The following is a 72089-nucleotide window of genomic DNA, read 5'->3' on the forward strand; positions in this document are numbered from 1 at the left end:
TTGGATATCCATATGCAAAGAATCGATGCTTCTCTTATTCCAATCACAAAAGTTAATTCAAAGTGGATTGTAGACTTAACATAGGACCTGGCCCCATAAACTCCTAGGAGGAAGCATGGGGAAAAGTTCCTGGACATTGGTCTCATCTTTATTTGTTTGATGAAAGGGAAATCTACAGAATGGGAGAAAATATTTGTATACCATACATCCAATAAGGAGTTAATACCCAAAATATATAAAGAACTTATACAACCAAATAGCAAACAAGCTTCTAAATGGGCAAAAGATATTTTAAAAATGATTTCACAAAATGGGCAAAGGATCTGAATAGACATTTTTCCCAAGAAGACACACAAATGGCCAACAGGTATACGGAAAAAATGCTCAAAATCAGAAATAATCAAGGCAAATCAAAACCTCACTGAGATATCACCTACCACCTGTTAGATTGCCTTTTATCAAAAAATCCAGTGATAACATGTGTTGGCAAGGACGTAAAGGAAACCTGATATGGTTTGGCTGTGTCCCCACCCAAATCCCACCTTGAATTGTAGTTCCCGTAGTCCTCACATGTCATGGGAGAGACCCAGTGAAAGGTAATTGAATCATGGGGGCAGTTTTCTCATGCTATTCTTGTGATGGCGAGTAAGTTCTCACAAGATCTGATGACTTTATATGGAGCTTTATCCTTTACTCAGTTCTCAATCTTCTTTCTCTTGCCACCACGTGAAGAAAGACATGTTTGCTTCCTCTTCCACCATGACTGTGACTGTAAGTTTCCTGAGGCCTTCCCAGCCATGCTGAAATGTAGGTCAATTAAACCTCTTTCCTTTATAAATTACCCAGTCTCAGATATGTCTTTATTAGCAGTGTGAGAACGGACTAATACAAAGCCCTTGTAAACTTTTGGTGGAGATATAAATTAGTACAACCGTTATTGAAGGCAGTACGTAGGCTCCTCAAAAAAATGATAATAAACCTCCCATATGATACAGCAATCCTACTTCTGGGTATGCATGCAAAAGAAATAAAACCACTATCTTAAATACATATCTGCACTCTCGAATTCTCTGCAGTATTATAACACAAGCCAAGATATAGAAACAACTTAAGTGTTCATCTACAGATGCATAGTTTTTTTAATGTGGTACAAATACACACAATGGATTATTCAGCCTTAAAAAGAAGGAAATCCTGCCATTTGCCACAACATGGATAAACCTAGAGGACATTATGCTAAGTGCAATAAGCCAGACACATAACGACAAACACTACATGATATTGCGTATAGGTGGAATCTTTAACATGGCACAAGTATACACCTGCACGTTATGCACATGTACCCTAGAACTTAAAGTATAATAAAAAAAAAAAATCAAACTCATAGCAATGAAGAGTAGAGTGGTGGTTAGCAGGGGCTAGGAAATGCCAGGAAAAAGAAGATGTTGGTCAAAGGGTACAAACCTTCAGCTGCAAGATGAGTAAGTACTGGAGACCCAATGTACAGTAGCTTCAAATTTGCTAAGAAAGTAGATCTCTGCCGAGCACGGTGGTTCACGCCTGTAATCCCAGCACTTTGGGAGGCCGAGGTGGGTGGATCACGAGGTCAGGAGATCGAGACCATCCTGGCTAACATGGTGAAAACTCGTCTCTACTAAAAATACAAAAAAAAAAATTAGCCGGGCATGGTGGTGGGCGCCTGTAGTCCCAGTACTTGGGAGGCTGAGGTAGGAGAATGGTGTGAACCCGGGAGGTGGAGCTTGCAGTGAGCCGAGATTGTGCCACTGCCCTCCAGCCTGGGCAACAGAGCGAGACTCCGTCTCAAAAAAAAAAAAAAGTAGATTTCAAGTGTTAACACACATACATACACACATTATACACAAATGGTAATCATGTAACATGATGAATATGTTAATTAATTTGGTTGTGGTAATCATTTCATAAGTATGCATATGCCCTAAATACATGCACATTTTATTTGTAAATTATACCTCAATAAAGCCTGAAAAAATTGTAGTATATATATGCAATGGAATATTATTCAGCCTTTAAAAAGCAAGATACAGAAGGACAAATACTGCATGATCTCACTTATATGTGGAATCTAAAATACTCAAACTGGAGGTGGAATGGTGGTTGCCATGGGGTGAAAAGGAAAGGCAGAAATGAGGAAATATCGATTAAAGATTACAAAGTCTCAGTTACGGAAAATGAATTTCATTGTTTCTTTTAATGGAGAGTTAATGCACAACATGGTGTCTGTATTACAATGCAATACTGTATTGGATAACTGAAATGTACTAAGGGAGTAGATCTTAAGGGTTCACACCACACACACAAAAAGGTAACCTGTAAGGTAAGAGATGTGTTAATTATTTTAAATGTGATCATCACTTCACAGTGTATACATATTTCAAAACATCAAGTTGCACACTTAAATATGTACAATTCTTATTTGTCAATTATACTTCAGTAAAACTGGGAAAGGGGTATGAAGGAGAATAAGCTAGACCATGTGGCCACATGCTGGTTGACCTCCCACTAAAGGTCATTTGTCCTTTCAAATGGCTATCATAAATCTCTCTTTTTGGGGTTTCTGTATTTCCTCCCTCTCTCAGTCCCTTCAGGCACAATGGTGTAAACAGCTCCACCGCATCTTACCTCTGATTATAGCACTGGCCTGTGTGGTACTCTATGCCTATAAACTCATAGACAGCATCTCTTTAAATAAATCTTTATTATCCTATATTAAGTGTGTCATTAACTTCCTGTTGGAACTCTAAATGATATAATTTTCTATAAATGTATCCTTCCTTGAGTGTATAAACTTGTTTCAAACTACTGACTGTACCTTTACAACTAAGATGCTTCAATATATTAGATAATATAAATTTTCACCCTCTCCTTTCTGTTTTAAGAACCTGGGGGGCTTCCATCTTCTGCTTTCATCCATTTATGTTGCCTCCTATGCCTACTGTACAGCTGTCATCTTAAGAGTGCCTTTTGATCCCTTTGTGGTTCATAAGCATGATGACTGAGTTTTTGCACTCCTGCATGAGATGTATCTCCCTCAAACCTTATGACGTGCACATTACCTGACTCACATGAAGAAAGATAAAGGAAAAAGAAAAGAGATTGGGATCTTTTTAAAAATAGCTTTAGCCACCCTGCATTGCATATATTAATTTATTGATCTCATTTCTTCCTCTTGTTTTGCTGGGACACATTATCCCATACTTTCAGAAACAAAGAATACTTGTGAAGTAAACTTTATAAATTTTTGCATGACTAAAGCTTTATTCTATCTTCCTGATAGATTTATTCTATATAGAATTCTAGGATGAAAATCAGTTTGACGAACTTTTCCACTGTATTCCAAGGATGGGTTTGCTACAGAGCATACTCATGCCATTTTAATTTCTGCTCATTTGTGAGCTATGTGGTTTTTTCTTAATAATTTTACAGTATTTTAAATCATTAAGATGATAAAATTTCATAGTAATGTGCCTTGGGATTTTTTTAAATCTTGTGCTGGGCATTCAGTAAATCTTTCGTATTGAGAAAATTAAGCTTTTCTGTTCTCAGAAATTCATTTTCATTGTTTCTTTTAAATCCATCCTTCTGTTTGTCCTCCTGGAATATGTGTGAGTTGAATGGTTTGCCCCTAACCTGACTCCTTATGTTTCTTGTGTTTATCTTTCCTATTTTCTATTTCTTTGACATTTTTATTCTACTTTCATAGAGACTGCACTTTTATGACTTCTTTGACTACTTGTTTTCTTATAATGCCATACTAATTTATTTTAATTTTGTTTATTGTTCTTTTTATTTGATTTTATTTACTTTCCAAAAATAATTTTTTCTATATTTTTTCAATGTATCATATTCTTATTTAAAGATTACAAATATTTTCTTTCACTGATGAGAAGATACAGCTTTTTAAAGTTTTTTTTCACTGAATTACCTCTAATTCTACCAGTTTCCTTTTGGTTTTTTTTAAGACTGACTTTTTTCTTTTTTCAAAACCCTTATGTAAATGTTTAATTTATTGGTAGGCTTCTGGTTAGGGTTCCAGTAGAAAGGTAGCCTTTCATGTGTAATCTCCAAAGGCAGATGTGACATTAACATTCATTTTCTTAAGCAAAGGTGCCAATATTCTGTCTGTGACTCATATGCCACCAATGGCATCTGGGAGCAGAAAGAGAGGATGGAAGATTGAACTGTTCCCTTCTCTTAACCTTCATTAGCAGCCCTGAACCTCACCTCCCCCTGACCTGGCATCCTGGCATCCCAATCATAGGGATTCCAGGAAGAGAATCTCTGCCCTTTTCCTCACTATTCCTCTGTTGGTAATTTAGACTTAGCCTTCCTGACGCTGTCAAATCAGTTACTACTTTTTTGTCTTATATTTTCCAAACTTTTGTTGAAATGTCTTGGCATCTAACTCCTGTCCTGTTTTGTTCCTGTGGGTCTAAGCCATTTTTTTCTCACTGCAAGTGTTGTTGTTGTCATTGTTATTGTTATTATAATACTTCGCTCTTAGGAGGAAAAAGGAAACCTAATGTATTCTATCATTTTAAATATAATTTGTGTGTTTGTTGTTTATCTTAAAAAATCAGGAGTTAAAAAAAGGATAGAATTACCCTTTTGCAAAGGGAAAGTAATATGAAAATAACTATAAGGCAATGCAGTAACTATAAGGAAATTTTAATCATCAAAATGTTCATGGTGATCATGTATGAGACGGCTGGAGTAGACAAACCATTTTAAAGACTTTTCAAAAGTGCCACCAACCAACTACTATTAATATCAGATTGTCCACGCTGGGCTTCAAAAGGAATATCTTTTTCTTATAAGGTCATTCTAAATTATTGAATTGAAGTTTAAAAGAATCTGAGGCAAGCCAATGCAATATTTTAATTGGACCACCATAAATAATGTCAGGTCCCCATTACTAAGGAAAAAAATTAGAAATTAGAGTTATAATCAACAGATTCTGACAAGTACCCACTGTGCAAGCCCCTCTGTTCCATACATGGAGAGTAGAAAAGAATATACATCACTTATATTCTTCATAAGTGGTGGATACCAGCTAAAAATCCATTAAAAAAGAGAAAAAAGTAAGTGATATTTTATAAATTATATACAGGATTGCTTAAGGCATATAGAAAATAAATGTTGAATAAAAATAATCAGGGCAGAATTCTTGAACAATATGAGTCATGAGATAAGAACTAAGAAAATTTCTCAGGAGAAAAATGCCTTTCCCGGAATACTGAGAATACTTATCTGTTTTTCAACTTTACTAAGAATACCACAAAAAAGAAAATGTGTTTATTCCATTTTGTTCTTTTAAAGAACTGAAGACAAGTTCAACTAAAAATTTATAACAGAATTACATCTCCTTAGTCATTTCAATAGTACAAATATCAACTCACTTTAGTTGCTTTAATCTAGTCTGTATATTTATTGCCAAAAAAGAGTAAGATTTCTTTCAGTAAAAATATGTAGTAGAAGAGTATTCAAATTTTCCAAGAGGGTCTTTAAAGAAATTGCTGTCCACCTCAAAATATGTAAAGTTATATTTTCTTTCCTGTACAGAAACCATCCTTCAGGCAATTTATTGATTGTAGGAAGTATATATTTCTATGTCTGCATTTGTTGTATTGCATTATAATTATCTCCTTGCAAATCTGTTTCCCCAACTAGATTTTGCAATATTTATAGGAAAATACTAGAAAAGGAAGAAAAAGAAAACGAAGTAAGGAAGGAAAGAAGGAGGGAACAACAGTGCAGCTTCTGGTAAATTAGACCTCTTTTTCGAAGAGACATGATCTGGTGTGAAGATATGACCAGGAATATCTTTCTCTTATAACCCCATTCTAAATTATTGATTTGTAGCTTAAGAGAGTTTGATGTGGATAGAAGGGATCTAACGAGGTTAAATGAGCTATTGAGTAGCAGCGTTAACTCTTTTACTCTAGAAGTAAGAGAGGATAAACCTTGCCAAGCATGGAAAGGTTTAAGTTTAGCCTGTCTAAAATAGCCTCAAATTATTTCCTGTTAGACAAAACATAAAAGCTGCATTTAGGAACAATTTTTTTAATTATTAATAAATTAGGGATCATTGAAGGTATCCACTAATTCTCTGATTTTGCAATTCTGACAAACTATCCTCTCTGCTTTTCCTTCAAGGAGATCTTGCTACTCCATAGCCGCCTCATGGCATTCTTTACATCCTCATTCCGCAGCGTATAGATGAGTGGGTTCAGCATTGGGGTGATGGTAGTATAGAACACAGACACAGCTTTATCCAATGGGAAAGTAGTGGATGGACGGAGATAAATAAAGATACATGGAACAAAGAAGAAAGTTACTACAGTCAGATGAGATCCACAGGTAGAGAGAGCTTTACGTCGGCTCTCTGCAGACTGTTTTCGAAGACTAAACAGAATGACTGTGTAGGAGGCCAAAAGAATGAGGAAACACCCCAGGGAGATGAGACCACTGTTGGCAACTACCAACATATTTACCAGAGTTGTATCAGCACAGGCAAGTTTTAGGACTGGGTGGACATCACAAAAGTAATGGTCTATAACCTGAGCATTACAGAAGGGCAGCTGGAAGGTCAGGAGGGTCTGAACAAAGGAATGACCCAAGGCCCCCAACCAGGACAGTGATGCCAGCACAGTACAAGCATTAGCACTCATGATGACAGTGTAACGGAGGGGTTGGCAGATAGCAGCATAACGATCAAAAGCCATGACGGTCAAAACAAAAATCTCAGCACAACCAAAAAAGTGGAAGGTAAACATCTGAGTTATACAGCCCCAGTAAGAAATAGTCTTTTTCTCAGAAACAAAGTCTGCAATCATCTTGGGTGCTGTGGCTGAGGAATAGGCAATACCCACAAAAGACAGGTTACTGAGGAAGAAATACATGGGTGTGTGCAGTCGGGAGTCAGAAAAGACCATAAGCAAAATGAGCAAATTTCCCACCATGATCACAACGTAGAAGAGGAGAAATAAAACAAAGAACATCAATTGCATTCCAGAATCTTGGGAAAGTCCCAGGAATATAAACTCAGTGACATTGTTGGCCACTTTCATGGGGCCCCAGGCAGGACTGGTGGAGTGACTCTTGTTCTCTGCAAAAATAAATACATGTTCTAAACCATCGTAAGCATGGTAAAGCCTAACAGTAAGAGTCTTGTGAAAATACCTACACGATGTTAAATATGGTAGAGAAAGTTCTTCATATTTCTTGAGCATAGTTCATGAATATTTTTCTTGTTATTAGCTTTAGTTCCACATTATTGACTCACATTTGAATTTCTTCCATAATTAGTCTTATAGTTCCTTTTCTCCATACAAGAACCTAGAGAATCTGAGACTTTTTTATTGAATTTAATGTTTTTCCCTAATCAGTGCTCTCTCTCCCCACCTCCAACTTCTCTTGTCAGAAATTTGCTTTGGAGTGAAAACTTTGTTTATTTAATTAAGTAATTAATTTTTTGAGGTGAAATAAAAGCATGAAGTCAGAGTATAAGATCTGATGTATAAAATTTCAGAATCCTTCAAAGATAATATATACTACCCACCTATAGAAGAGTAACATTTTATTTAATCAAGAGAGGAAGATTCAGATTCCAATTTCTCAATTAGATTGAAAGTCTCAATTCAATTAAAAATTAAGTCATTTTTGGTGCTTATAAATCAACATTGAGGAAGTCTGAATCATAAACCTTGATCTGCAGGTTGAAAATTCCATTTTGCTTGCCAATAAGGAATACATGAGAAGTGATCAACTTATACAGAGAAATACTTTTTTCTATGTTGCTCTGAAGAGTTGAAACATTTAAAAGTTATTGAGTTCCCTATCATCCTCAATCCCTTTGCAGGTCCCTGTCATGCTCAATCCCTTTGCCTTGAAAAAGACCCAGATAACTCTCTGTCCTTGTGATCATAGATAAAAATTAGGAATGAAATTTATCATACAGATAATGTTATAAATGATAGTTTAAAAATAAGTGTCTGAAGCCATTTTATAAACTATAATAGGAATGCTTACATCATACAGAGAAAATAATGGTTAAAAAAAATCAGGAAAAAATTCTTAAAGGAGATTAATATTAGACAAGATCTAAAGTTTCTTGAAATAAAAATGGCTTTTATGAAATATGAAAATTACAAGCTATTTTCCGTCTTTACTCAGAATACCTCTTTTCCGCATGGACAGCAGAAAGAGCACTGCCCAGAAGCTGAATGGTGTAAGTCTGAGTGCCCTCATCAGCTTTATAACCTTGGATAAATCTATTTATCTTCCCTGAATCTCAGCTTTCTCATCTATAGAAGATGAATGATAAAATTTTTTACCTCACAAAACTGTTTCAGAATTCAAATGAGATCTATAGAACACGTTTTGAATTTATGAGGTGTTTCCTTTTAATTTGAATCTATCAAGTGGAATCTCTCCAGTAAGCACAATTTATAATTTGGTCTATTTTGTTATTATTTAAAAGCTATATAATGTAACTAATAGAAAATATTAAAAACATATATAATTTTATTTCTGAGATAATAGCTATAATATCTACCCATATCCATTAAAGAAATATCATTAATAGCTGCTAACATTTACTGGGCATTTTACCATGTGCAGAATCGTGTGCTAAACTCTTTGCATATGTTACTTCATTCCATCCTCAAAATAATATCATAATTTTTATTATCTCCATTTTACAGAGCAGAGCACTAAAGATTAAAGAGGCAAATTGCCCAATATAATTTTTAGTGAAAGGGCTGGTATAATTGTGGTATTCTTATTCCAGAACACACCTAGCTTACAAATCCTTAAATAAATGATAGGTAGATAGAAAGATTAGATAGATAGATAGATAGATAGATAGATAGATAGATAGATAGATAGATAGATAGACAGATGGACAGACAGATAGATACATACATACATACATACGTAGATAGATACATAGAAACATAGATACATAGATAAATTTCTCATAAAAGAACTGAATTTATTATTTATTTTATTTTATTGTTATTATTATTTTTTGGAGAGGAAGTCTCACTCTGTCGCCCAGGCTGGAGTGCAGTGGTGCAATCTTGGCCCACTACAAGCTCCACCTCCCAGATTCAAGTGATTCTTCTGCCTCGGCCTCCCGAGTAGCTGGGATTACAGGCACTTGCCACCACAAAAAGAACTGAATTTAAACAATTGCTTTCTTATCGTGCAAAGTCCTTCAATTGGAGAATATGTTTCACATTCCTAAAATCTTTGAATAGTTTGTGCCCCTTACCAACAAAGCCAAAATGTGCTCACTCATCACCAGTTGGCAAAATCATTAGGGTTGAAAAAATGCTTAGGTAAATAGAAAACACTTATAATGTACTTACTATATACCAACTTTGATTCTAGATGTTTTACATATTATCGCTCATTTAACGCCCATAATGATCTTATAAAGTAGTATCTCACTCCTATTCCCACTTCAGAAATGAGGAAACTGAAGTACAGAAAGAGTAACTAACTTGCCCAAGGTCATAGAGCTAGTGACTGGCAGAGTTGGTATTTGAACCTAGGCAATGGGAGTTCAGGATTTATTTTCCTAACTACTACGCATATCCTAGGTCTGATGGCATCAAAGCCACCAAATATCTTTCTCACTTGAGAGCCTTCAACCTTCTACAATAATCAAAAGACTCTTTTTCTTCTAATCATGAAAAGTTTTTTTTTAATTATATATGCTATTTAGAGACAAAGACTATAGCTACAACTGGCAAGATCATCACAGCATAGAGTCTGTGCCCAACTCTTCTCACATTACATTTACAGTGGGGATGTAATAACAAGTGATGGGATACTGATCATTAATTCAGTCATTATTTGATTTGGCAAGTATTATCAATCAAGTGGAGGAGGTCCACATGTACACTGTGACAGTTCTCTGGGAAAGGGCTCAAGAAGGAAGCCCAGGAGAGATAGGATTGCCTTTTCAAATGCTGTCACTGAGTGGAATTCTGATAGATGAGTTAAGAGTTAACCTGATGAGGAGGAGGACTGCAGGATGTGGGCACAAAAGAGTAGACAGGGCAGGAAGAACTTTGCAGGCCTAGCAAATAGAATATGTGAAGGTAAAAATCATCACACCATCCTCTTTGGGGAGTGCCAGCAAGTTGAGTATGATTCAGCACAGAATCCACATAGAAAAGTGACAGAAGATGAGGCTGAAAAGAAGGCAAGCCTAGATTACAGAGTCTTGTGTGTTAAGCTTAAAAGTTAGCAATTGATCTTGAATTAATTGGGGTGCCATAAAGAAAGATCATGGCCACAGGAGGAAAGTAGCTGCGATGGAAGGTGGGGAAGAGAAGTTGTAAAAAAGAAGATGCCTGGAACCCCAACTTGTCTAGGTTCAAATTTCGGCTTCACCATTTACTAACTTTATGACTTTAGGCAAGTTACTTCACTTCCCTTTGCCTCAGTATTCTCAAGTGTAAAATGTGGATAAGAATAGTACATTTATATAGAGTGTTGTACATATTAAATAGATATTACATATAAAGCACTTATGTGCATAACATACTTTAAGTGAATATATAATTATCATTATCCATCTTAGCTATCAGAGAAAATGCTGATTGGAAGGAGAGACAGACACCTAGATAGGAGTCATCTTAGAACACTAACCTCCTTACTATGTTAGCCTCTTGATTCTCATCTATATGCATGCTCATGCTTGTCCAAATCTTAGACTATGTATCTACTGCTCACACTCACCCTCTCAAATATATTCCTTTCACTGGAGCAGCAACGGAGTACATTCTATATCCTTGCACAGATGTATTCAAGAGTTCAAGCATGGATGCCCAAAGATGTTTGGACCGCTGCTGTATTCACCCTGAGTGGTGACAACTCAACTTTATCTAGACTCCTCCTGAGGAGTTTATCAAATTAATCAAAGTCTAGGACTTAAGATCTTTTTGCTATCTTTGCTGGGAGAAACAGCACAGGATTTAAAGATAGAACAACTCACAGCTCTGCTTCTTCAGGCTATGTAACATTAACATAATTTTTCTAATATCTATTAACCTTCCCTGTGAGATAATGCTACCCATGGTAAGACTCAAATTAGACAATGGACAAAAAAATCAATAAACAATCTGCCAGACTAACTCTTGATCATTTTTGTGGTAGAATTTCAGGAACACCGGTATCAGATATCTGAACTCTATGAACCAGAGCCTCTATGGGATGGATTGTTTCTACTGGTCTACCCAGGTTCTTAGGTTAAACTTGATCTCTCTAAGACAATGCTAAAGAATATATATTAGTTAGAATGGGATTTGTGTAATTAAAGAAAAAAGTTTCCTCGTTTATTTAACTCCATGAGCCTACACAAATTATTTCCAATAGAACAACTTCAAAGAATGCAACTCTTGGAATCTTCTGGGAAAGAGATTGTCTTAGTCCCTCTCCTGAGGGATTTACAAAGGGCAGCCATATACTATTCTGGATCTCTTTCCTAACAGCAAGTTCTATCTCATGGAAAACTTTTCATACAATAGTGTTCTTGACTTCAGTATCCCTCATAGAGACATTATGACACATGTACATGCTTTTATGTCTCTTGTTACCTGACATTATTTTATTACTTATTAATCCTATCCTGTTCCTCTAATCGGCCCCAATTGAGGAAACAATTTACTAATCTTTGTGGAGCTGAAAGATAAGGAAAAATATTGAAAAAATCTGCAAATGAGTTAGCATAGCACAATGTATAGATTGTTTAAGGTATCATCTATTTGATTTATATTTCATAAGTACCAATATTAATGCATCCTTTCACTTAATAAATATTTACTAAACTTAATGCGACCCAATTCCTGACATAAAACCATTTATATTAGAGCAGCAGTTTTAAATCACCTCCCTAAATCATCTTAGACTGAAGCATAATTTATGTTAAGTCCTATACTTATCTATGTATAAAGGATTTTAGAGATTGTTTGATTTTATCACACTCATCTAACCATTGGGAAAAAATTAAGGAACAGAGAGGGGAATTAAATTATCTAAGTTTACTGATGATGGTAAACCTAGTAAACCTAGGACTAAATTCCAATTGAAATTATATTGACACACACTTTAAATTGTAATATACTATTTCTTAAATTAATTACTAGAACAGATGTTATAAAGCAGGTGAAGAATTTATAGAAGTAAAGAATTTATCTTCGAATGTAATTTGAATCAATGACAATTGACCTTGCCTCTTTCACTGGTGGTTAAGGTATCATTCTAGATGGAAAGCTTACCCTGGACTTTTTCTTGAGTGTGGTCCCACGGCATGGATTTGAACAATCCAAGATCTTGGATCAGAAAAGCCTTTGAAATAAAAATGTGATCGATACCAAGATACGCACACTAAAAGACTGAGATTTATATAATGATGCTTCTCTTATATATGTGCCACATTTCCTCTTGTACAGCCTAAAAAGCGGTCTTGAGTTTGTTTTCTCTTTCTCTCTCTTCTTTCTCTCGCTGTCTCTCCCTCAGAAAGATAGTATTTTGTGAGTTTACAGCCATGCCATAGCTTCTGATCTTGGTATGCAAAAGATTTCTACGTTCCTGGCTGCCAAAGGGAAGAAACTCTCAGCAATCTTTATGCATCATCAAAACCCTGAGGGAAATGATGGACAAGTGATTGGGTAAGCAGCTGGAGAATATGATTAGGCAGAGAAAGTGCAAGTGTAGTCTCTACTAAATAACTCCTTGTAAAACCATGCTGAAAGCTGGCTGAAAATAAGGCTTTCAATTAGAGTATTGAAGATGAAGAGTTGGTCAATATTTCCAGCAGAAGCAGCAGCATGTTCAGAGGCATAGAAATATGAGGAAGCTGCACACAGTTCAGAGGTTCAAACAGTGGAAAAGGACTGGGCAAAAATTGGAATTAGGATTGATAATTGATCTTGGAACAAGTTTTTCTACTAGAACAAGACCTAAGGTGTAGAGTGGTGGTGTAGTATGAGAAATATTAGTTATTATCCTAGATTTTCTTATCACCATGCAGAACCTATACCGCTACAGAATCTCATAATATGTGTACCAGAATCTGAGGTAGGATAGAACATGGAAACAAGAAAGTATAGGTTTGATGAAATAAGAGGGAGAGACTGGTAGGGCTAGGATGTATACGTTAATTGACTCAACTGAGCCATTTTACTATGTAGACATATTTCAAAACATCATGTTGTACATGACAAATATATACATGTTTTACATGTCAAGTAAATAAATAAGAAACCATGCACAGATGTGGGCAGAGTGGAGGGGGAGTCAAATGTTCACTCAAAGAGATAAAAACTATAACTGCACTGTATTTATGTTATAGACTTCACCCTTTCCTCTAAGTAATGGAAGCTCACCAGGTATTTTCAAGTATTTATTTACAGAATAATTTCAAAAAGCTTTTTGGGAACATAACATAAGGACAATAAATTAAATAACTGCCATCATAAATAAAAAATGGACAATATGAGTAAGCCATTTCCTTAAGGAATAACTAATGAAATCTGAATAAAAGGTACAATGTAATTAATGATAATGCATCAATATTGGTTTACTTGTTTGACAAATGTACCATAGTAATATAACAGTAAGAAAAATAGCATGAGGTATAATTATATTCTGATATCCAACATTTATGTAAATCTATAACTATTCCAAATTTTAAAAATTACTAAATTTAAAAATGATTTTATAAAATCTTCAAAAGCATGTGGTAAGCCAGAAATTTGGGAGGGCCTATAAACATCTGCTTTATTCATTCCCTTTCATTCCTTTTTTAATTTCAACTTTTATTTTAGATACAGAGGGTACACGTGCAGGTTTGTTATGTGGGTTTGTTGCACCAAGGTAGTAAGTATAGTACCCAACAGGTAGTTTCCCAACCCATCCCCCACCCTTCCTCACACCTCTTGTAGTCCACAGTGTCTATTGTTCCCATGTATATGTCCATGTGTGCTTAATGTTTAGCTCCCACTGGTAAGTGAGAACATGTAGTATTTGACTTTCTGTTCCTGAATTAATTTGCTTAGGATTATTGCCTGTAGCTCCATTCATGTTGCTGCAAAAGACATGATTCCATTCTTTTTTGTGGTTGCATAGTATCTGATAATGTATATACCGTATTTTCTTTATCTATTCTACCATTTATGGGCACCTAGGTTGATTCTGTCTTTACTGAATAGTGCTGAGAAGAAAATACAAGTGTATGTGTCTTTTTGGTCTTTTTGGCATAATCTATTTGTCATAATCTATTTATATATTTATTTATTTATATATATATATATATATATATATGCAATAGAGAGAGAGAGAGAGAGAAATAGGATTGCTGGATCAAATAGTAGCTTTGTTCTAAGTGATTTGAGAAGTCTCCAAAATTCTGCCCACAGGGGCGAACTAATTTACATTCCCAACAACACTGTATAAGCACTCCTTTTTTTTCTATAGGCTCACAAGCATCTGTTGTTTTTGACTTTTTAATAATGGCCATTCTGATTGGCATGAGATGGTATCTCATTGCGTTTTTGATAAGAATTTCTCTGACAATTAGTGATGATAAGCATTTTTTCATATGTGTGTTGGCTGCTTGTATGTCTTTTTATTGAGAATGATCTATTCATGTCTTTTTCCCATTATTAATAGGGCTATTTGTTTTTTGTCCATTGTATTGTTTAAGTTCTATTTACATTTGGGATATTAGGCCTTTGTCAGATGCATAGTTTGCAAATATTTTCTCCCATTCTGTAAGTTGTCTGTTCCCCTTCTTGATAGTTTCTCTTTCTGTATAGAAGCACTTTAGTTCACCTAAGTCCCACTTGTCAATTTTTGGTTTTGTTGCAATTTCTTTGGGGGACTTAGCTAATTTTTTTCCCAAGGTCAATGTCAAGAAGAATATCTCCTAGGTTTTGGTCTAGGATTTTTATAGTTTGTGGTCTTACATTTAAATCCTTAATCCATCCTGTTAGTTTTCTTATATGGTGAAAAGCAAGGGTCTAGCTTCATCCTCTTGCACTTTTCACCTCAAGGAATTAGAAAATAAAGGACAAACCAACTCCCTAGCTAGCAGAAGAAAAGAAATAACTAAAATTAGAGAACAGCTTAATGAAATTGAGGTGCAAAAATCTATACAAAAGGTCAATGAAACCGAGAGTTAGTCTTTTGAAAAAATAAGACTGATAGACTGTTAGTTAGATTAAAAATAATAAAAAAAGAAGATCCAAATGAGTATAGTCAAAAAGGACAAAAATGACATTATAACTGATCCCACAGAAATAAAAAAGATCCTCAGAGAATACTATGAACAACTCCATGCACATAAATTAGAAAATCTGGAAGAAACTGATTAATTCCTGAAACATCACAATCTCCTAAGATTGAATTAGGAAGAGATTGTAATCCTTAATAGACAAATATCAAGCTCTGAAATTGAATCAGTAATTAAAAAAAGAAACTCTACTAACCAAAAAAAGCCCAGGACCAGAGGGATTCACAGTTGAATTCTACCAGACATATAAAGAAGAAATGGTACCAATCCTACTGAAACTATTCCCAAAAAAAATCAAAAAGGAAGGGTTCCTCCCTAACTCGTTGTATGAAGCTAACATCAGCCTATTACCAAAATCTGGCAGAGAGAAAGCATAGAAAGAAAACATCAGGCCAATATCCTGATGGACATGGATGCAAAAATCCTCAACAAATACTAGCAAACCGAATTCAGCAGCACATCAATAAGTTAATTCACTATGATCAAGTAGGCTTTGTTCCTGGGATGCAAGGTTGACTTGACATATACAAATCAATTTGATTCACCACATAAACTGAATAAAAAATAAAAACAATATGATCATCTTAATGGATGCAGAAAAAGCTTTTGATAAAACTCAACATCCTTTCATGATAAAAATCCTGAACAGACTTGGTATCAAAAGACCATATCTCAAAATAATAAGAGCCATCTATGACAAACCCACAGCTAACATGATATTGAATGGGCAAAAGCTGAGACCATTCCTCTTGGGACCTGGAACAAGACAAGGATGTCCACTCTCACAACTCCTATTCAATATAGTACTGGAAGTCCTATTTACAGCAATCGGGAAAAAAAAAAGAAAAGTCATATAAATAGGAAAGGAAGAAGTCAAACTATGTATTTTCACTGACAATGATTCTATAGTTTAAAAACTCCAAAGACTTTACCAAAAGGCCACTAGAACTGATAAACAATTTTAGCAAGGTTTCAGGATACAAAATCAATGTACAAAAATCAGTAAACATTTCTATATGCGAATAATGCCCAGGCTGAGAGTCCAATCAAGAGCATAATTCCATATACGATAGCCACAAAGAAAATGAAATACCTAGGAAAACATTTCAGCAAGATGAAAGATCTCAACAAGCATAACTACAAAACACTGATCAGAGAAATCAGAGACAACACAAATTAACGGAAAAACATTTTGTGCTCATGAATTGAAAGACTTAATGGCATTACAATCCCATATTGCCCAAAGCAATATACAAATTCAATGCTATTCCTATCAAACTATCAACGTCATTCTTCACAGAATTAGAAAAACCTCTTCTAAAATTCATATGGAACCAAAAAAAGAGCTCAAATAGCCAAAGCAATCCTAAGCAAAAACAACAAAGCCAGAGGTATTACATTACCTGACTTCAAACTATAAGTCTACAGTAACCAAAACAGCATGGTACTGGCACAATAAAAAGACACATAGGCCAATGAAACAGAATAGAGAATAGGTGTGTGGGATAAAGCCACACACTTACAGCCCTATAATCCTCAACAAAGTAGACAAAAACAGGCAATCTTCATTGAATAGGATAACTCCCTATTCAATGAAGAGTGCTTAGATAACCAGCTAGCCATAAATAGAAAAAAAAAAAAGACCTAAAATATAAATATTTTACATAATTTTGAGGGCATATACATCACCTAACATAAAAGTTATTATGCCAAGGCCGGTTTCAATATGAATAAGGCAGTTATTAGGAATTTTGCTGTCACCTGATAATGGTCTGGAGTCAGGTTCATATTTCTGTTCTTTGATTCTCTAGGATTAAACAATTGTACAATATTCTTTCAGTCTTGTTCCCCTTTCAATTTACGAGAACAACTAGTAATAATAATAACATAATCAATCAATATATAATGAGTTCTGACCATATATAGACAGTCTTACTAGAGCTTTATAAGTATTATTTTGTTTAGTTTTTCCAAAAACCCTGCGAGTTGGGTTCTATTATTGTCCTTATTGTACAGACAAAGAGGTATTGAGAGGTTGGCATTTGCCGTCTGGTATATGGTGGAGCCGAGCCATGATAAGACTATTTGACTACAGAGTCCACAGTTTGGACCTCTCCATTCTACTCTCCTCAATCATCTGGGCTCACACATTGCCTTAAAATGCTATTCACCTCCCACTAGTAGACATTGAGAGACTCTACAATTAGATATTTGGGTGCTCTATTGATGCTTAGTGGAAGGCCCAAATGGCAAGACGCCTACATTTCCAGGCACATAATAGCACACAGCAAATAATTGTTGAATTAATAAATGGATAATAACAATAAATGAAGAAATACTAAAAGATCCAAAAATCACTAGCAGTTTTTTATTAGAGGAACATCCTCCAGGAGATCTTTTCAATAAATCTGGAGTAAATATATGAATAAACATAAATGTTTAAGTTAACCTTTTTAGGGATCTTCCAGCTCTGAAGCTCCTACACAGGTATTATAGAAATTAAGTAATCTGGCCGGGTGTGGTGGCTCATGCCTGTAATCCCAGCATTTTGGGAGGCCGAGGCAGGCAGATCACCTGAGGTCAGGAGTTCAAGACCAGCCTGACCAACATGGAGAAACCCCGTCTCTACTAAAAACACAAAAATCAGCCAGGCATGGTGGCCGGTGCCTGTAATCTCAGCTACTTGGGAGGCTGAAGCAGGAGGATCAGTTGAACCTGGGAGGCGGAGGTTGTAGTGAGCCAAGATCGTGCCACTGCACTCCAACCTGGGAGACAAGAGTGAGATTCCGTCTTAAAAAAAGAAAAAAAAAAAAAAGACATGAGAGAAAGAAAGAAAGAAAGAAAAGAAGAGAAAGAAAAAAGAAAGAAAGAAAGAAAGACAGAAATAAAGAAAGAAAGAAAGAAAAAGAGAAATCTGTATAATTGGGATAAATACTCTTTCTGAGGAGAAATAAAATATTAACTTCATTATATAATTATTACCTTTCTTTTTCTTTTTCTTTGAGACAGAGTTTTGCTCTTGTTGCCCAGGCTGGAGTGCAGTGGTGTGATCTCAGCTCACTGCAACTTCTGCCTCCCAGGTTCAAGTGATTCTCCTGCCTCAGCCTTCCTGAGTAGCTGGGATTACAGGCATGTGCCACCACACCCAGTTAATTTTGTATTTTTAGTAGAGATGGAGTTTCTCCATGTTGGTCAAGCTGGTCTCGAACTCCCGACTTTAGACGATCTGCCCACCTCGGCCTCCCTAAGTGCTGGGATTACAAGCAGCTTTATTGATTGATTACATTTTTTCTAGGTGGTCGTTGGCAAGTCACTTAACTCTGAGTTCATTCTTAAAAATGAAGTTAGGTAACATTTATTCCTCAAAGCATGTTTGAGACTCAGAGGTAATAACTGTGAGCATTTCAAGAATAAGTGCTTTCAACCACAGTTCATTTCTTCCTCCTTTCCTTTAGAGGTTAAAATTCTTAAACATTATGGTCAGTTGAAGAGCCAGCTTACCTATTCACCCCCACTGTAATTCCACTCAAAGAGAAACTCAATGTAAAATTGGGTACCTCTTCTTGAGAAGCCTCTACAACAGAATACTGACAGCTTCCATCACCCCAGCACTCCTGGACTTCCTTTCTCTCACACATAAACTTTGTTAAGAGCCTATGTTCATTAGAGTGATGCCTGACTGCATTTCTAAAATTTGGGACACTATGGAACATAGTTCCAAGGTAAATACTACTACATAGGGTGGTTGTTACTGTTCTCAAGCTTTGTTAGTAACAGAACAAAGAAATTCACACTACTTCAGAAGAGGATCTGATGAGACCTCAGAAGGAACTTCCTAACACTAGGAATCATTAAACGCTGGAGGAACGGAACACAAAAAGAGATATATCTTCTTTCATTTGAATAGATTTAAAAAATGGAACAAATTGAATAAATGAAGAGTATTTAGAGACATAAAGATAGAAAAGTTGATCTTTCAAGGTGTCCTCTAATCCTAGGACTCAATTAATGCTTGTTATCATTTGTGGCCAGTAAATTCTCCTGAGTTCCCGAGTTCTCTTGATTATGGTCAAAAGGCATAGGTGGCTTTCTAGAGTGCCCCCTGTGCTTTTGAATCATAATCAAGAGTGATCCATTATAATCTGTATACTGTCTTCTCTTTTATACCAAAGTCATCAAAATGGTTTTTACACATTTACAAGATGAGTTAAGAGTCTTCCAAGAAAGAGTATGTTTTTGAAATCACCTCTTCTGCTCATTCTTTAACAAGGCAACGGAATGCCACATGGTTTTATTCGCAGCTTCTTCATAGCTGTCTTCATATCAGCATTTCTGAGTGTGTAGATGAGGGGGTTCAACATAGGTGTAATCACTGTGTAAAACACGGAGAATATCTTATCCACAGAGAAGCTGCAGAAAGGCCTCAAATAGATGAATATACATGGCATGAAGATGAGGCTGACCACTGTCAGGTGAGAGGTACAGGTAGAGAGAGCCTTGTTCTGGCCCTGGCGGAAGTGTGTTCTCAGGGTGATCAGGATGATAGCATAAGAGAATAGTAAGATCAAGAAGCAGACAAGAGACAGCAGACCACTGTTGGCTATCATCAGCATCTCTACCACATAGGTGTCCATGCAGGCCAGCTTGATGACCTGTGGGACATCACAGTAGAAGTTGTCCAGTTCATTGGGGCCACAGAAAGGCAGCTGGATGACTAGTATGATCTGCATGATAGAGTGGATAAAACCCCCACACCAGCAGGCAAGAACCAACCAAAGGCATAGCTGGGGATTCATGACTGTAAGGTAGCGCAAAGGGTTACAGATGGCAACATACCTGTCATAGGCCATGACTGTCAGCAGAAACATCTCACTGGCTCCTAGAAAGTGGAGGAAGTAGATCTGGGTCAGACATCCTGAAAAAGAGATGCTCTTGCTCTGCTGTAGGAAATCCCCTAACATCTTTGGCACAGTAACACAGCTCAGGCATAGGTCAATGAAAGAGAGATGACCTAAAAAATAATACATAGGAGATTGCAGCAGGTGAGCATGGACTTGCACTGTTACCACTATCAAGAGGTTTCCCAGGACAATAGCAATGTAAAAAAACAAAAATAGTAAGAAGAGAAATAGCTGCAGCTCCCAAGAAGATGATAGGCCCAGAAGAACAAATTCTGTCACGTTGGAATCTTGTTCTTTTTTCATCAAGCCAAGAATATCAAGTGACCTAGAGAAAGAAGAATTAAATCAGAACAAGGGAGATTTAAGGTAGATATAGATAGATAGATAGATAGATAGATAGATAGATAGATAGTATATAAATTATATAAAAATTATTTACGCAAGATCTATGAGGTAGTATAGGCAGTACACTCTTACATTGATAGAACAAGGAATTTTGTTCTTTTCTTCCAACTCTTTATTTCTGTAATACTTTTAAATTGCATTAACAGTAAACTAGAAAGAAACACAATGACCTGGACATGAGGTGATAAGTGCATGTTAATCTTTCCATTTCTTTTAATAGACAGGATAATGTCCTCTAAGGACAAAAGTTCTGGAATGGAATATCTAGATCCAATGCCCAGCTCCACCATTACCAATGGAGTACTCTCAGGCAAGGAAATAAACCTCTCTGAGTTTTATTATTTGGTCATTCAGTTTAATGCAGAGTTAATAATATCTCCCAAGATTGTTTTGAGAACCAAATGTAATGCCTTTGAGCACCATAAAAAAATAACTAGATCTCTCAAGATGAGGAAATATCTCTTACTCATCTTTGTAACCACAGCACAATACTTACTGCATAGCAGAAGCTCAATAATTTATCAAATCAAAGGAAGAATGTTTTGTAAACAACAAATTGCTATGTTGTTCAAAGGTTAGTAGTTACTACAAATAAACGTATTAGGAAACAAATCATTTAGGAAGGATTGAAAAAGAGCTCATATTTTTTTGTCTTTACTATCCCAGGTCACAGAAATTGGGAAGTTTGTAAAAATGAGGTAAGAAGAAATAGTCTCAGTCTTTAAAATATAGGAAAGCATCAGACTCAGAATGAGTAGGACAATGATTAAAAGACACTAATCACCAAGAGAAGAGACCAAGGGCCATGACCCACATCATGGGGGCATGCACAAAAGCCCACCATGACCCTTTTATAAAACAGAGTAACAAGAGAAATCAGAGTTGTATTGCTTCTGGACTTTTCAACAACCATAGATCCATAAGAAAATAAAGGATTTGCTAAGATATTGTTAGATCCATTTTCCCCTGCTCTACACTCATACTCATCCCCAACGTTTGGTGACAGTAACTTGGCTTACAAACAGAAAATCAGAGAACGTTGATACATTTCTTCCATTGAAGTAGTAGATGCTTCTCTGTCTAGAATATTTTTTATCTAGAACCAGCTATAAGCAAAATATGAAGACAAGATTTTATTTTGTGTCCCAAGCTTCGTAATCCATGTTGCACTTGGTTCTATCGAGTCATTCAGAGAATGTTACCCAATAAAATCCTTCATACTAGATATCAGGTATTTACAAAGACAATGCAGAAAAGTACTTAAATTCTAAAAATAAAAGCCCCTAATGACAAGAAAACTTTCTCTAGGATATTGTTCCAAGATAAGCCAGTAAGAGAGAGATTCAGGGGTCAAGCCACCTTTGGATGCCTCTGTCACACTATGTTTGTGACCATCCTCCAACTGCCTATATAACCAGGTGCACAGGTGCATCTAAATCTATAATCTCATAACTAATAGATCGAATCACCTCACTTTCTAGAATCAATTGGAAAATAAAACAAAACAAGAAATACAAGTTAGGGAACGATTTGCTGTTATACGTACAGCCCTACTTGAGCTCTGCTATATTGAAAATTCTCCAGTCTTTTTTGGATGCACCAAGGATTGCAAATTTCCATAAGAAAACATCATTTTGATGTTCTTTTCAGTTATCTAAAATGCATAATTAACAGGGGTCAAGTCTCATTAAAATTATGGATCTAATTTTAAAAAATAATCTTGGGAAAACTGGAAAAGTCTGAGAAAGAGAAACCAAAGTTATTTTTTTAATTAAAAAAGGTTTCTAGAAGCCAGAAAACAATGGGAACACATAATCTAAAGTGCTGTCATAATTTAGTCTCAGAATACGGCTGAGAAACAATGTGATTATTTCCTAATGTAAAGGCATAGCATACCCAGGGTGTATGGTACACTTGTTATTTCCACCAAACATTTGTTGAGAAAGAAACGATTATATTAAAACAGACAATATTAAAACTAAATAAATCAGAAGGATAGATTAAATAAGAGAAGAATATGTAAAATATGTTTTAACCCAAATTATTACAGTCCATTTATAAACCTGAGTTTACGGCCTACTTGTTTAAAGTAAGATTTAATATCAGGAAATTTTAGTACTATAAATATTCTGGACAGTCCCTAGGTGACTATTCTGATAAGATTTTATTAATAATATCAAAATCTTTACAATTACTTAAGATAAAAATAGGCAACCCTGTATGTTAGTTATTTGAGTTTTAATCAAGGTAAGCGCTGGATTCTGGTTATTCTTGGATTTTTTTTACTGACAATGAATTTGCAATCTTCAGCCAATATGAAACATAACACTAAACAATATAGAAAGCTCCCTTTTAGGTTGAATAACATTTCCACATTTGGTAGTCACCTCCCAGCTTCTGTGTTTCTGAAGTCTGATCACAGTAAGAAACTAAGCCTGTGACTGTTCTGTGAAGAATGAAAAGAACACGACACCCATCAACATGAAGGAATGTCTACACCCCAAAACTACCCCCAATCACAACATAATTTCCCTTGCCAAAGCCCTGCAGAGCATGGAAAGCCACATTCAAAAATACCAGCTCCATTACCCCATTAGCAGTAAGATCAGGCCCTATCAAGCATTTCATGTTTCAGAGCCTAAAAATAACCTAAGAATGTGAAAAAGTCAATAAAAATTTTAAGTACACAAAATGAGCCAAAATAATTGAGAATGCTTAATGCAAAATGAAAGTCTTTATGGAAGGACCCTGCTTTGAGAGAAGAGGACAAACTAAAGCTCCTTAAATAATCAAAGGCTACTTGTGTGCAGCTGAGCAGCTGGTCGCTCGTCTTTCTAAACAGGGAACCAGAGATGTTTATGAGGAAAGTATGAAGAAAAGGAGTAAAATTTTTCTCCTGGTACTTGTGCATGTGTGTGCTTTAAGCATAATAGTATACTATATTTTGCTATTATGTTTGTCTTATATTTATTTTGGTCTGTGTGGAACTAAATGCATTATTAGAGGAGGAAATGTGACTAGCTCAACAATAGAAAATGATTTGCTAGCTGGAGTTTCAATTCCATATGAATTCCTTCTGGAGGCATTTGATGCATTTTTAAATTTCTCCTGAAAACCAAGAAGTGGACACCATTGTTGAAGATGGTACCTACAGTGGTATTGTCTATTGAGAAAGAAACAATCTTTCTGCTGTAAACTTCTTTGGCCTTGTTTGAAACATTGCATTCTATATTGCACCTGTGGAAAGTAAAGAAGATCTTAGTAAAAAGAAACTTTAATAATTAAAGAAATGGAAAACGGAATCTAGAAGGGACTATAGCAGAATTAGGTAGTCTTAAGACAATATTGCCATGAAACCCGTGCCTTCAGTTATGTGAATTTGGTCCTATCTTATCCAAATCTTGCAACTATCTTCTAAGATGCCACTAGCCCTAGAATTCCTTGATGCTATAGGAATTTCACTGTTCTGTGAATGTTTCTAAGAGTAAATTTAAAACAACAAAACTCAAATGATCTCTTAAATGTAAAAATGATCAATGCCAGAGTATATAGAGAAAAAGAGTGAGGACAACAGTAAACATAAAAATAGCATCAGAGTCAGACAGAGGAGCAGGAAGGGGAGGGGAGCTTTGAATAAATATATCTGAGAAACCTACATCTTTGCTTGTCAGAAGCTATGTGGTTTCAAGGAAGGAAGATGTTTTCCTGCCATTCATCCTACCAACCCTGTCTTCAGCTTCAGGCCAGCAAAATGGGCAATCTTCAGACGACCATCGCAGCTGCCCAGTGCATGTCTTAACTGCTTCCTTATAAGCCAAGCCCTAGTTGAGGGCTGGCTGCATGAACTGGAAATATCTCCTATCCCTAGGACTCTAGCTGTATCTGAGGTTTTTATGGTTCTTACAACACTGCTTAGCTTAATGAGCCCTGGGATTCCCTAGGCTGCTGCTGTTTGAGTTGTATTAAATTTAGTTCTTCCTAGGAAGTTGACCTTGGGACCTGCAGGCTCTGAAGCAATTAGAACTGCTTCATAACAGAACCCACTTATTTTACTTACTTTGGATTGATTAATTTGTAATTTGTCATTGATTTATTTGTATATGCCATCCATTTTCCATGCCTCAGTCTGTATCTGAAGAAGATTCTCACTGGTTTTTCTCTCAACCATGCTCCTTGAAGTGGCAGAAGCTGAAGGATAAATACCATGCTAAGGTATTTATCTCTGGGATAATTCCAGGGATAGCTTAGTATTTATCCTTTAAGGTAATATAGAGTCTTGATACAACACCTGATCTCTTGAAACCTCGAGCAGCTTACCTACTGGCATTTATTCATGGAGTGTATCCAGAAAACACAGCTGTTGCCATTAGTAATTTTTTATAGACTGACTGTCAAATCTAATTTTTTAAATATCATAAAACATAATTCTCAAACAAATACATAATGAACACATCAAAACCTGTATTTAACTAATTAATGAAGGATAGCAGGATAACAAAACCTGTTCAAAAAAGAATATGAAAAGTGTGATTTTACATAATCAGAGCAAAAAATGAACACTAAAATAAAATTGTTAAATTAGACGTAATCCAGTTAATGTCTCATGACACAGATTTACCTATATAACAAACCTGCACGTGTACCTCTGAACTTAAAAGTTAAAAAATATCAACATGACAAAAATATTCATTTTATTTCATACAGCTCTAAAAAGGGGTAATAAGACCTTAATCTTTGGGATTATCTTTTCTACCACACTAAAAAGATACAATTTAGCAGTTTTCTATAACATCTAGCTATATGTAATTATACAATGTCTGAGATGCCATAATTCATATATAATAAGTTAAACAAAATCACATTTGCTAGAGAGTCAGATGACTCTTAGCTGGGCTTGCTAAACAATGATTTTTGTTTTGTTATTTTTTATTTCTGTTGGTACATAGTAGGTGTATATATTTATGGAGTATGAGATATTTGGGTACAGGCAAATAATACATAATAATCACATCGTGGTAAATGGGGTATTTATCCACTCAAGCATTTATCCTTCGTGTTACAAACAATCCAATTATATTATTTTCGTTATTTTAAAATGTACAATTAAATCATTATTTACTATATTCACCCTGTTGTGCTATCAAATACTAGATACTATTTGTTCTTTATATTTTTTATCCCTAACTATTCCCATTTTTCCCCATCCCACACTTCCACCATCTGTCTCAGTTTTTGGTAATCATCATTCTACTCTTTATCTGCATGATTCAGTCGTTTTAATTTTTAGTTCCCACAGATAAGTGAGAATATGGGAAGTTTGTCTGTCTGTGCCTGGCTTATTTCACTTAACACAATAATCCCCATTTCCATCTGTGTTGTTGCAAATGATCTCATTCTTTTTATGGCTGAATAGTACTCTATTGTATATATATGTACCACATTTTCTTCATTCATCTATTGATGGTGCTCAATTGATGGAAATTTAGGTTGTTTCCACATCTTGGCTATTGTGAACAAAGCTAAAACAAACATGAGAATGCAGATAACTCTTTGATATACTGTTATTTTTTCTTTTGGGTCTACATCTAGCAATGAGGTTGCAAGATCATAAAGTAGCTCTATATTTTGGGGAGAATCTCCAAACTGTTTTCCATAGTGGTTGTACTAATTCACATTCCTACCGACAGAGTATGACAGTTCCCTTTTCTCCTCATCCTCATCAGCATTTGTTATTGCCTGTCTTTGGATAAAAGCCATTTTAAATGGGGTGAGATGGTATCTCATTGTAGCTTTGAGGTTCATTTCTCTGATTATCAATGGTGTTGAGCACCTTTTTATATATCTGTTTGCTATTTGTATTGTCTTTTGAGAAATCTCTATTCAGATCCTTTGCCTAGTTTTAAATTAGATTATTAGGGTTTTTTCCTATAAAGTTGTTTCCTGGTTATTAATCCCTTGTCAGATGGGTAGTTTGCAAATATTTTCTCCCATTCTGTGGGTTGACTCTCCACATTGTTGATTGTTTTTCCTTGGATGTGCAGAAGCTTTTTAACTGGATGTGATCCCACTTGTCCATTTTTGCTTTGGTGGCCCGTGTTCATGGACCATTTCTCAAGAAATCTTTGTCCAGACCAATATCTAAGAGAGTTTCCCCCAATGTTTTCTTTTAGTAGTTTAATTTTTTAAGGTCTTAGATTTAAGCCTTTAATCCATTTTAATTTGATTTTTGTATATGCCAAGAGATAGGGGTCTTGTTTCATTCTTCTGCATATGGATATCCAGTTTTCCCAGCACCATTTATTGAAAAGACTGTTCTTTCCCCAATGTATGTTCTTGGCACTTTTGTAGAAAATGAGTTCACTGTTGATGTACAGATTTGCTTCTGGGTTCTCTATTCTGTTCCATTGACCTATGGGTCTGTTTTTTATGCCAGTACCATGGTGTTTTGGTTACCATAGCTCTATAGTGTAGTTTAAAGTCAGGTAATGTGATTCATCCAGTTTTGGTTTATTTGTTCAGGATAGCTCTGGGTATTCTGGATCATTTGGGCTTCCATATCAATTTTAGGATTGTTTTTTCTATTTCTGTGGAGTGGCATTGGTATTTTGATAGAGATTCAATCTGTAGATTGCTTTTGGTAGTATAACATTTTGACAATAACTGTTTCAATTCGTGAACAAGGAATATCTTTCCATTTCTTTGTGTCTTCTTTAGTTTCTTTCATCAATGTTTTATAGTTTTCATTGTAGAGATTTTTACTTTTTTGGTTAATTCCTAGGTATTTAATTTTATTTGTAGCTATTGCAAATGGGATTACTTTCTTGGTTTGTTTTTCAGACAGTTCACTGTTGACATATAGAAATGCTACTGACTATTATATGTTGATTTTGTATCCTGCAACTTTACTAAATTTATCAGTTCTAATAGTGTTTTTGTTGAGTTTTTAGGTCTTTTCCAATATAAGACCACATCATCTGCAAACAAGGATAATTTGACTTCTTCCTTTCCAATTTGGATGCCTTTTATTTTTTTCTCTTGTCTGACTGCTTTAGCTAGGACTTCTAGTACTATAGTAAATAAAGTGGTAAAAGTTGGCATTCTTGTTGTGTTCCAGATATTAAAGGCTTTCAGTTTCTCTCCATTCAGCATAATTCTGTCTGTGGGTCTGTCATATATGGCTTTTATTATGTTGCAGTTTGTTCCTTCTATACCCAGTTTTTTGGATTTTTATGATGAATGGATGTTGAACTTTATCAAATTTTTCAGCATCAGTTGAAATGATGAGATGGTTATTCTCCTTCACACTGTTGATTGTGTATCATATTGATTGATTTTCACCTGCTGAACCATTCTTGCATCCCTGGGATCAATCCTACTTTGTATGTTGTCATTTACTTGTGGAAGCTAAAAATTAAAACAATTGAACTCATGGAGATATAAAGTGGAAGGTTACCAGAAACTGAGAAAGATAGTGGCTGGGGGGATGGGAAGGCAGGTAGGGATAGTTAATGGGCACAAAAGGTAGTTAGAAAGAACGAATAAAATCTAGTATTTAATAGCACAAGAGGGTGACTATCATCAATCATAATTTAATTGTACATTTCAAAGTAACTAAAAGAGTGTAATTGAATTGTTTGTAACCCAAAGGATAAAAATGCTTGAGGGGGATGGATACCCAATTTACCATTATGTGATTATTATGCATTGCATGCCTGTATCTAAGTATCTCATGTACTCAATAAATATATGCACCTCCCACGTACATACCAAAGTTTAAAATAAATTTTAAAAAAGAAAAGAAAAGGCCAGGCACAGTGGCTCACACCTGTAATCCCAGCACTTTGGGAGGCCAAGGCAGGTGGATCAACTGAGGTGAGGAGTTCAAGACCAGCCTGGCCAACATGATGAAACCCCGTCTCTAATGAAAAATACAAAAAAAAAATTAGCTGGGCCGTGGTAGTGGGCACTTGCAATCCCAGCTACTCAGGAGGCTAAGGCAGAAGAATTACTTGAACCCAGGAGGCGCAGGTTGCAGTGAGCCCAGATGGTGCCATTGCACTCTAGCCTGAGCAACAACAGCAAAACTCTGTCAAGAAAGAAAGAAAGAAGGAAAGAAGGAAGGAAGGAAGGAAGGAAGGAAGGAAGGAAGGAAGGAAGGAAGGAAGGAAGGAGAAACTACAAGGCAATAACTTGACCATAGATGCAAAAATTCTCAACAAAATACCAGCAAACTGAATCCAACAACACATTAAAAAGACAGTTCACCACAACCAAGTGGGTTTTATTCCAGGAATGCAAGAGTGAGTCAGTACAAGTGAATCAAAAAGTTTGATACATTACACTAATAGAATAAAAGACAAAAACTATACGATCATTTCAATAGATGCAAAAAAAAAGCATCTGATAAAATTTATCCTTGCTTCATGATAAAAATTCAACAAATTTAGGCATAGAAGGAGCATACTTCAACATAATAAAGGCCATATATCAGAAACTCACAGTGAAAATCATACTGACATAGGAAAAACAGAAAGTCCTTCTTCTAAGAACAGAAAAAAGACAAGGATGCTCACTTTCACCACACCTATTGAATGTAGTACTGGAAGTTTTGGCCAGAGAATCAGCAAGAGAAAGAAATAAAAGGCATTCGAACTGGAAAAGAAGAAGTTAAATTGTTTCTCATTGCAGATGACATGATCTTGTATAGACAAAAACATAAAAACGTTATCAAGACAACTCTTAGAAGTGATAAATGAATTCAGTAAGGTTGCAGAATACAAAATCAATATACAAAAATAAGTAGCACTTTTATGTGGTAATAATTGTCTGAAAAGAATTCAAGATAACAATCTTATTTATATTATCTACAAAATAAAAAAATATAACTCTTAGAAATTAATTTAACCAAGGATGTGAAAGATATCTACAATGAAGCCATAAAATGTTTATGAAAAAATTTGAAGACAGAAATAAATGGAAAGATAATCCTGCATTCATGGATTCAAATAATTAATATTGTTAAAATGTTCACACTACCCAAAACAATCTATGGATTTATCGAAATACCAATGACATTCTTCACAGAAATAGAAACAACAATCCTAAAATTTGTATGGAACTTACAAAAGACCTGGAATAGCCAAAGCAGTCTTGACTCAAAAGAACAAAGTTGGAGGCATCACACTACCTGACCTGAAAGTATACTATAAAGCTATAGTAACCAAAACAGCATGATACTGGCATTAAAAACAGATGCAAAAACCAATGGAATAGAATACAGAGCCCAGAAATAAATCCACAGGTGATACAGTCACCTAATAATATTTTGACAAGGCTGCCAAGAACACACAATGGGGAAAGGTCAGTATTTTCAATAAATGGTATTGGGAAAACTTTGTATCTATATGCAGAAAAATGAACTTATAAACCCTTATTTCATACCATACAAAAAAATCAACTAAAAATAGTTTAAACACTGAAACATAAGACCTAAAGCTGTAAAACTAGTAGAAGGGAAAACATAAGAGAAAAACTATACAACACTGATGTAGGCAAAAGCTAAGGCAAGAAAAACAAAAATAGACAAAGGAGGTTACATCAAAATAAAAAGCTTCTGCTTAAAAGAAATCACAGAACCAAAAAATGACCTACAGAATTGGAGAAAATTTTTGCAAACTATGTATCTGATAAGGGGTTAATATTCAAAATATATGAGGAACTCAAGCAACTCAATAGCAAAAATCAGCAACATCATCAAATAATTCATTTTAAAAGTAGGCAAAAAACCTGACTAGACATTTTTAAAAATATGACATGCAAATGACCAAAAAGCATATGAAAAAATCCTCAGCATCACTGATCATCAGGTAAATGCAAATCAAAACCACAATGAGATAGCACCTCAGCCCAATCATGATCAAACAGACAAAAGATGGCAATAGTTGGTGAGAATGCTGAGAAAAGGGAATGTTTATACACTGTCGGTGGTAATGCAAATTAGTACAGTCATTATGAAAAACGATATGAGGTTCCTCAAAAAATTAAAAATATATATAGTATATGGTTAATATACAGTAGGCATTCAGTAAATATTTGTGGAATAACTAAATGCCAATTAAATTTCTTGTGCGCTACATAAAATTCAACTCAAATATCTCTAATAACTCTGCAGGTATAAATATTTGATGAGCAGAGAACGATTTTTCTTCAAAATAGATATAGAGAGTATTATGGTAAAGCTTACCACTGTAGCTATAATGACAATCCCTTTTACTACTTAATTATTCCTCAGGAAGCTTTGACAATACATGGACACAAAAGAAAAAAGAAAAGATAAGATCTGCTTCCACATTTTCACTATTCTTTAGGGGATAGTAAGAACTGGCTTTTGATTGTGAACATTCAAAATGATATCCTCTTTTAAACAAACACTATCACAAGAGAGACAGAGCTCCAAGTCCCAACAGGCTATGATGCAAGTAAATAGACATATATAATACACTCACTTGAGCTTGCATTTTGACCATTAATATATGCTTTGAAGGTGGGGAAAATCTTTTAGGGTTTACTTTTTGCAACCCATGAGAGATTACAAACAGGATCATGCAATTCCTTGGAAGTTCTTCACGTGTCTTTGGCTCTGTGGAATAATATTTTGTCTCCTGTCCCTGACCTTCTCAGCATTCATTCAAAGAGTGAGTGGGAAGTATATAACACGTGAGTCACCCAGTTTTTTTTTTTCAAAAATAATAGAAAATGTTTTCTTCTTGTCTTTGAGAAAACTAAAAATATATCTTAGAGTGAAATGCTGGCAAAGAATGAAGCTGAAAAATACAAGTTCTTCTTCTTGTTTCCCTGAATTCTGGAGGATATTTTTCAATTATGGTTCATATCCCGTTAAAATATGAATAGCCACATATACAAAAAGAAGAGGATTTCAAATGAAGATGTATATTAACTGATGAATTGATGGAGAAGGGTATATTTTGGTAATTTTTGTTACTTGGTGAGTAGAAGAAATATGGCATATTTCTCTTTCCAGCAATATTTTCTTTCTCAAGCCCAAATACTGATTTTCAGTTCCATTACATTAATAAGACTTGGTATTATACAAATTACTTATTATTTAAGAAACAAAAATCTTCAGCTTGTATGACTTTTTCTTATTTTTGTTGTTATTTGGGCTAGAAGTTAACCAGAGAGTGATCAGGGGAAACGTTTCATGTTTCAGGTTTGCCTAGATAGGAAAGGCCTCAGAGAACCACCACAGTGAGATGCAAAATAGCACCAAAGGTCAAAGAAAGAAAAAGGAACATGTGGAAGAAAGCAGTGAATAAAAAACATGGAACATTCATAATATAAACCTTATCTGCCTTTCTTATTTTCCTGCAGCTGACTTGGTCATGGTTAACAAATAACAAGCACATTGAACTTGGCCACATTCACTCAGACCAGCTGCTCTCCCTAACCTTAATGTCATAATGGGCATATGAAGTTCATATATTCACCTGGAAGCATATAAAAATATTTAGAGCAATTTAAGGGCCAAAGTGTGGCACACTTCTTCACAGCATATAGTGTATCCAGCTGCCTAAAAAGAAAAGAATGTATTTTGTATGCTAAACATTGGTAGAGATACATGAAACAGCATAAAAGACCATATATCTTCTAATGACCTAGTTCTTTCTTATTACCACTTTAAAACACTACAAGTAACCTGGAGTAGCTGAAATTGAAAGTAAATATTAATTTGTGCCCTGGCATGGCACTATATTGAGAAAGAGTATTTTTAAATATCTTGATTTTGTATTTTTTTTATATCACTAATAAATCATAATGAATCAGGTATTCATAGCCCTGTTGAAAGAACTTCATACCCAGATAAATATAGTATCAATAATGCAGGTAGACAGAAGAAAGGGTAGACTCATTGTATATAGGTAATTTATTGGAATCACAAAAATTTGCTTCCCGGTTTCAAGTCTAGTGGTCTTAGCAAGAAAAAAAACAAAACTCTCCACAATTCATATTTTCCCTGCTTTCTATTGTTGGGATTTATTAAAATAAATATGTGTAGGAGTTGAGTCATGAAAGTCACACTTTTGTTGTTTAAACAAAAGTCCAATTGTTTACTACTTTATAATATACATGATAAAGAATTTGGGTTGTTTCCAAGAAGAACCAGCATGTTCCATTTCATGTTTCAATTACCTCTGCCATCTCCATGTCTTCCAGACTAATGAATGTGTCCAGCATAGAAACTATCAACTTTGTTAGCTCCTTTATCCTCATGGGCTTTCCCTCAAGCCCAGAAATGCAGCTCCTCTACTTCGGTCTCTTCTCAGTAGCCTATACTCTCACCCTGATGGGAAATGCAGCCATTGTCTGTGCTGTGTGGTGGGACCGGCACCTTCACACTCCCATGTATATCCTCCTGGGAAATTTCTCTCTCCTGGAAATATGTTATGTTACTACAACTGTTCCTGAAATGCTGGCCAACTTCCTCTCCACGAGCAAGTCCATCTCATTCATGAGTTGTTTTGCACAGTTCTACTTCTTCTTCTCTTTTGGGTGTGATGAGGGCTTCTTCCTTTGCATCATGGCCTTTGACAGGTATCTTGCCATCTGCCGCCCTCTACATTATCCACGCATCATGACTAAACAAGTATGCACTGGCCTTATTATCTTTGCCTGGTCATGTGGGTTTGTAATCTTCCTGACTCCAGTTATTCTCATTTCACAGCTATCATACTGTGGCCCAAATATTATCAACCATTTTGTTTGTGATCCTGTCCCATTGATGATGTTGTCCTGTTCTGAAGACATCATCACCCAGCTCATTTACTCCACATTCAATTCTGTCTTCATGATTGGCACCTTTCTCTTTATCCTTTGTTCCTATGTTCTGGTGATTCTGGCTGTAATACGGATGTCCTCAGAGGCTGGCAAACAAAAGGCTTTCTCCACTTGTGCTTCTCATTTGGCGGTTGTCACCTTGTTTTATGGCTCTATCGTGGTGATGTATGTTAGTCCTGGATCAGGACACACAGTAAAAATGCAAAAAATCATTACCTTATTCTATTCTGTGATTACACCTCTCTGCAATCCTCTAATATATAGTCTCAGGAACAAAGAGATGAAAGATTCTCTGAGGAAAATCTTCAGGACTGGAAAGGGTGTTAATAAAATATAAATAAAAGATCATTTCCATTTATCAAATGGAACTTAATTAGACATGAATATTTGTCTACAGAATCATTGTTTTATTTAAGAACTGCTATAATAATGACCCATTAACATCTTAAACACCACTAACCATAATTTGCAATACTGTGGTCTTAAGAAGAAAGCTTCAACGGTGAATTAGATTTTGTGTTGAAGTGAATAAAAAGCATGTAAAATTCTGTGTCTAAGCTAATCAGAACCTCTATATGTAATTCAACTTTTTAAAAAGAATACAGATGTCCATTTTGTATTACTGAGCTAAAGCAATTGATAACACATGTAACAGATATCGTAGACTGCTCCCACAATTAACACTGTAATTCCATAATTGTCCACCAGGGCATACTGGCTGAAAAAGAGTCAAGTTTTTAGATGTTCATCTTGTCAAAATGTAGCAAGTGGGCTTTACATCATGGAAATAGATTAATAGCCTTAGTTTGATATTCAGTGTTTTTTCAGAGAGTACACAAAACAAGAATTAGGAATTTAAAGCAGTTTAGTTACCTGGAATATAGTGCAGGTAAGACCTAAACAAAAAGGTGAATACTACTCAGGCTATAGCTTGCTTTGCTGTAAACCCAGTTTAAACACAGGTTTTGATATCATAATTAATTTAGTATTAATACTGTGTGACTTGTGTACTGCTGGGCAGTACTAAAATAAAATTCTTAAAATCCATTTTATAAATATTTGACTAACATATTGCTTCAATTTTGATCTTTGTTTTGTTCTATGGCCATTTTTTTTCAAATACAACTCTCAAAAACATGATGAAAAGGAATCACAATATGAAATGTAATTTACAGAATTTTAATTTGTAAGCCCTCATAGTTATTTGCTCCGCAAAATGAGGTGCAGCTGCAATTAGTTTTTGTGTCATAAAGAACCTGTGTTGAGAATATTTTCTGAGTTTGAAAGGCAGGATTTATATGAGTCCTGGGGAAATGGGTGGTTGTTTTATTATACTTCACAAGTGAAATGTAAATTAAATAGCTAAATACTTGCTGAAAAACTCTTTTATATAGGAAGAAAATAGAAACAATTTAGAACTTCATTCAAACTGACTTAAATGGTGGCCTCTCTTTAAAGTGCTGACAAATTTAACACTGAGTTTCACCTTTCCATGCCAGTTTTGTTTATCTTTCTTAATTATATGAGAAAAAAAGGGATAGAAATTCTTAATAAAATATAATGTCAATTGTTATGAGCATGCACCGTGCCCATATTTGCAATTATCTTCAAGTTAATCATTAACTAATCTTATCTTACCGATATTAAATTCTATCTCATATTGAGCTTGCTAGCACCTGATAGAAAAAATGGCAAACTATTTGATACAGTAAGAAGCATTTCCATAAGATACAAACATGCCTTCATTTTGACAGTATCTCTTCCTCAGTTTGTCCTCTGACTGGGCCAGGTCCCTGATGGGCACAGAGTTGAGAAACAAACATCTGCATACTTTGTGCTTATTCTCATAGGCCCATACATATGCCTCCACCTCAAATTTCCTTAAATCTGATTTTTCTGTATTTTGGGGGAGCTTTTCTTAGTGAAGTTTTTTTACAACAATCTTTATTCTACACATATCCTTATCTTGCCTAGCAAGCTATTTCTCCCAACATTCAAAGTGAACAACTAAGTATATTGCTCCCAGATCATCGGTTTATGAGGATTTCCTCCATCACTACATTCTATGGCTACCCTTGAGAGGTGTTAAACTGCAGCATGCAGTCATACCTATGGCTTCATGGTGGGAAATAGATAGATTTCATACAACCAACTAATAAAGGAGGAAAGAGCCTCAGGCTTCACTCACAAATGGATTGTCTGAATATACACTTGGACAAGGAAAATATTGACTAATGCTGCAGCTTAACGCCTCTCAAGGGTAATCATAGAATGTAGTGATGGAGGAAATCCTCACAAACCCATGATTTGGGAGCAATATACTTAGTTGTCCACTTTGAATGTTGGGAGAAATAGCTTGCTAGGCAAGTAGAATAATGATTGTTGTAAAAAAGCTTCACTAAGCAAAGCCCCCCAAAAATACAGAAAAATCAGATTTAAGGAAACTTGAGGTGGAGGCCTATGTATGGGCCTATGAGAATAAGCACAAAGTATGCAGATCTTTGTTTCTCAACTCTGTGCCATTAGAAAGTATCCTCCAGAGTGGAGGCACTCAATAGCTAGGTGAAAAGAATGAGTCATCTAAAAATGTCAGTCAACTCTGATTTCATTCACCTCAGTGCTTATAAAAGGGAATATAAAGAAAGTTTTATACATGGAAAATATGCACGAGCCAGAAAATATGGGCATTCTCTTACCAAGGTTGGTGACAAGTCACTGAGCCACTGATGAGCCACTGAAGATGCAGCCTTGATGAGAAACCAACATTAAGCCCTCAATATGGCATCAATCTTTGAGAAAACCAGCCAGCAAGGGGTGGCAAATTGATTACATCAAATTTCTTTTACTTTGGGGGGTGCAAAGTGACATGAAAGAGCATAGTCAACCTCTACTTCTTCATTTCTTTTTTTTTTTGTTTTTTTTTGGTTTTTTTGACACGGAGTCTCACTCTGTTGCCCAGACTGGAGTGCAGTGGCGCAATCTCGGCTCACTGCAAGCTCTGCCTCCCAGGTTCACGCCATTCTCCTGCCTCAGCCACCCGAGTAGCTTCGACTACAGGCACCCACCACCACGCCTGGCTAATTTTTTTTGTATTTTTAGTAAAGACGGGGTTTCACTGTGTTAGCCAGGATGGTCTCGATCTCCTGACCTTGTGATCCTCCCGCCTCGGCCTCCCAAAGTGCTGGGATTACAGGCGTGAGCCACCGCGCCCGGCCCTACTTCTTCATTTCTTATTCACTCCCCAACCCCCTATGATCTTGCTTTCTATCTCCTCTGTTTGACTAAAACTTCTTTTCATCATGTTTCTGTAGAGGATTAACAATAATCATCATATGGATATTTTATCTTAGGTATAAGAAAGTATAGTAACTCAAATAGGTTTTTCAATCTACCATTGTTTTCATTAGTCAACATTATCTTAGCCAGTGAAGATGTGAACTCTACATTTTGTAATTCTGTGTTGTTTGGGTTTGAAAACCTTTGCTATAACCTGGGAATCAGTTGTCTTGGATCAGTTGCAGCCTCTTATGAACAAGAGTAAAGATGAAAAAGTTGAAAAATGTGTATTACCCTATAATTGCAACCCAAAATCTAGCTTATTTTTCATGTTTCACATGAAATAGATGTTTAACCTAGTAGTTCTCAACTTTAATATCCATATCAATCACCTATGGATCTTTTCAAAACGCAGATTCTCTGTGACATCAGGAAGATTGAACAATAGGAGGTCCCAGTTTTCCCTCCCCTTCATAGAATGTTCAATTAGCAACTGTACACAGACAAAAACTCCTACATGAACACTTCAAAACTCATGATTAAGCCTGAGAAACCTGTGTGAACTAAAGAACCAAACAAAATGCCACATGAGAAGGGTAAAAAGAATAGTCTCACTTTGACCACATCACCTCTCCCTCTCTCCCAAGTCAGCACACCACTTAGAATTTTTCTAGGCCCACAGTTTCTACAGTAGGAAAAGAGAACTAGAGGTGGACATTCACGTTCCCTGCATTCCAAGACACTTCCCAGGAAGCCTACTCTGGTCTCACCTTGGAAGGAGCATGGGGTAATAAAATGGCTAGACTACTATGGTCAGGTAGAAACAGAGCAGGAAGGCAGAGCTCATAGTGACAAACATGCAGATCTTGGTGGTAGCTCTATGTAACGGCCATCAGTGGTATGTGATTAGGGGTATTAGCCAACAGTGTAACAAACCAACAAAGTCAAGCTGGTTGCCCCTGGAAATAGGAAGTTCTACCTGGCTTGAATCCCTAAACAATCAGCCTCCATGCCAGCCCCAGATCCCATCACAAAGCCCAGGGAGGGGGGATGACCACAGCACATTTTGATAAAGTACAAGGGCTAGACCTGCCCCACTCAGAAGCCCAGACAGTAGTTTGGCTTAGTCTCAAAACCCACAACAGGGACCCAGCCAGGCAGGGAGATGCATATCACAGCCCATTTTTAGCACAGTGTAGGGTCTAGAACTGCCTTACCTGGGGACTCGAACAGTGGTTCAACTCAGCCTCAAAATCATCCCCAAAGCCCACTCACAGAGAGAGATACCTGCCACAGTGCATTTTGGCAAAGTGAAAGGGCTATATATACCCCAACAAGGAATCTAAATGGTGGTTTGGCTCAATCTCAAAGCCCACCCCAATGTCCCACCCAGGCAGGAAGGCAAACATCAAATGTGCATTCCCACCAAGTATAGTAGTTGTACTCTCCATCTTGAGCAGTGTCTCCACCTAATTTTGTGAGTAAGCCTGCAACCCCAAACAACTGCAGAACTCAAGTAGTGGTATCATTTAGCCAGGAAATACATCCTGTGGCCTGGCCCAGTCAGAGGCAATCACCATCCAAGCAAGCAATTTTGTCTGCTTGCAGAGCTCATTTAGTAGTCTTACCAAAAATCAGAGCCCAGCCAGTAGTCCCAGCTGAACTCAGAGCAAAGACAAAAGCTGAGCCATCAGGAGAACCTGAAAGCAGAAAGCAAGCTCTACTTTCCCAGGGTTAGTACCAGCTGACCAATCTAGAATCAAAGTCTAGACTAAATACTGAAAGTCTATCCCTGCCAACTAATACCTCCTCAAATGAACAGACGCCAGTGCAAGAACACAAGGATTGTGAAGAATTGGGGAATGATGACACCTCCAAAATAAACTAATAAAACTCTAACAATGAACCCTAAAGAAATGGAGATTTGCAAAATGACTGACAAAGAATTCAGAAAAGTCCTTTTTAAAAATGTAGTGAACTACAAGAATATAACAATAGATAATTAAATAAAATTTGGAAAATAATACACAAACAATATAAGCTTTTTGACAAAGAAATAGAAATAATAAAAATATAGAAATCTTGAAGACTAAAATCACTGAAATGAAAGTGCAATAGATAGCTCTAACAACAGGCTCAATCAAGCAGAAGGGAAACAATCAGTAAGCTAGAGACAAAACATTTAAAATAATTCAGTCAGAGACCAGGCGCAGTGGCTCAAGCCTGTAATCCCAGCACTTTGGGAGGCTGAGGCGGATGGATCACGAGGTCAGGAGATCGAGACCATCCTGGCTAACACGGTAAAATCCCGTCTCTACTAAAAAATACAAAAAACTAGCTGGGCGAGGTGGCGGCACCTGTAGTCCCAGGTACTCGGGAGGCTGAGGCAGGAGAACGGCGTAAACCTGGGAGGCGGAGCTTGCAGTGAGCTGAGATCGCGCCACTGCACTCCAGCCTGGGCGACAGAGCGAGACTCCATCTCAAAATAATAATAATAATAATAATAATAATAGTAATTCAGTCAGAAAAAAATAAAAAGAATGTAAAAGAATAAAGAAAGACTCTGGATATGAAGGAAAACTATTAAGACCTAATATTCATCTAATAGGAGTTTTCAGAAAGAAAAGAAATAGAAAAGAGACCAGAAAGCATATTTGAAGAAGAAATTCTAAAAAATTACCAAATCTGGAGAAAGTTGCTAACATCTAAATACAACAAATGCAGAGGTATGCAAACAAGTTTAAGCCAAATAGGAATTATCCAAGATGTATAGTAATCAAAATAACAAAAATTAAAGAAAAAGAAAACATTCTGAAAACAGCAAGTAATGAGAAGCACGTCACATACAAGGGAATACCAAAATAGCTGTCACTGGATTTCTCAGCAAAAACCCAGGAGACGAGGAGAGAGTAGGATAATGTATTCAAAGTGCTGAAGAGAAAAAACAAGGCCAACAAGACTACTTAATCCAGCAAAGTTGTCCTTGGCAAATGAGAGAAAAAAAACTTTTCCAGACAAACAAAAGCTATAGGAGTTCATTACCACTAAATATATCTTAAGAGAACCACTAAAGGGAGTTATTTGAGCTAAATTAAAAGGCTGCTAATTAAAAACATAAAACATATGAGAACACAAACGCATTGGTATAAGAAATACAAAGTCATAACCAGAATATTCTAAGACTGTAATGACAATGTGTAAAGCAATTTTTTTCCTATAGTACAATGGTTAAAAGACAAACCTATTAAAACACATAGAGCAAAAATAGTCAATGGATACCCATTAGAAAATGATGTAAATTTTGACATCAAAAACATAAAATGTGGGAGAGGAGAAATAAAGTGTACAGATGTTGTTGGCAAATAGTGTACAGTTGTTGTTGCTGTCAGCTTAGAATAGTATATCACATAAAAATAAAGACTAAAAACATCACCCAACACTACATAAGTACATGGAAATTAAGTGACTTGCTCCTGGATAACTTCTGGGTGAACAATGAAATTAAGGCAGAAATAAAAAAAGTTTTTGAAATAACTGAAAACAGAGACAAAATATGCCAAGATCTCTGGGATGCAGCAAAAGCAGTGTTAAAAGAAAAGTTTATAGCACTAAACAATTACCTCAAAAAGTTAGATATATCTCAAATTAATGACCTAGCATCAAACAGAAGAGCTAGAAAAATTAAAACAAAGCTAGCAGGAAAAAAAATAACTAAAACCAGAGCAGATCTGAATGAAATAGACCAGAAAATTAATGCCAAGAATCAATGAAACCAAAAGTTGATTCCTTAAAAGGATAAACAAGATCAATGGGCTGCCAGCTATAGTAACAGAGAGAGAGAGAGAGAGAGAGAGAAGGTTCAAATAACCACATTAAGAAATGACAAAGGTAACATTACAAATGATCCCAGAATACAGAATATCCTCCAATACTATTAGGAACACACCTCTATGAACACAAACTACTAAATCTAGAGGAAATGGATAAATTTCTGGAAATAACCTCCCAAGATTGAATCTGGGAGAGATTAAAACCCTAAAAGACAAATATTAAGGTCCAAAATAGAAGCAACAATAAAAATCTACCAACCAAAAAAGTCCTAGACCAGATGGTTTCACAGCCAAATTCTACCAGACATACAAAGAAGAGCTAGAACCAATTCTACTGAAACTATTCCCAAAAATGATGAGAATGGACTCCTCCCTAACTCATTCTATGAAGGCACATCTCTTTGATACCAAAACTTGGCAAGTAAAAGTTTATAGCTACAAGTGCCTACACCAAAGAAGTAGAAAAATTTCAAATAACCTAGTGATGTATCTTTAAAAACTAAAAAAGCAAAAGCAAACAAATCCAAATTATTAGAAGAAAATAAATAATAAAGGTCAGAGTAGTAATAAATGAAATGGAAACAAAACATACAATACAGAAGATCAACAGAGAGAAAAGTTTGTTTTTTGAAAAGATAAACAAAATCAACAAAACTTTACCTAAGAGAAAAAGGGAAAAGACCCAAATAAATAAAATTAAGACATAAAACCAATACTGCAGAAATTAAAAGGATCACTTGCAACCATATGCCAATAAACTGGAAAATCCAGAGAAAAATAGATAAATTCTTAGACACATACAACCTACCAAGTTTGAGCCATGAAGAAATCCAAAACCTGAACAAACCAATAACAAGTAATGAGATCAAAGCCCTAATAAAAAGTCTGTCCGCAAAGAAAAGCCCAGGACATGATGGCTTCTCTGTTGAATTTTACCAGATACCTATAGAAGAATTAATACCAGTCCTACTCAAACTATTCCAAAAAATATAGGAACACAGAATACATCTAAATTCATTCTATTAGGACATTATTACTCTGGTACAAAACCAGAAAGAGACATATCAACAAAAGAAAACTACAGACCAATATCCCTGATGAACACTGATGCAAAAATCCTCAAGAAAATACTAGCAAACTAAATCCAACATCACATTAAAAAATTAATTCACCATGATCAAGCGAGTTTTATTCCAGAAATGCTAGGATGATTCAACATATGCAAATCAATAAATGTAATTCATCACATAAACAAAGTTAAAAACAGAAACCATAGGATCATTTCAATGATGTTGAAAAAGACAACCATAAAATAGGAGAAAATATTTGTAAACTATCCATCTGACAAGGGATTAACAACCAGAATTTATAAGGAGCTCAAACAACTCAATAGGAAAAATCTGATCATCTAATTTTAAAATGGGCAAAAGATCTTGCTCAAAGGAAGACATATAAATGGCAAACAGGCATGTGAAAAAGTGCTCAACATCATTGATCATCAGAGAAATGCAAACCAAAACTACAAGATGAATCATCTAACCCCAGTTAAAATGGCTTATATCCAAAAGACAGGCAGTAAGAAATGCTGGCTAGGGGCAGGGCGCGGTGGCTCACTCCTGTAATCCCAGCACTTTGGGAGTCCGAGGTGGGCAGATCACAAGGTCAGGAGATCGAGATCATCCTGGCTAACACGGTGAAACCCTGCCTCTGCTAAAAATACAAAAAAAAAAAAAAAATTAGCCGGGCGTGGTGGCGTGCGCCTGTAGTCCCAGCTATCGGGAGGCTGAGGCAGGAGAATGGCATGAACCTGGGAGGCGGAGCTTGCAGTGGGCGGAGATCATACCACTGCACTCCAGGACCTGGGCAACAGAGCAAGACTCTGCCTCAAAAAAAAAGAAATTCTGGCTAGCATATGGAGAAAGGGGAACCCACTGTTGGTGGGAATATAAATAAGTACAATCACTATGGAGAACAGTTTGGAGATTTCTCAAAGAAAACAAAAATAGAGCTACCATATGACCCAGCAATGCCATTGGTAGGTATATACATAAAAGAAAGGAAATCAGGATATCTGAGAGATACCTGCATTCCCATGCATACTGAAGCACTATTCACAATAGCCATGATTTGGAAGCAACCTGTGTGCCCATGAACAGATGAATAAATAAAGAAAATGTGATTAATATATACAATGGAGTAATACACAGTCATGAAAAAGAATGAGATCCTGTTATTTGCAACAACATAAATAGAACTGGAGGTTATTATATTAAACAAAATAAGCCAGGGACAGAAAGACAAATTTTCCATGTTCTCACTTATCTGTGAGAGCTAAAACTTAAAATAACTGGATTCATGGATATAGAGAATAGAATAATGGTTACCAGAGACTAGGAAGAATAGTAGGGTTAAGGGGAGGAATGGATAATGGGTATAAAAATACAGTTAAATGGGATAAATAAGATCTAGTATTTGATAGCACAACAAGGTGAATTTAGCCAAACATAATTCATAGTACATTTAAAAATAACTAAAAGAGCATAATTGCATTGCTCGTAACACAAAGAAAGGGTAAATGTTTGAAGTGATGGATATCCCATTTACTATGATGTAATTATTATACACTGTATGCCTGTAGCAAAATATCTCATGTACCCCATAAACATATACAGTCACTGTGTACCCATAAAAATTAAAAAAGGAAAATATAAAATAAACAACCTGATATTACAACTCAAGTGACTAATAAAAGGAAAGCAAACTAAACCCAAAGTCAGCAGAAGGAAAGAAATAACAAGGATCAGAATGCAAATAAACAAAATAGAGACTAAAACTATAATAGAAAAGAACTCAATGTAATAAAGAGTATTTTTTCAGAAGGATAAACAAATCAACAAACCTTTAGCCAGACCAAGAAAAAAAGAGAAAGGACTCAAATATTAATACAATCAAAAGTGAAAAGGGAGACATTACAACTGATACCATAGAAACATAAAAGCTCATAAGAAATAAAAAGCTTATAAGAAAGTATTATGAACAGTTGTACACTAACAAATTGAATAAAGTAGAAGAAATAAATAAATTCCAAGATACATGAAAGACACCAAGACTGAATCAAGAAGAAATAGTAAGTATGAACAGATCAAAAATGAGTAATAAGATTGAATTGTAATAAAGTCTCCCATCAAAGAAAAGCCCAGAATAGCTTTACTGTTGTATTCTACCAAACATTTAAATAATTAGCAATCCTCAAACTCTTCCCAAAAAAATCTAAGAGGAAGGAATACTTCCCAACTTTTTTTAAATGGCCAACATTACTCTGATACCAAAGACAGACAAGAACAAGAAAAAGAAAAGAAAAATGACAGATCAATATCCCTGATGAACATAGATGCATGAATCCTCAATCAAATACTAGCACATTGAATTCAATAGCACATTAAAAAGATAACTTGCCATGCTCAAGTGGATTTACCCCAAGGATGCAAGATGGATCAACATACATAAATCTATAAATGTGATATACAACATTAACAAAATGAAGCCCCAAAATTATATAATCATCCAATTAGATGCAGAAATAGCATTGGAAAAATTCAACATTGTTTCATGAAAAGATTCTCAACAGAGTTGGTTTAGAAGAAATATACTTCAACACAATAAAGACCATATATTACAAGCCTACAGCTCACATTATACTCAACGTACCCTCCAAATCTCAGGTTTAATTGTGATCCCCAATGTCAGATGGGGTGCCTGGTGGGAGGTGTCTGTGTTATGGGGGTGAATCCCTCATTGGATGGTGATGGTATCCAACCCAACCCTCATGAACAGGTTTGTATTTTACCTATAGTAGAGTTACCATTAGATCTGATGGTTAAAAAGAGTATGGAACAACACCCCCACACACACACAACCTTGCTCCCTCTCTTGCTATGTGACACACCTGCTTCTCCGTTGCTTTCTTCTATGAGTAAAAGCTTCCTTAGGCTTCAGAAGCTAAGCAGATGATGATGCCATGTTTGTACTGCCTGCAGGACCATGAGCCAAATAAACCTCTTTTCTTTATAAATTACTCAATCTCAAGTATTCCTTTATATCAATGTAAAATGGACTAACACAAATGTTATTGGTGATTTATGCAATGGCCATTTTAAGGGTGTGGTGGGGGGAAGCCATATTTAAATATATTGGAGGTGAGGAAGACATGAGGAAAAGATGAAGATTCCTTACTGTCTTTTAAGTATGGCAGGCACGCTCCTGCCTCGTGGCCCCTATACATGCCATCTCCTCTACCTGGAATGCTCTTTTCCCAGATATTTATATTTCTTTCCCCCACACTCCCTTCAAATCTTTGACCAAATATCACCTTTTCAGTGAGGCCTTTCCTGACTAGCTATTGAAAATTCCACCCAGGGGAATTGAAAGATATTGGTGGAAAGATACAACGTTTCAGCTAAACAGGATGAATACATTTGGAGATCTATTGTACAGCATGGTGACTGTAGTTAATAGTCATATGTTATACCATTGTCCCTAAATATCTGCAATATCTGGGGGGCAATTGGTTCCAGGACTCCCCAAGGACACCAAAATTCTGGGATGTTCAAGTCCCTTATATAAAATGATATCATTTTATATTTGCATGTAACCTATGCATATTCTTCCATATACTTTAAATCATCTATAGATTATTTATAATACAAATAAAATATAAATGTTTTATACATAGTTGTTATACTTTTTTTTTTATTGCTTTTATTGTATTTTTTGTGGGTTTTTTTCCTAATGCTTTCTATCCAGTTGGTTGAATGCCTGAATGTGGAACTCATGGAAACATAAGGCCAAAAGTATACTTGAAATTGTTAAAAGAGACTTTAAATGTTCTCTCACAGTAAAATGAAAGTATGTGGAAGTGATAAATATGTTAATTAGTTTGAATTAATCATTTCACCACATATACATATCAAAAAATCATCTTGTATGCCACAAATACATAGTTTTTTAATATAAAATAAAAAATACTCAATCACCTATTATAAAGCAAGCACGTATTGAACAAGTGCCAAGCTAACCTCACATACTGGATAATGAGTCCATGGAAAGTACCCTTGAGCCTTGCTTAAATGGGAAAAGACCCAAGTGACAGAGTAGCTCCCTGTGGAAAATTGTAACTGGTTTAAATGACAGCTTAAACTCCAGAATGTCTCACCAAACAGTCAAACATATCTCTGTAAGGACAGAAGTAAAACAATGCTAGTTTTGTGAATTGTTTTTTCTTCTCATGTGAATCTATATACTGTTTTTGTCAATTACATCTTAATAAGGCGGGGGGCGGGGGGAATGCACCTCTGCCAGCTCCCACACACACTCCTATTGACCTGACATTTCTAATTTTTCACCACATTTACTCATCACTCCCTAACATACTATATAGTTTACTTATTTATTTATCACCTGTCTTCTCCCTTTGGAATGTAAGTTCCACATAGGAATTTTTGTACATTTTCTTCACTGCTATGTGCATGAGCATTTAGAGTAGTCCCTGGAACATTCACAATCAATTGTTATTGATGGATTAACTAATCAGTTATGAACATTAAAATATAAATATGAATAATATAAACATGTATAGTAAATTTTATACTTAAATACCAATACTACTCTATGAATATAAGTATGATGAAAGGAAAAATTTTAAATGTTAAATGGTTATATTGTATTCTTGTGGATACGTATGTTTTCTCAAATTTTTCTATAATAAACTTGTAGTTACACTTGTAAAATATCGAAAGTGAGTATTTGTTAAGATAAATGTATGTAAATAAATTTCATAATTTCTGAAATGGCCATTTCAGAGGTGTAGGGGAGGTGAGGAAGAGATGAGGACTCCCTGCTGTCTCAATCATGCCAGGCGTGCTCCTGCTTTGTGGCACCTATACATGCCATCTCCTCTGCCTGGAACCCTCTTTCCCCAGATGTTTATGTTTCTTGCCTCCACACTTCCTTCAAGTCTTTATCCAAATATCACCTTTATGAGATTTCTGAATTTTTTATTCATCTATAACATACAAAAAGTACATTGTACAAATCATAAGTATATTGCTCAATGAATTGTTATCAACTGATAACTCCTGTGTAAAGGTACCCAGTTCAAGAAACCGAATGTTATCAGCATCCCAAAATCCCAACCTTTTCAGTGAGGCTCTCCCTAACTACCTATTGAAAATTCCACCCAGGGGACATGGGGAGGCATTTGACAAAGGGTAAAATGTTTCAGCTAAAAAGGATGAATAAGTTCTGGATATCTACTGTACACCGTTAACCTGAAGAGAGATCTCAAAAAGGAGAAGAACTCACAGAAAAATTGCTGTAAAGGCTATACATGAAAGGGGCAGAAGGGAGGTGGAGGGAGTGCAGAGAGCTGTGGGCTGAGTCTGAGCCTCAAGGCTGTTTCAGCATAAAATACTACAAAGACTGTTGATAAGCAAGCCTGTCCCCCATTTACTAAGCTTAGGCAATTAACTTTATGTATCAAAATTTTATTACTGCCCAACCCTGATTTAAGGACTCAACACTCTGACTTGAGAAAACCTAAAGTACAAAAAGTTACCTCAAAGGTGGATGAGAATCTCTAAGGAGCTCAAATATATGTCTTCAATGTGTTCTAATTGCAAGTTACTTACAATCTGGCACAACATATTGGGAGAGAGGAGTAGTAGAATGGTAAAAGTCAAACCTAACTTCAAAATATTGTAAATTATGGCTCTAAGATCGTTCTTAATGACCCAATATGTGTAATGAGGCTCTTCTCTTCCTCCTCCAAGTTACAGACGGGAACACGAAAGACTAAGCCATTCACATTACCCGAGGGAAGGTAGAGGGAAAGGGCAGTCCAGGTGTCCTGACCTGTACTGCTCACAGGGGAGGCCTGGCCCACCACTAAGTCTGGATACTTCCAAACCTATTCTTACATGAAAACAATATCTGGGGACCATTTCATTCCAATTGGTTTTGGGTCCTAGTTTCTGCCCAGTGGTCAAATCCAGAAACCCGGTCAGGACCTAGTTTCAATGAGTGGCTCTGAGCTTAGCTAATTAATGGCTTCCTGGCCCAAGAAATGTTTCTTGTTTTTGTTTGTTTAATTAATTGTCTGCTATTGCACTAAAATACGTTGTCTTACCTGACAATGAGTGAGCTCAGGATTATCTTGGCACATTTGGTTATGTGGTTTGAGCCCTCCCAGAGTGTTACTGTCTACTAGCTACCCATTAAAGTTTAATAAGGCGGAAGACAATGAGCTTGCTAGAGATGTCACAGAGCCTTTGTTGCCATGGCAATAATTGTTGGACCAGAACACAGAGAAGGATGTAAGAGATAAGAAAGAGAAAATTGCAGGAAAAACTGACGTGTAATAGTTTTTTTTTTTAATTGTCTCTAAAATTATAATGGAGTAATGTGTTTAAACTTGTGGGGAAAACTACTTTATGAGAAAGACTAATTTTCCAACATCCTCTTAAAGAGATATGGTTTTATGGAAGAATGGTTTCTAAGCTACACTTCAATTTTTTTTTTTTTAAGGCGGAGTCTCGCCCTGTCACCCAGGCTAGAGTGCAGTAGCACGACTTCTGCTCACGGCAATCTCTACCTCCCAGGTTCAAACAATTCTCCTTGCCTCAGCCTCCCAAGTAGCTGGGATTACAGGTGCCCACCACCATGCCTGGCTAGTTTTTTTGTATTTTTAGTAGAGTCAGGGTTTCACTATGTTGGCCAGGCTGGTCTCGAACTCCTGACCTCATGATCCGCCAGCCTCGGCCTCCCAAAGTGCTGGGATTACAGGCATGAGCCACCGTGCTTGGCCTACATTTCATCTTAAAATAAAAGTAAACAAATTGGGATTAATTTGGAAGCACACTGACTATTATAATACCAAGAAGTTCATATGAAGACTGATAGATAGCCATTAAAATGGCAGAAATTCAACAGAATTTTTAATAGATGATTGAGTTAGTGAGAAATAGTTTTGATGTGCAGTATGAAACCCCAAATATTCCAGGGGCTCCTGCAAAGTGTAAACTTGGAGTATCCTTGACTTAGAACTGAAAGAACAGCAGGATTGGAGGTGGGTGAAAGAAAGAACCTAGTGATCTAGGTAATGTCACTTTGGACAACATTTGCTCTAAATTGCTCCCAGCATCAGTGGGTAGAGCTTGGTAGGAGTGAGTGTGTATTTCAAAGCCCGGGGCTTCAGTCCGTGTGAATGAGACAATAAGGATTATCCTGCCCTCCTTGTACTTCTGAGCCAATATGCCAGGGCTTGAAGAGGAGAGGAAGGAAATGAAGAAGTCACAGAGTGCCTGACTGAAGAAGCAAAGTGCAGAAACACATCCTCCTCCCTCCTCCCTATAGAAGTCAACCTCCCCCCAGACTGCCCATCACTCTCAGCATGGGATGGCAGTGTATTTACTTAATTAGCTAAAAGTGAATAGAGCTTAAAGTTTAGTCCTTAGGTAGGATTTTGCTGACATAGACTTCCTAGGACTTTTGTTCTATCGGAGTGGCCTGTTGCACTGTGAGCTTCTTGTGTCAAAGGTTAATGAATCTCGTCTCTCCTGAGTCTAATGTTCCAATGCATGTTCATTTAACCAGACTGTTTGTTACGTGTAGCAGTTTAGTGACAAGATTATTTAAGAAAAAAAGCCCCAAAGATAACTTACATTGTTGATCAGAGTAAATTAAAGGCATAAACATTTAATAATACCTAGAAGCCATATTCAGAATAGATATAATTTTTACTAGTTATGCTAATCTTTTGAAAGAAACATCACAATCAGAAATGAAAAAGACCATGTTACCACTGATCCCACAGAAATAAAAAATAACCATCAGAAACTACTACAAACACCTCTGCGCACACAAACTAGAAAACCTGTAAGAGATGGGTCACTTCCTGGACACACCAATAACGTGCTCCAAAATTGCATCCGTAATAAATAGCCTACCAACCAAAAAATATATATATTTTTAAAAGCTCAGGACTAGATGGATTCACAGCCGAATTCTACCAGATATGCAAAGAAGAGCCAGTACCATTTCTGCTGAAATGATTCCACAAAACTGAGGAGGAAGGACCCCTGTGCAACTCATTCTATGAGGCCAGCATCATCCTGATACCAAAACCCAGTAGACACACAACAACAAGAAAAAATGTCAAGCCAGTATCATGGATAAACATTGATGTAAGGCAGTTTGTGATTAGTATCATGACAAAGATGCAAAGATGGTAAAATAAAAACGCAAGGATGGGGCCGGGCGCGGTGGCTCACGCCTGTAATCCCAGATCTTTGGGAGGCCGAGGCAGGCAGATCACGAGGTCAAGAGATAGAGATCATCCTGGCCAACATGGTAAAATCCTGTCTCTACTAAAAATACAAAAATTAGCTGGGCGGGGTGGCGCACGCCTGTAGTCCCAGCTACTCAAGAGGCTGAAGCAGGAGAATTGTTTGAACCTGGGAGGTGGAGGTTGCCGTGAGCTGAGATCACGCCACTGCACTCCAGCCTGGGGACAGAGCGAAACTCCATCTCAACAACAACAACAACAACAACAAAAATGCAAAGATGGAAAAGGTGCTTTGGTTAGGGGAAGAGGGGAAAACATTCCGGGGCGAAAAAAAAAAATGTCTTTTGAACTGGACCTTGAAGGAGGGTTTTTACAGGTGTAGATGCAGATAAATAGAATTCCAAATACAGAAAATGATCACAAAGAAGAGAACATAGGAAACTGAAGCTATTCAGAGAATGAAATGTTGTCTGCTGTCTACTTTATCTGTAAAAGAGAGTAGGGAAAGATAACACCAGGAAAGTAATTTGAAGTCAATTTGTGGAGAACTTGAGAACTTGAAATCATTGATGGCTTTTGAGCAGACAACAAGATCAAAGCTATGTTTTAGGAGTTTCTAAGTGTTATGACTAAGTGATAATAAAGGTCTGAATAAACGTTTTCCTCCTTAGTCTCTCCAAGTGGAAGTTTGCTTTTAGACAGATGTGTGTGGTCCTAGGGCATACATCCCTGATGTCCTCAACTACTTCACAGCACTTGGTAGGAGCATTCACTCACACATGAGTGTTCAGTTACACTATGTCGGCACCTAAATGCCATGAAGTAAAAAGAGAAGGGACACTAATCAATAAAAGTAAATACTTCTCTCATATTAAGTGGTAAGTCACATGTTCCTCTGAAGTATCTCTGTCAATTAACTTAAATGTTGCTACTTCTCATACTGTCTTCTCATATCTAAAGAATTCTGGGCCGGGCGTGGTGGCTCAAGCCTGTAATCCCAGCACTTTGGGAGGCCGAGACAGGCGGATCACGAGGTCAGGAGATCGAGACCATCCTGGCTAACACGGTGAAACCCCGTCTCTACTAAAAAAATACAAAAAACTAGCCGGGTGTGGTGGCGGGCGCCTGTATTCCCAGCTATTCGGGAGGCTGAGGCAGGAGAATGGCGTAAACCCGGGAGGCGGAGCTTGCAGTGAGCTGAGATCCGGCCGCTGCACTCCAGCCTGGGCGACAGAGCAAGACTTCGTCTCAAAAAAAAAAAAAAAAGAATTCTGCCAAAAAAGTGCCATCCTTCTAAAAGTTATTTCTAAATTCTGTAAGTTTTTATTCAATATGCTACAATGTTGGAACCTCAGTATTTTCCTCACTGGGCTCTATATCCTCCAACATATGCACAGTAACACCTAAATTGTTCCTAAACATTATGTCAGAACTTTGGGTGACATATTTTGTATCTTATTTCTCCTCAGACTGTGGCTTCCAGAAGATTTTTTGGAATCTGTCTGGTGGGCAAGCTCTTTATAAATAATGATGCCTTAGAATAGTTGTCATTACTCTTTACTGATTCTTCAGAGAATATGTAATCATTAACTTTTAAAGATTCATTGGCTTGAAAGGTAACCTTCCTAATGCTATAGAGGCTACATCCCAGGAGAATGTGAGTTTTATAAAGTGCATTTTTAATTTTGGGGCCACAGTAAAACTCTGTCCAGCTGGAGGCAGAATATGGTTTATAAAATAAATTATTTAGAGATTTGGTTCATGTGATAGCTTCACCTTTTGAGCACTGCTAAGAATCGTGACACTCTTGTGTCAATCCCTTTTCATTCCATAATTTCTCAATGTTGGTTTATTAATGATTCTGGTTGGAAGCCTATTAAAGAGACATATATTACTAAAAGAAGCACAAACATAGCTTCTAGCTAGTCATACCAAAAGACTTCCCAGAGCACCGGTATAGAGAGCAAGTTGAAAGAAAAACTTTTGAAAATTTGTGTTTCTGCTCAAAGCCCTCTTGACATCTAGGACTCACATCCCTCCATATTTCTGAGGAAAAAAAAGTTTTTCTCAGGTAACTCAAATCCCTAAAGCATTTTTATAATAAGGTAGGAGGAAGGAAGTTTACCTACAACAAAAAAAAGTGCTTGATTTCTGTCATTTAGTAAAAATTTTCAGTTTTACAAAAAGCATATAAGGAAAATAAATCTCAAAATTTTATGAAATACCTTCAAAAATAAAGTTTAATGTCTAGATCTTTGCACACTTTTGTACAGAATGACTGAATCAATATGATATTGATTTTATCAATATAATAATCACTATATCAGTTTATGAAATTAAGGTAAAAGATTAATCCCCTAGCCCCCCACCCCCGAAAAGCCCCCAGTGTCCGATGTTCCCCTCCCATGTCCATGTGTTCTCATTGTTCAACTCCCACTGATGAGTGAGAACATGTGGTGTTTGCTTTTCTGTCCTTGTGATAGTTTGCTGAGAATGATGGTTTCCAGTCTCATCCATGTCCCTGAAAAGGACACGAGCTCATCCTTTTTTATGGCTGCATAGTATTCCATGGTGTATATATGCCACATTTTCTTAATCCAGTCTATCATTGATGGGCATTTGGTCTGGTTCCAAGTCTTTGCTATTTTGAACAGTGCTGCAATAAACATACTTGTGCATGTGTCTTTATAGTAGAATGATTTATAATCCTTTGGGTATATACCCAGTAATGAGATGGTTGGGTCAAATGGTATTTCTAGTTCTAGATCCTTGAGGAATTGCCACACTGTCTTCCACAATGGTGGAACTAATTTACACTCCCACCAACAGTGTAAAAGCATTCCTATTTCTCCACATCCTCTCCAGCATCTGTTGTTTCCTGACTTTTTAGCGATAACATATGCAGAAAGCTGAAACTGGATCCTTATACAAAAGTTAACTCAAGATAGATTAAAGACTTAAGTGTAAGACCTAAACCCATAAAAACCCTAGAAGAAAACTTATGCAATACCATTCAGGACACTGGCATGGGCAAAGACTTCATGACTAAAATAGCAATGGCAACAAAAGTCAAAATAGACAAATGGGATCTTATTAAACTAACGAACTTCTGCACAGCAAAAGAAACTATCATCAGAGTGAACAGGCAACCTACACACTGGGAGAAAATTTTTGCAATCTATCCATCTGACAAAGGGCTAATATCCAGAATCTACAAAGAACTTAAACAGATTTACAAGAAAAAAAAAAAAGAAAACCATCGAAAAGTGGGCAAAGGATAAGAACAGACGCTTCTCAAAAGAAGACATTTATGCAGCCAACAAACACATGAGAGAAAAGCTCATCATCACTGGTCATTAGAGAAATGCAAATCAAAACCACAAAGAGATACCGTCTCATGCCAGTTAGACTGGAGATTCTGCATTTCTAAAAGTCTCCAGCTGATACTGATGTTGCTGGTCAATAGACCATACTTCGTGTAGCAATGGTCTAGTCATGACCTAGTTAAAATGTCCAAGGAGACAAGTTCCTGAACAAGAAAGCCTCGGGAATATCTCTACCTCACTGACATAATGACAGAAAAAAATAAGAATTGGGAGTGATTCTTAAAAATCAAATGCTTCTCTCTCAAAGTCAGGTTAAGGAGTAGACATTGCCTGATTTCTATTAAATCCTACTAAGATTCTGCCAGATAGTAGAAAACATTGTAATACAAATTGAAAACCATCTTTATTCCTGTCACTTATCCATTTATACCTTACACTATACCTTACCTATACACTGTGCACTGGGATGTGTGGTACTAATCAGGGATACATGGTGACCTAAACTAGACCTGGAACACTCTTGTGGAGCTTATGATCTAGTACAAATCCTAAACCCTGAATAAAATAGCCAGGTAAATAAATGCCAAATTAATCGTTCAGTAAGTGTTATAAAGGAAAGGTACGTTAAGGCCTAACATGATTCAATGGAGGTGGTGCAGGGTACTCTGTCTCACTCTTCATAGCATAAAAGTCGTCTTGAGAAAGGAATGTTTGAGTTAAGACCCCCCAAAAATGAATAACGTAGTTTAGTTAAAGGGAGATGAGGGTGAAAAGTGGATTTCAGGCACAGAGAATAGACTATGACATGATTTCATCTCCTTCTTGAAACAGTAACTCTGGCCATGGTAGCGAAGAGTTTAGAGAAGGACAAGGGCAAATGTGAAACTAATTATGAGGCAAGTATATTTGTTTTTGTTTTTTGTGTATTTTTGCAAGACAGGATGAATTTTATTCTATTTTTAAAAGAAACAAATTTATCTTTTTCTTTGGAAGACTTCTAGTAAAGAATAAAAGTCATGACATATTAATCCTCAAAACTGTTATTGTTGCTCAAAAAAGAAACTCAAAAACTAAAATTGGATCCAATCAACCCAGATAAAACACTGAAAATTATGAAACTTTTGCTCAAGATACAGTGATAAGTGCAGAAAAGCAGCAACTATTTAATCATGCCCAGCAAAAATGTGCAGTGTCCTCCAATGGCCAAACACACTCCGGGTGGTGGCCATGGGTGGAGGGGAAGAGGACTGGGGTTTTCTATGGGGTGATGACAGTGTTTTGGAGTTTGACAGAGGTGGTGGTGGCACAACACTGTGAATGTGCTAAATGAGGCAAGTATATTTGAAAAAGAGGGTGGCGGTCAACCTCTGCAGGTAGAGGTGGTGGTGGAAATGGAAGGAAATGCATATTACTACATATTCGGGAAGTAAAATGTATTTAAAGATTGGAAATGGAGATGGAAGGTTAGGAAGATGGTCACAGATACCTTGCCATGGTACCTCACTCTAATACTTCAGGGCATGCCAGCCTGACTTTCAGCGCTCACCCTCGCGTTTCCTTACCTGAGGGCTTTCTCTGATCACGGAAGCTGCTTTTGCTGTCCCTGCTGCAGGTTGGGCATGCTGAGGAATCAATGCCACTAGGAAACAGTCCATAACTAATGACTATCAGAAACTGGTGTACAAATACCCTTTACTTCTCAGCACGCTTCTGAGATAAGTTTTCTACACTGGCTCTCAGAGTTATTCCAAGGTTAATCCACAGTTATCCATTCTGGTAACTGCTTCATAGTTCACTCTTTATAAGGGTCTTTGCCCCACTTCCCAGTTCTCCTACCAGAGATTCTGATTCCTACCACATGAATCACCTGCAGGTGAATCCTAGTCTCTGGATCTGCTTTCAGGATAGCACTGTAGTCAGATGAATGGGAATCCATTCTCTTAGAAATGCAAGAAGAGAATGTGGTTTGGGAAAGTTCATTAGATCAGTTTTGGAGTTGAATTTGAGGTGCCCCTGAATCATTCAAGTAAAACTATCATCCAGCAGTCAAATATTAATACCATGTAGCAGTTGTCATCTGGAATTCCTAGGATGTAATTTGTATTAACAATTTGATATACTCATTGGCAAATAAGTAATAATCAAAGCTTTGGAGAAGAAAATGACCTAGAGGATAGTATAGCATTGAAAGATGTGAAGGCCTGGAACTCAGCCTTGCAGAGCTTCAGAGTTTAATGGCCAATTAGAGGAAAACAAGCCCACAAATGAAATAGAGGAGTTGCAGCCAGAAAGGTGGGAATTTTCTGGGAAATCAGGAGGGAAAGTAGAAGAGAGTTGATGCTGAAGCCAAAGAAAAAAAAGTGTTGGAACAGCAGTGCTGAATTCTGCTGAGAAGAAATGTATCTTGTAAAAAAAAAAGTCCATAAGACTTACAGACGTGAATGTTATTGGTGATTTCTGCAATGGCCATTGCAGGGGTATGATGGGGAGGGAACCATATTTAAATATATTGAACATGAGGTGGACATGAGGAAGAGATGAGGCTTTCATGCTGTCTGTTAAGTATACCAGCCATACCCCTGCTTCGTGGTACCTATACATACCATCTCCTCTGCCTGGAACATTCTTTTGCTAGATATTTATATTTCTTGCCCCAACACTTCATTCAAGTCTTTTCCCATATGTCACCTTTTCAGTGAGGCCTTCCCTGACTAGCTTTTGAAAATTATACCTAGTGGGGATGGGGTTCAAAGTCTCAGGTAAACGTGATCAATAAGTTATGGAGATCTGCTGTATAGCATAGTGACTGTAATTAATAATAACATATTGTTCAGTTGTCTCTTGATATCTAGGGAAGACTAGTTCCAGGACACCCTGGAGACAACAAAATCAGCAGATGCTCAACTGCCTCATATAAAATGGCGCGGCATTTGCACATAACCCACACACATCCTTCCATGTAGTTTAAATAATCTCTGCATTACATATACTAGCTAAGACAATGTAAATGCTACAAAAAGTTGTTATACTGTATTTTTAAATTTGAATTATTTTTTGTTATGTTGTTATTTTTATTTTTTTCTAAATATTTTCCATCCGTGATTGATTGAATATGCAGATGCAGAGCCACAAATACTAAGGGCCAACAGCATACTTGAAAATTGCAAAGAGAGTTGATCTTAAATGTTCTCACAACAATAAAATGGCAAGCATGTGAGGTGACAGATATGTTAATTAGTTTGATTTAACCATTTTGCAGTGTATACATATATCTAAATATCACCTTGTATACCATAAATGTATACTATGTTTTGCAATTAAACTTTAATTAAACTGAGGGGAAAATGTACCCCTGCCACCTCCAACACACAATTCCTATTGACCTGACCCTTCTAATTTTTCTCCATCTTTACTCATCACCTCCCCCAGCATGCCATATAGTTTATTTACCCCTGTCTTCCCCCATTTGAATATAATATGAACAAGTCAGGAATTTTTATCCATTTTGTTCACTGCTGTATTCATGAGTATTTAGAGTAGTGTCTGGAATGTGAACAATTATTATTGTTGAATTAACTGATCAATTATTAATATTTTAAAAATATAAATAATATAAACACCTATTAAATTTTGCATTTAAATGCCATTATGAGCCCGACTATAAATATAAGTATAGATGGAAGGGGAAACCTTAAATGGTTTGATGCTTATTTTTTTTTTGTTTATATGTTTTCTCACATTTCTCTACAATAAACTTCTACACTTGTATAATATTGAGAGTAAATATTTCTTAAGAAAAATTAACCTTAAGAGAGAGCTTGAAAAAATAAATAATTCACAGATAATTGCTGTGAAGGCTACGCATGGAAAGGGCAGAAGGGAGATGGAAGGAGGGCAGAGAGCTGTGAGCTGAGTCAGAGTCTCAAGGCTTTTTCAGCATGAAACTCAGCAAAGACAATTGTTAAAAAGGCCTGCCCCCTACCGCCCCTGCTGTTCACTAAGCTTAGGCAATTACCTTAGTGTACCAATGTCTTTTCACGGCCCAGCATATACTGATTTAAGGACTCAACACTCTGACTTGATAAAACCTAAAATACGAAGCTACCTCAAAGGTGGGTGAGACTCTAAGGAGGCTCAAATATATAGTCCTCAATTTATTCTCATCTCAAATTAGTTACAATCTGATACAACATATTAGGAGACAAGAACAGGAGAATGGTAAAAATCAAACCTCACTTCAAAAGATTATAAATTATTGCTCTCAGATTACTATTAACTAACACAATATGTACAGTGAGTCTCTTCTCTTCCTCTTCCCAAATACAGAAGAGAACATGAAAGACTAGGAGCCACACACATTACCCCAGGGAAGGCAGAGTGAAAGGGCAGTCCGGGTGTCCTGAACTGCACCGCTCACAGAGGGGGCCTGTCCCACAACCAGCCGGGCTATTTCAATCTATTCTTACCTGACAAAAAGGATCTGGGGGACTTGGCTCCACTGTAGGTGGGCAATTTTATTCCAACTGGTTTTGGGTGCTAGTTTTCTGCCCAGTGGTCAAATTCAGAAACCCAATCAGGACCTAGGTCTCCATCTGGAGCTCTTAGGTTAGCTAATTCATGGCATCTTGGTCCTCAAGGAAGGGTTTGTTGTTTTTGTTGGCGTGTTTGATTGGCTGTTTGCCATTGCATTAAAATTCTTTGTCTTACCCAGCAATTGATGAGTTCAAGGCTATCCTGGCACGTTTGGTGATGTGGCTTGAACCCTCCCACAGTATTACTGACTGAGATTAGCTACTAACCAAAGTTTAGTGAAGAGAAGACAATGAGCTTCTGAGCTTGCTGGAAATGTCACAGAGGCTTGGTTGCCATGGCAGCGATTGTCAGATGAGAGCACAGAGAAGGGTGTAAGAGAAAGGAAAGAAAAACTTGCAGGAAAAGCTGAAGCATAATATTATAGTAAAATATATATATATAATATACATTATATATAAGTATTTAAACTTTAGACTATGTATGTATTACAGTATACATCTTATATATGTGTTATATATATATATACTGGCTAAACTTACAGTAGAGTAATGTGTTGAAACTTGAGGGGAAAATCACTTTTTGAGAGAGACTGGCTTTCCAGCATTTTCTTGGAGAGATGTGGTTTCATGGAAGAATGGTGTCTGAGCTACATTTTGTCTTATTCTAAAGGTAAAAGGAATGGGACTGATTTGGAAGCACATAGACTATTGCAATATCAATACCAATACCAGACTATTGTAATACCAATTTATAAAAGGAAACTAGGTATCCATTAAAATGGCAGAAAATCAACAGGTATTTTCTGTAACAGATCATTGAGTTGGATGTGAAATGGTTTGAAGCTTTAAATACTCCAGGGGCTCCTGCAAAGTGTAAACTTAGTGTTTTCTTGAATTAGCACTGAAAGGACAGCAGGATTGAGGGAAGAAAGAAGGAATCTAGTCATCTAGTAATATGACTCTGGATGATGTTTGCTCTAAATTGCTCCCAGCATCAGTATGTGGAAGGTGGGCAGAGTGTGTGAACTTCAGAGCCCCTGCAGGGCTTCAGTTGGTTTGAATAAAATGATGAGGGTTATCCTGCCCCCTTGTGGCTATGGGCCAACATGCCAGGGCTTGGAGAAGGAAAGGAAGAAATTAATGAATCACAGAGTTGCCTGACTGAAGAAAGAAAGTTCAGAAACACACCCTGTTCTCTCTTCCCTACAGAAGTCAACTTGCCCATCACTTGATTAGCTAAAAGTGAATGGGGCTTGAAGTTCAGTCCTTGAATGAGATTTTGTTTATATAGCCCTCCTAGGACTTTTGTCCTGTCAGAGTAGCTTATTGCATGCTGTGCTCCTTGTGATCAAAGGTTAATTAATCTTGTCTCTCCAAAGTCTAAAGTTTAAATCCTTATTCATTAAATCAGGCTGTTTATCAAGTATAGTGCTTTACTAATGAGATTATTTCAGAAATAAGCAAACAAAACAATAAGACGTGTGCTGTTTGTTTTTTTGAGACAGGGTCTTGCTCTGTTATCCAGGCTAGAGTGCGGTGACACAATCACGGCTCACTAGAGCATTGACCCTGTGGCTCAAGTGATCCTCCTACCTCAGCTTCCCAAGTAGCTGGGACCACAGGTGTACACCACCACGCCCAGCTAGGTGTTTTTATGTTCCTTTGTTTGTTTTATTTTGCAGAGATGGAGGTCTCCCTAGGTTGTCCAGTCTGGTTTCGAACTCCTGGGCTCAAGTGAACCTCCTGCCTTGGCTTCTCAAAGTGCTGAGATTATGGGCATGAGCCACTATACCTGCCCAATATTGTTGACCAGAGTAAAGAAAAGGCATAAACATTCAGTAACAGTTATAAGCCATATTCAGATTAGCTATAATTTTCACGAGAACCATCCCAATCTCTTGAAAGATAAAACACCAAACCAAATGTAGCCAAATCTAATTGCTTCACCTCTGAATTGTTTTTTTAGTCACTTGAAAAGGGTAATGGTTCCCTCACATTTTGTATATAAAATCTACTGGCACAGAGCCTGGCTAGGGGAAGGCTCAGAAACTTGAATGCTAAATAGAATCCCAGGTGATTCTTACACACACTGAAGTATAAAGGTCACTGGACCATTCTAGTGACCATGGGTCCCCTCTGGTTGGCCTGTAGGTGTAATGTAGGGGAACAACTTTCAAACTACCACATCTGAGGAATAAGAGGAGGTTGGAAGGTTACTTTTAGCAGGTGAAAGTACTCAAATGTGAGATTTGTTAAAGTTCATTTTAGTTATCACAAATGAAAGAAGAAGCACACATGAGGAAAGGAGAGCTCCAGGGCCCCATGATAATTCAGCATGCCACAAGAGATCACGCAGAGACAATTAAATGAAATCACAACAATGATAGATGAGCAAGATAAAAAAATATTGAAATAAAGATATAGAAATTTTACAAAAAGAAACAATTAGAAATTCTGGAGCTAAGAATTCTATGACCAAAATAAAAAATTCACTCAGGGGGTTCAAAAGTAGACTAGAGCAAACAGAAGAAGGAATTAGCTCATCCAGACACTAGTCATTTGAAATTATATAGACAAAGGAGCAAAAAAGAATAAAAAGAGCAAATGAACCCATGGACTTAAGGGACATCATAAAGTGAAATAATATACCGATCACAAGAGTTCCAGATGGAGGAGAGAAAAATAAGAAAATTATATTTTTTTCTGGAATGACTATCTTCTTGAGGCAGATGATATGTCAGAGAAGATTGTTACTTTTTTCTGAAATTACAAATAGTAATATCTGATTTGGGGGGTCATGACTAACGGAATCCCAACATAGATATTATTAATTTTACATATATGCCTGTGCATGTGTGTGCATAAGGAATTGTACCAAAGAGGCCAGGTAGTTATCATCAAAGTGACAAAGAATCAATAGAAGTTTTCCATAAGCAGGTCATTGGGGAAGGAGGTTAAAGAAGATTCTCCAACTGCAATATGAAAGCATTAGCAAGCCAAAAAGTCTAAATTCACCAGAGGTGTTTCCAAGATGGAAGATTAGAGTATCTTTAAGTTTCTACTTGGAGAAAACACAGGATGTGGAGACAGCAGTAAAAGGACCTGGCTAATGCTACTCAGGGACGTATTCATCCAAAGTTACTCCCAGCAGCAACTGGTGAATGAGTAGACCGCTTCCAGTATCACTGCCTTTGTCAGCTTGGATTAGATACATTCTGGCTGCATCCTACCAGTTCACTTCTTAGCTCTGCTTAAATAACCAAAGCTTGGAAAAGAGAGAAAGAACATAAAGCAAGTTATAGAGAGTCTAACAGAATATAACATCTGAAACTGGTATGACTTCCACCTTTCTATGAACTATGCCCAAAAGTTCAAATGCACAACATTTTCAATGCAGGATACTACCATGGGTCTACATAAGCAGCAAAGAAGAACAATGATCTAAGGCTTTCCCTCTCACGGGCTGTTGCTGAAACTGCTGAAACTGTTGCCAAAGTAGCTCATTACCCTGAAAGCTCCTTGTGGGCAATCGTCATTTTGAATAAATCTTTGTTCAAAATGAAGACTCATTTTTCAGTAAAATTTGTTGTACCTAAATAAGCAGGAATTTAAGCCATAATCATGGGCTATTGAAAAAATTTATCAAACAGTGTTTAAAGTGATATATATTTAAAGAAAAGAAGCCACAATTGTATTAATAGAAGTTTTCCATGGTGTCCAAAAGGCATAATAATGACCAGAAAAACATAACAAGTGGAAGACATCAGAAGATTAAATATATTAGACTCCAGATATCCTATTTGTGAAAAGAAAATAAACCAAATTAAATTATAACCATATCTAAACTCTTACTCTCTGTAAGCTTCTGCTTAATCATTTTTAAATGATATAGCTGTCTTCAAAAGAATTTTGTGACTATTATATTATGCATGTGGAATCTACTGGTACAGTAATCAGCACATAATAGAAACTAAATACAATCATTTCAACATGAAAAAATCTGGACAGAGTGTTTACACCCATTGAGTCAGAGAAAATATAATTTTTAAAAAGAACATGGACTCCTTGGGACAAGGTATAAGAGAAGGCTCTGAATGTGATATTAGACCCCAGGTGTTCTTATACTCACACTCACACTGGAAGCAACTGGGCGGTACCAGCGGGCATCAGTTCCTGCTCCAGAAGTCTACAGCAGGAGTATAGGAGACCAACTTTTAATACTACTACACTGAGTGACAAACCTGGCAGGGAGGTAACTCTCAGTGGGTGACTGGGAAGGTACGCAGGATATAGGGATTTGTTAGTGGATTTTAACTGTCACTTCACGAAATACATATGATGGAATGGGAACTCCAAGAGCCTGAAGCACCTGATGCCATCCAAAATGGGCCTTTTTTCTTAATCCAGAGCCACCCTGGAGGTGCCAGGTAGGCAGCAAGCCAGTAGGGCCATTACTAGCTAACAGTATCACCAATGGATTGAAGAAGGCCCTTTCACCTCTGAGTTTATCACTGGAAGTCAAACACACTGGGGGACTGAGTGATGCACTGTGATTGTCCCCGCTGCTCCTGAGGGATGCCCTCAAGCGACAATCTGTGCCCAAAAAGGAATGCAGAGTAAAAGGAAAGGAACATTTCCTGACATTTTACTCCTTTTTGTACAACAGCTAATGAGAATTGTTCGTGAAGCTCAAACTGTGGTAGGTATCCCCAAGAATCCAAAATGCTGCACAGTTAAGAGGGTATAGGTGGGAGCCCAGTGACTGCTGGCTGCAATTTCCACTGAGTGTGTAATCTTGCTAAAAAACTGGGATACGAACTTTTCTTTGTATTTATTTATCAATATATATTTATTACAAAGTAGTATATAAAATAATATATAATTGTTTCACAAGGTTTCCCTTCCTCCTTGCAGGCATCTGAAATGTCTATCAAGGAAATATCTGCTTGAAAATACTACCAGAAAAATCTGAGTTGACACCTCTGTTTTTCCTCTTCTTGCAGATAAAAAGATGACAGAAGCCAGTGGACTTCATATCACTACAGAGGAGAGAGAACATTTGTAAGTAATGGGTAGTTATTTTTATTAAGTATAATTAAGATTTTTTAATTCTTATATTTACAGTGAAAGAAAAAAAAATTGTACAATCCACAATGACTCAAGGCAGGAGAATGACCCTCAGTGTGTAAAACTCTGAACAGTGTAGCAGGAACAGAGATGTTCTCAAAGAGCAAAAAGCCTGCTCCTGAATCAGAAAAATCCGGATGGAAGAGCAGCAAGGATAGCTCCAAGTATTTTAGCTAAGAATTTGGAAGAAAAGCTACTTCTCCTTTCTCTCACATTTTCTCTTCTCCTTCTTCAATGTTTAATTAACAACCGCTCATTCCAGAGCCACCCTAGACACACGAGAGGCTTCTTCTCAAAAACTCCTTATTCTTCCCTTAATTTTGAGGTGAGTTTACACTGACTCTAACCAAGAATGAAACAGGGCTTCTCATTCAAAGAAAACACCCCTGAAACAGATTTGTCCTTTCAAGATTACATCTCTTTGCCCTATTTACATGCAACCTTACCAGTTGGTGCAAGTGTATAAGTTATGGTTACACAAAAGAATGTGGGAACCCTTTCTGCACATGCTTCAGTTAAGTCTCAAATATAGAAAATTTAGGTTGTCTCGTTCTGGTTTAACACATCCTACTATCCCTTCCAATGATTGAATTTCCAGTCCGAAGCCTTCTTTATTGAGCCCATAACCTTAGAAATATGCTTTATAGCTTCCCATTTTAACTCATCAGTCTATTTGTATGCCATGGTTGGTCTCTCTGAAAGAACACAAAATTATTTTTATATTTGGATCTCCCTTCAGCATTCAATGATCACTGTTAGCCTGGCAGATACCTGCCTCGCTGCCTCAGGTGATGTATCTAATGTAAACTATAGAATCTATGAGAAATATGTAAATAATATTTTCCCATGATACATAACCTCAGTTCCTAACACAGATGTCCTGAGGCAAATCTTCCAAATTCACAGGCAAAAATTTGATATAAGTAAGTTACATGTGAACAAATTCAACCAGATGCAATGAGAGAAAACAGCTAGCATATGATATACATACCTGAAAGCTGTGCAGAATAAAAACTTGGATTTTAGAATCAATGTATTTGGAAGCACAATGAAATTCCAATGGTACATTTAAACATGTGAGAGTGCTTTTCTACTCTAAAACTGGAAAGGAGAGGGGAGTAGGATTTAATGAGATAATGAACATTATGTAACTGTCACAATAAATGTTTAATACATGGCAGTGGTTGTTGCTATGCTTACTATCTTAGAAGTCAAATGTTCTTTAAAGAAAGTGTCCAAAAGTAGATTTACATCATAAATGGTGCCAAGAATTAGGGCAAAGGGCAGGTCAAAGAGGAATAGGGGATATAATGTAGCAGCTGTCAGCTTTGGTTAGTAACCTGGTTAATGTCCTTCTTTATTATAAATAGGGATCTAATTCAAAGGAAGGAAAGGTATCATACTACACAATATACCCTTGCAACCATCTGAGCTGACAAAAAAAGCAGGGTCCCACGATAGCAGAGGCTTATGAGAAAAGGTCTGAACTGAATATATAAACACCTAAGTTTTAGGCCTCCTTCTTCTAACAACCAAGATAATTTTGTATAGTTCTAATGTCTCTGGTCTCTATTTCTGTGATATGAGGAAATTGAGTTTAATAAAACTAGAGGTCCTTTCTGACACTAACATTCTACACTGGTGTAGAATGTTAAATTTATGGTTTATTATTTATTTTTTAATATAAGATAATTCATCACCAGTATAGTAACAAGATGAGAAGGCATCTGAGCTAAGGAAATAGATGTTTTTCCATCCGCCTCTTGTTGTCTTTCTATTATAGAGCAAGATCTTCCTAGTAAAGGGGTGAAGGCAACTTTTCTCTGTGTCAAATTAGCTGTTGCTCAGCAAATAGAAGTTAAATGCCGCTATACGAAGCAAATAAACACGTGCTAGCATGAAATCTGTGGCAGCATCCTCAGTACCCTACTTCAGTCAACAGAACTATCCAGGACAGATCTCCTAAAAACATAAGTTATTCACAACATACTGAGATTCTCTTTTTGTACTGACCTAATTCAATTTTAGATTATGTTTAAACTGATTTTTCTTAGAATTTTTCAAAATACCATACAAAATTTTCTTTGTAATAGGGAGAAAATATATATATAAATACTTGAATATGTGTATTACAAAACATTACATCAACGCAGAATTTAAATGAAAATATAGAAAGCCATTTGGACCCTATGTTATATGATGTCAATGAAACCTATAGTCTGAAAAATAGAGATATGGTATAGTGGGGGCTGTGCGGGCTGTGGGATCACATAGTAACATGTTAACCACATTCTCCCATAACCCTGATTTCACTGAACTAAGACAAAGATGCGAGGTGAGTTATTGAATTGAGAACTACACGGAACTTTTTCACAAAAGTGCATTAAAAGAGTGTCTTGGAGTCAAAAGAAATAAATATAACCTTCTAAGACAGAGAAAACGACTATTGTAGTGGTCCCTATCGTTCATTTCCTTCATAGATTAGAAGAATGAGTGTTGTAGAAGCCAATAACATTTCTGGGCCTGTGAGTGAATGTATCCTCCTGGGCTTCCCCTGCAGCAGGGTAGATATAGATCCTCCTTTTTGTGGTCTTCTCCCTCATCTACGTTCTGACCCTCATGGGTAACACATCCATCATCTGTGCTGTGTGGTCAAGTCAGAAACTCCAACACCTATGTACATCCTCTTGGCCAACTTCTCTTTCCTGGAGATCTGCTACATTAGTTCTGATGTGCCCAAAATGTTGGCCAATCTCATCTCCCAGATCAAGAGCATCTCCTATGCTCACTGCCTGCTCCAGTTCTACTTCTTCTCCATGTGTGCTGCAGAGTACTACTTTCTGTCTGTGATGTCCTTTGATCGGTTCCTTGCCATCTGTCAACATTTGCATTACCCCATCAGGACTTACCACCTGTGTGCCTGATTAGTGGTCTTCTGCTGGGCAGGCGGTTTTCTATTCATATTGATGCCTGCAATGCTTATGTCCCAAGTGCCTTTCTGTGATCCTAACATCACTGACCATTTTTTCTGTGACGGGCCATTGCTGGCACTGTCCCGTGCCCCAGTTCCCAAAACTACTCTGACTTGTGCTACAGTAAGTTCTCTCATCATCTTCATCACCTTCCTCCACATTCTTGGGTCCTGTATCTTAGTTTTGCGAGCTGTTCTGCGGGTCCCAGCTGGCTCAGGCAGGAACAAAGCTTTCTCTACATGTGCTTCCCATTTCTTGGTTGTTTCTCTGTTCTACGGCTCAGTCATGGTGACGTATGTGAGTCTAGGCTCCAGGAGCCACGCTGGGACACAGAAATTTGTGACATTGTTTTACTGCATGGCAACCCCATTCTTTAATCCCCTGATCTACAGCCTCCGGAACAAAGATATGAAAGATGCACTTAAAAAAGTGCTTGGAGTGCCATCAAAAGAAATATCTTGAAACACACAGAAATGATATACATTCTTCTACCATTATTCCATAAGAAATGCAAAATTTCTCTCATTAAAAAAAACTATTTTCTGGTGATGTATGAGCATTTGGCTTCTTACTCTCATAAAAGCATGACTCATTACACACAAAGAGCCCTGATCCTATCTCAAAGCAAAAAGTAAACAAAGTCCTAAGGTTCATTGTAGGTAAGCTCTGTACAATTTTTATTCATCTATGTATCATTTTTCCCTTTTGGAGATTTTTTTAAGTCCTAAAACTATATGTAATTCAGTTGGATATACAAAGCTAAGACCCATGTTTCTAATTTGTATTTTGGCCTTATCCTAATGCAACTTTATATATTTTAAATGTGTTTCAAATTTATCAACTATTCTTTCCTTGCCAACTCTAGGTTTTTCTATAATGAAAAACAGCACTACTCACTGTACTCACAAAAATTAAATTGCTTTATCTATAATATCAATGACCAAGAATCTGTCACTGAAATAGGAATTTTTTTTAATTTGTATTTTCCTTATTACTAAGTATTGGTAAGATGTTCATGGTGCGCAGCAAGGAAAAACTAGAAATGGTATAGTTTCTTAAGGGAAATTCCTGGCCCAGCTCTGAAGAGAATACATAGAAAGGCATGCATACATTCACATATGCCAAATCATTAAATATTTCTTACTCAAACCTGGGCTTCTATACTTTCTAAGCTTATAGTGAAGGAACATTTACTGTTACAGAAAATAAACATGGGATACCAGGGAATCGATTCTATCAACCAAAATATAAGCAACCTTAAAGCAGTCACCACTTAACATAAACTTCTTTACTTAATCTGATCACCTGCCAACACTCTGAAACTTTCATGTTTTTAACTCAGGCACAAATATTAGGGGGAAAGGAAAGAGAGGTGTTTGTGATGTTGTCTCCTATATGCTGAAGAGAAAGTGAATGATTTGACTAAAAACATCCAGTCTACATTAGACTTCATATTCAAGATTTTTCTATGAACACATACCTCTTTTATTATTTTATTTGTTAAATTTTATTTCCAATAAACACATGATAATTATGTATTTATGGGATACAATGTGATGTTTTGATAACCATTCACATTGTGAAATGATTAAATCAAGCTAATTAATACATTCATCATCTCCTATACTTATTTTTTGTGGTTAAAACATTTGAAGTCCACTCTTTTAGTAGTTTCTAAATACACAGTGCATTATTACTTATTATAGTCACCATTCTATGAAAGAGATCGCTGGCCGGGCGCGGTGGCTCAAGCCTGTAATCCCAGCACTTTGGGAGGCCGAGACGGGCGGATCACGAGGTCAGGAGATCGAGACCATCCTGGCTAACACGGTGAAACCCCGTCTCTACTAAAAAATACAAAAAACTAGCTGGGCGAGGTGGCGGGCGCCTGTAGTCCCAGCTACTCGGGAGGCTGAGGCAGGAGAATGGCGTAAACCCAGGAGGCGGAGCTTGCAGTGAGCTGAGATCCGGCCACTGCACTCCAGCCTGGGCGGCAGAGCGAGACTCTGTCTCAAAAAAAAAAAAAAAAAAAAAAGATCGCTAAATCTTATTCTTTCCATCTAACTGAATTGTTGTATCCTTTGATCAACATGTCTCCTCCCCTCAGCTGCCTCTCCCCTCCAGCCTTAGTTAACCACCATTCTACTCTCTTTTTTTTTTAAGAGTTCAACTGAATGAGCTATCACCTCATATCTGTTAGAATGGCTATCATCAAAAAGATGAAAGATAAGTATTGCTGAAGGTGCAGAGAAAAGTAAACATTCGTGCACTGTTGGCGGAAATGTAAATTAATATAACCATGGAAAACAATATAGAAGTTCCACAAAACACTAAAAATAGAATTACCATATGATTAAGCAATTTCACTTCTGGGCATATATCCAAAGAAACTGAAATCAGTATGTCAAAGAGATATCTGCACTCCCAAATTCATTGCAGCATTATTCACAGTAACCAAGACATGGAAGCAACCTAGGTATTTGTCGTCAGATGAGTAGATACACAAAATGTGATACATACACACAGTGGAATACTATTTAGCCCTTAAAAATAGAGAAATTCTGCCATTAGTGACAATGTGGATGAATCTGTAGAACATTATGCTAAGTGAAAAAAAAGTCAGACACACACAGACATCTCAAAATCCTCTTCCAAGTTATTTTGACTTTTGGAATATTTTCTATAATAAAATATGTTAAGGGATAAAGCTTCATAGACCACTGTGGAGCTAAGGGAGAATTCAGAGCAACCTGCAATCCCAAAGCACTAGTTCTTCTTGTCCTCTGCGGATTGTAGAGACTATACCCACCTGAGATAACTCTATCAGAGTATAATTCTGCCAGTGTTCTTACTTACATCCAATAAAAGCTGACTCTAGCTGATTATGTCAATGAAAAGGATTTGTTGATGGAGTAGCAGGAATCTCACAGAACCAATGAAAGCTGAAGAACCATAATTGAGGCTCAAATTCAAAGATACATATGCAAACCACCATGCAGAACTGGTGATGAAAAATCGACATGACTGCAGCCATGACTGTGCTATGGGCCACTAAGCTGCTACATGAGCACCACTGTCATTCTGTTCTAGGAACTTGTCTTTTCTGCAATAAGTGTGCTTACCTTCTTCATTGTCTTTTTTTTTTTTTTTTTTTTTTTTTTTTTTTTTTTTTTTTTTTTTTTTGAGACTGAGTCTTGCTCCGTCACCCAGGCTGGAGTGCAGTAGCACCATCTCAGCTCACTGCAAGCTCCGCCTCCCAGTTCACACCATTCTCCTGCCTCAGCCTCCTGAGTAGCGGGGACTACAGGCACCCGCCACCATGCCTGGCTAATTTTTTTATATTTTTAGTAGAGACGGGGTTTCACCATGTTAGCCAGGATGGTCTTGATCTCCTGACTTCGTGATCCGCCCGCCTCGGCCTCCCAAAGTGCTGGGATTTCAGGCGGGAGCCACTGCACCTGGCCTCTTTATTGTCATTTTTTATGCCAATATTTCAACATTGTTCCTCTTCCTACTTCTGCTTCTTGATTCAAAGCCTGGTATAGCTGTATCTGGTGGAGCCAAGAGTACATTTCTACACCTTTATGTGCAAGGGAAGCTGGGAGAGCTAATATCTGGCAATATAAACAACAATTACATAAATAGAAGCTCCAAGCCTGATAATATTGGGATTACCTCAAACATAAAAAGGGATGGAGATACTGGGCAGCAAACACACACACACATACACACACAGAGAGAGAGAAAGAGAGACAGAGAGAAAATATCAACTCAAGCCATTTATTTTGAATATCCTATATCTCTGAGCTATGTTCCCTCTAGAGATCACACAGGGTGGAAATTAAATTATCCACCTATGCAACAGCAGTGAAAGGGGAGCAGAATGAGTAAGGGGTAAAACACTGCCTCTTGGGTAGTTGAGGACTTGTCTATCTCATGATGAATGCTGTTAGAAGATACTGTGCTGATTGTAAGTTACTACTGCATTACCTGGAGTTCCGAGAGAAAAAGTTAAACTAAAGGTAATAAATTATCATCTGGAAAATCTCTGTAAGCTGCAGTGAAACTTAATGTTGTGCACTTGCCTTTCATCCTTCTTAGAACTAGTGAAGAAGATAGAGAGGATTCTTCACTTACTCCTTCACTTTAAGCCAAAAATTCTTAGACTGGGGGGAGGGGGGCCAATGAACCATAATTAACTGAATAACTGAAATCCTCACTCGTATCTAAGCTTTCATTGTGCTTGAAAAAGATGTTCATATATAAAACTGAAATATTTTAAAGTATGTTTTGTTTTAGTCTGAATGTTGTGTACATAAAAGCATGAAAGTTTTAATAACCGGGGCTTGCTTAGCTACACTGAAATGAATTATATTGTACTTTGTCATTTTTTAATTATACAAATCACATATTTTACAGTAGTCATTGTAAAGAAAAAAAACACAAAATAATGAAAATTATCATATCTCCACACCTCTACACACACACTTGCCTCCTCAGCAATGTGTTTAGTTTGGTGGATGTATTTCTAAGTCCTATTTCTGTACACTTACATATAAAAGCAAAATCTCAGAGTTTTATATACCTCAGTGGGTATATAAATTGGATTATACCTAAGTATCGTTCTACAACGGATTGACCCTCCCACCCACTCTGTACTCTCACCTAAACAGCAATGTCTGAAAGGGAAATTTCATCCAGCTCTGCAGGTACTTCTGTCAGTCTGGGACAAATCAGGACAAAGAAGCTGAAGATACAATTCTTCAGGAAAGACTTTCCCAGAAGCATGGATGTGTAAGGTCACTACTTCCACCACGTAGCACACTCAGTGGGTTCTTTCTCCTACCAAAATTAGGATTTGAATTAGGAAAATCTGTGAAATAAGAGCGTGCTTGTTCTCTCCAGGCAAAGAAACTTTATTCTGAAAAATAAAGTCGATTCACTGTTTGTTTAACCTCAATATTATCTGAGGTCTATATTTAGTCCTTAGACCTCTTTTCAACCTGTACTGTCCAATACAATAGCCACGACTCACATGCGGTTACTGAGCACGTGTAATGTGACTAGCCCTAATTAAGATGTGCTCCAAGTTTAAAATCAAATACCAGCTTTGAACACTTGGTGGGATGAAAGAATGTAAACATCTCATTAATAGTGTTTATACTAATTACATGTTGATATACTATTTTGGGTGAATTGGGTTAAATAAAAATACTATTAAAAATTTCACGGCTGCCCTTTAGCAAGGTGGAGTGGGCGCGCCACGCGCCCTTCTTCCCCGAGCTGCCAGTGGCCGAGCAGGTGGCGCTGCTGCGCCTGAACTGGAGCGAGCTCTTCGCGCTGAACGCGACTCAGGTGGCGCTGCCCCTGCACACGGAGCCGCTGCTGGCTGCCGCAGCCTCCAAGCACAGCCCACCGATCCCGAGTGCGCCGTGGCCTTCATGGACCAGGTGCGCGCCTTCCAGGAGCAGGTGGACAAGCTGGGCCTCTGCAGGTCGACTCCGCCTAGTACGGCTGCCTCAAGGCCATCGCGCTCTTCACGCGCGACGCCTGTGGCCCACGTGGAGAGCCTGCAGGAGAAGGCGCAGGTGGCTCTCACCGAGTACGTGCGGGCGCAGTACCCGTCCCAGCCCCAGCGCTTCGGGCGCCAGCTGCTGCTGCCTCCCTCATCTCCCAGCTGTTCTTCATAGGCCTGGTGGGGAAGACGCCCATCGAGACGCTATACACGCTGCTGTCCGGGAGTACCTTCAACTGGCCCACAGCTCGGGCCAGTGACCACGACGGGGCCGCGTGCGCTGTGGCCAGGCCTGCAGACGGACCTCAAGGGACAGGGGCCTCCCGGGACTCAGGACCCTGGCTTCTCTCCTCAGACTTATATTTTTTAATGACTGTGAAATGTTTGTCTTTTCTGTTTTTTAAATGATCATGAAACCAAAAAAAGACTGATCATCCAGACCTCAGCCTCCTCCTCCCCAGGACTCCTGGCCAGGATGGAGGTAAGGGGTGGAGGGTCCAATCCTGGGACAGTCTTGTCCCTTAGCACCTCAGGCATGAACTTCTGGGACGGTGGAGTTGGCTTCCCTGGCATGATGGACAAAGGCCTGGTGTCTGGACCGGAGGGCCGCTGCAGCGAGCAGGAGTAGCTAGCATATGCCAGGCAGATCCTCTGGACACGT

At 37.0% G+C, this 72089-nt stretch overlaps 3 protein-coding genes, 1 non-coding gene and 1 pseudogene across 4 annotated transcripts; 3 read left to right on the forward strand and 2 right to left on the reverse strand.

Moving 5' to 3' along the window:
• The first annotated feature begins 3006 nt into the window (after positions 1-3006).
• Positions 3007-3105, forward strand: LOC112629627. The gene has a single exon (XR_003120712.1). It is a non-coding gene; the product is annotated as a small nucleolar RNA U13 (small nucleolar RNA).
• Positions 3106-5866: 2761 nt separating this feature from the next.
• LOC112628354 (olfactory receptor 4S2-like) lies at positions 5867-7271 on the reverse strand. Its single transcript, XM_025391118.1, has one exon. The coding sequence runs from the start codon at positions 7269-7271 to the stop codon at positions 6171-6173; it is 1101 nt and encodes a 366-aa protein (XP_025246903.1). The 3' UTR covers positions 5867-6170.
• A 12340-nt stretch (positions 7272-19611) lies between these two features.
• On the reverse strand, positions 19612-47899 carry LOC112629329 (olfactory receptor 4Q3). Its single transcript, XM_025392886.1, has 3 exons — positions 47800-47899; positions 33727-33821; positions 19612-20575 (listed from the first exon to the last, which is right to left on the reverse strand). The coding sequence occupies exon 3, from the start codon at positions 20551-20553 to the stop codon at positions 19612-19614; it is 942 nt and encodes a 313-aa protein (XP_025248671.1). The 5' UTR covers positions 20554-20575; positions 33727-33821; positions 47800-47899.
• LOC112628355 (olfactory receptor 11G2-like) lies at positions 32853-33847 on the forward strand. The gene has a single exon (XM_025391119.1). It carries the CDS (start codon positions 32879-32881, stop codon positions 33845-33847), a length of 969 nt encoding a protein of 322 aa, XP_025246904.1. The 5' UTR covers positions 32853-32878.
• A 23240-nt stretch (positions 47900-71139) lies between the features above and the next one.
• On the forward strand, positions 71140-71836 carry LOC112628356 (annotated as a pseudogene).
• Positions 71837-72089: the final 253 nt, after the last annotated feature.

The sequence above is a fragment of the Theropithecus gelada genome, chromosome 7b, assembly GCF_003255815.1.
Source record: "Theropithecus gelada isolate Dixy chromosome 7b, Tgel_1.0, whole genome shotgun sequence".
NCBI lineage: Eukaryota > Metazoa > Chordata > Mammalia > Primates > Cercopithecidae > Theropithecus > Theropithecus gelada.

Excerpts from the sequence above, each read along its gene's own strand:
- LOC112628354 (XM_025391118.1), bottom strand. The coding sequence starts at position 7,271 with ATGCTCAAGAAATATGAAGAACTTTCTCTACCATATTTAACATCGTGT.
- LOC112629329 (XM_025392886.1), bottom strand. The coding sequence starts at position 20,553 with ATGAAAAAAGAACAAGATTCCAACGTGACAGAATTTGTTCTTCTGGGC.
- LOC112628355 (XM_025391119.1), top strand. The coding sequence starts at position 32,879 with ATGTCTTCCAGACTAATGAATGTGTCCAGCATAGAAACTATCAACTTT.